At 42.8% G+C, this 72089-nt stretch overlaps 2 pseudogenes; one reads left to right on the top strand and one right to left on the bottom strand.

Moving 5' to 3' along the window:
- Window positions 1–4123: 4123 nt before the first annotated feature.
- Window positions 4124–56583, bottom strand: LOC102401357 (annotated as a pseudogene).
- Window positions 33236–34429, top strand: LOC102401998 (annotated as a pseudogene).
- Window positions 56584–72089: the final 15506 nt, after the last annotated feature.

Below are 72089 nucleotides of genomic sequence, written 5' to 3' on the forward strand. Positions count from 1 at the left end.
CATTTCCACGTGGTGGCTTCATGACTGGGGAGTTAACATTGTCCTGTTAGTCTCATGTCAAACCTGGACTGTGTGAGAATCTCTGCAGGGGTCCCTGTGATCCTGTATCCCTGGACGGCATTACCCCCTCTTTCCTTCTGCTGCCTTAATGGTTCTGCAAGGAAGCAAGTTTCAGTTGCTTGCTCCAGAAGTACAGGAGGTGGAATTCTATGACAGCCTCCACGATTCCTGGCTCCAGGGGTACACACGCCTTCCCTTAGTGATCAACAAACAGTAGTCTGGGTACTGCTGTGTAGAGATTTTGCAGGTGTAACTGAAGTTCTGAATCAGTTGACCTTACATTAGGGAGAGCATTCACGTGGACCTGACCTAATTACCTAAGTCTTTTACAAGCGGAGCATTTTTCCTGCTTATGGAGGAGGATGTCAAGGATTCAAAGCACGGGAAGGATTCAACACACCACTGTTGGCCTGAAGGGAGAATGGAGAGTGGCCCTGACTGGCGGCCAGCAGGGGAGCATGGGCCTCAGCCCCACGAGCGCCAGGAAACTGAGTTCTTCCAATCCAAGTGAGCTTGGAGTGGATTTCTCCCAGCCTGGCTGACACCCTGACTTCAGTCTTGTGATACTCTGAGCAGAGATCCAGCTCCACCAGATTGGACCTACAGGACAGAATTGTAGCTTGTAAGTGAGACCGGCTGGTACTACAGAACCAAAACCGTGAGTGGTATTTTAAGCTGCCAGCTTTGTGGGGACAGGTGATGTAACAAAAGAAAACCAGCATATACACCCCAGGCCTTGCCCTCAACTCCCGTCTGGGGTCTCTGTTTCCAGTTTGGAGGCAAAATCAGAGCAAGAGGGAAGCTTGGGCAACCTTATTTCTTCAAGACATTCTCTTTATAGTCTCTTCCTCTCACTTCTTTCAGAGCCTGGGTGTGTTTCCTTAAAGGAACTTCTAGAAAGCACGACTCAGAGAGGCTTGCAGGCTGCGTCTCTCCTGCTCCATCTTCCAAACACGCTCAGGGATACCACCTGCTGCCCCGAGACTATAAGATCTGAGCCTGCCACCACGTTGGAAGTGGGGAAAGGAAACAGAAGATACAGGGAGGGGAAAATACTCTAGGAACTACTATCTTCACACACTGCTCCTCCCCAAAGCTTCATCCCATGGCCCTGTGGATCCAGATGTGGCAGAGGAAAGTTTTCCCACAGGGGCATCAGATGACGCAGCATCTGATCAAAAGACAGCCAGGCCTCGTACACAACTGCCTGTCCCCCACCCGACTTCTCCGTTCCTTCTGGACCAAACCCTAGATCACTGTGGGAAATGGAAAGGAAAGCAGTGTCCCAGGCTCTGGCCGGCAGGCAGGGGACCTACAGGGAGCATTGCCCCGAGGGTGGCAGCATATGGCAATGACGGATGTCCAGACAGCGGAAACCCTAGAAGGGAGGGCGAAGGGAGAAACCATCTAGTGAGATTTCCTGGCATCAGGCTCTGGGGGACCACATCTTGACTGGTAATCTCATAGACGCACGTGTCTCCCTGGGGTCCACAGCAGGGCCCACTGCAGGCCCTGGAATGTGGGTTGTGAGAGGTGAAACCTCTGAGAACCACAGGGGAAGCAGCCTTCCTGTTTATTGGCCTGGGGCAGCCTCTAGAGAGAAGAGGCAAACAGAACTAGTGGTTGCCAGCTCTTCCGGGCCCATTTTCTGCCAGGCAGTGTGCCTTGCGTTTTCTGTGCATTGTATCATTTCGCTCTCATAACAAATCCACAAGGTTGGGAAATCCGCCTTTTGAAGCTGAGGAAGTTGACTCACAAGGAGGTTAAAATAAGTTGCCCGATTCATCCATACCCTAACTGGTGGAATCAGAGCCAATGAGAAAACAAATCTCAGACGGTGGAGTTGTCAGGCTTCAGCCCAACAGATTCTGGCCATTACTGCTCTGGTTTTCCGCTCTCTAGGTTTCCTTCACATGGGGATTCCCCAAAATGTCTGTAGGTTGGAAGTGGGAAGAAAAGCCACATGGCTAAGAGGCAGCATGAGTGAGCAAGCATCTGGGTGAATCTGTTAATTAGATGTCAAAGAACCCAAGCAGAGTGGGATTGCTTTGATCTTGATGACTACAGGATAACCAAGACTCACTCCTTTGGTTCCTCAGAGGTGGTTACAACTGTTTGCACTCACTGTGGCTTCCTGAGAGGCTCCCACTCTGGCCTGCACTGTTTTAGGCCTCTTTAACACATGGATGGGAAGAATTACTCATTTCCTCCTTTTGTGCCAATGGCTTGGATTCCAAATGATTCCATAATATTTACCACTTTGTGTTGAAGTGTGTTGTCGCCAACCGTTCCACCCAAGTGCCATTCATAGTATTCATTCTTGTTCCTTCAAGACCAAAGTCAGTCTAGCACATAGTGGGTCTTTAGTATTTGAGAGGAAGAAGGAAAAGCAGAGCAACTTTTGCATTGTCCTGGCCACAGAGATATAAGGGTTTGGTCCTAGAATGTGTTCTTACAAACAGACCGGAACCTAATCAGTTCCAAAAGCAGAAGCGTCTCTGACTTGCCCTCTGGTGCTGGAGGATAAATCCTGACACTGTGTTGAAACAGGATGTCCCAGTCACGGAAGAGGAGGTCAAGGATATGGTCATGTGAACACGGTCTGAGGTAGGACTTGGGGCCCAGGCGAGATGGGGGGCTGAACCGCAGATAAGTCAGGTTCATTTAAAGGGGCCTTCACCAGTGACGATGACAACAGAAAATCTCCACTGCTGCTCTTCTCCTGGGGCTTTCAAAGGACCCGCTGATGAAACCATTACCAGGAAAATTACTTCCCTTAAAATCTCTTCCTATCAGGCTCTGCCTCCCTTCACCATCTGGTTCTTTATACCACTCCCCCTCTAAGCTCCTTTCCTGCCCCACCAGACTCAGTGAAAACTTCCTTCAGAATCCCATTCTCACTGGAGCACGGCTCTGTAATTCTCGAATCTGGAGGCTCTCATCCTCCTCCTCCGCTGGAAGCTTCTCCTCAGCCAAGCCCTACCATGCAGGCCCTGTGGGCCTTGCAAGGTCCTTGAAAGGCCTTTGCTGGGGTGGCCTTGCCTCATGCTGGGCGGAAACCTCCTGTGGGGCTCACTGGAGCCAAATGGGGGTTGGAAGATAGTAGAAGATCTTGCCACTAAATAGGGAAAGCAAGAGGGCCATGGTTGAGACTTGTGATGGGCCTACTTGAGACTTGTGATGTGTCCTCTCAGCAGTGCTGATCAGGTTCTAGAATGTTGTTAGTATAGCACTCTCTTGCCTTTGTGATGAGTGCCACTGGCTGCGGTGGACTGGTCTAAAATTTCCTACGGAAAAATGCATTCTGAGTTCCCAAGCATGTCTTAGAAAAGAACTTTTGATTCTTTTGATTTTACAACCCATTTCTCAAATTTCTCCCAAGGAGCTTATGATTTTTCTGTGTCATGATGCTGAGCTGGTTCTGGTTTCATGTTCATTATAAAACAACATCCAGTGTCCAATCTCAGACTCTTGGAAATGAGTAATACTGGGAAAAGAAAGAGTTTTCCTGAAATCACCTTCCCAGAAAAGAAACACAGAAACTGGACAAAAACTCACTCTGAACAAAAAAAAACTCCGAACTTTGGGGCCTTGGACTAGATTCCTGTTTTGCATACTCAGGAGAAAGAGAAACGTGGAGCTGCAGGGCATCCAACTGCAGTGTCTGTGCTCCAGGTCCCAGGCCCCAGGGCAGCTCCTTCTTCTGCCCCTCCTGTCATGTTCTTTTCAGGATATTATTATTCGAACGCATGCCTAATACAACCCTATGAACAAAGATTCTGAAAATAAGTCTTCTCTGAGGCTTTTGTCTTTGACACTTCCTGGTTGGATCTAAGTTATACATTATCTTCTGAATGAAAGAGGTGTGATCACCAGTTTCCTTCAGTGGACTGAACCCTGGCAAACTTGGCGTAAGATGTTGGATAAATTGTGAGGAAGGACTGGACTCAGTTTATACTTTCTGACAACGTGCTCCACACTCTTGTACCTATCACCACCTTGGATGTTACTAAATAAGCAGCAACAATAATCCCTGTCTTTCTTTTTTTTTTTTTTTTTCCCCTGGTGTAGAACATTTATTTATTTATTCCATGGAACACTCAAAGTTTAGATCAGTGGGAATTTTAATCAAAGAATTGTACATTTTCTTCCCACATATATCGCTTTGTGTTAGGAAATGACATTGTGATCCATTTCACTACAATATTACAAAATATTTACAAGAAAATATTAAAAATAACTCAAACATGAAAGGCAAGATGGGGGTGAAATAAACTGGTTTTTCCAGAAATCTCTACTCCAGTGCCCACAGCACACAATAAGAGAGCCAAAACATATAACAAAGTTCCCCTTGATCACAAGTTTCCAAGGAATTGGAGTAGGGGAAGAAATCTGATGAAAATGGTGGTATGAAAGGGGATGGATGTTATTAGCAGCACTGCTTCAATAACCAATTTATTTTGCACGAAATACCCTCTCTTTTATATGCAGTAAATTCTGAACAAGGCTAAACTTTAAGATATTCCTTGAAATGCCCTGACAGTGAAAGCAACTCTTCTACCTAAGCTGAGTAAGAGCCTCTTTGTCCATGAACCACTGATGTGAACAGAAGCCTGATCTAGTATCCAAAGCTCTCACAGCAGCCCTTCCATCTCTTTCATGAAAGCCTCATAGACATCATCCTTAGTCTACACCAACACGGGAATAGATGGGCCAGATTTGGGTGCTGTTTTGGCAAGAGGCACAGCAGAATCATCCTCTGACTTTCTCTGCGGAGCAGCAGCAGCCCCTTTATTCTCCCGGCGCGCCCACAGTGCGGTCGGCACGAATCGTGTGATCTCCGCCTTGGGATTAGTGATCTGCGGCTCCGCACTGATGGTTGCCGTGGCTTTCTTCTCGATGGTGGCTGCGCTTGTGTCATCCACCTTGGGTCGCTGGATCAAGTTGAGGGGAGCCCTTAGAACCCCAGGGTTTGGTAAGGGAGCTGGTGGGAAGAGCCCTGGTGGGGCAGGTCCAAGAGGAGGCACCAGAGGTGGGCGCATCATGCCAGGATGGGGTGGAAGAATACCTGGAGGTGCCGGGGGAGGTAGCCGTGGTGGGGGTCCCCGAGGAGGAGGGCCAGGAGGCAGACCTGGGGGTGGGCCAGGAGGGCCAGGGGGTCGACCGGGTGGTGGGCCTGGAGGTAAAAGGCGGGGCAGAGGCCCTCAGAGTCCTGGCATTCCAGGTGGTCTCAGGAATGGAGGAGCTCCTGGAGGTGGTCCAGGAGGAAGGCCTGTAGGTGGTCCAGGTGGCCGTAAAGGTGGAGCAGGTGGCGGTCCAAGCGGAGGTGGTCCTGGCATGGGGGGTGCTTATATGTGAGATGGAGGAACAGACTGTGGAGGGGCTTGCTGCTGGGAAGCTGCAGATGTGCCATCATAGAGAGATGCCCCCTTATGCTGTTTCTGTGATTGCTTTTCTGCTTCAGAATCATCCGAATCTTCATCATCTTCCTCTGAAAATTCCTCAACTTCTCGTCCCTCCTCAGGGATTTCCTGACCTGCCATTCGAAGCATCATGGCTTGGAGAGGAGTCAGCTCCTTCATGTTCTTCTTCTTCTTCCTCCTGGATTTTCCAGGCATATCTGCAAACCGTACGCTCAGACCTGACATGTTTTCTTCATTGTTTTCTCCCTCAGTGTCATCACGGTGCACAAATTCATCCCCTTCACTTTCTCCATCTGATCTGTCACCGTCGCTGTCATCAGTACTGTCGTCATGCTTATCCTGGCCCATGTCTTCAGGATAGCCATCATCTTCACTGGTGCTAGAAACGTCGTCGTCATGACCCCGCTGAGCAAGTTCAGGACTATATAACATGTCTTCATCTCGCCTACGAGTCGGAAGATCTAGGGCAAAGCCCACTTTGCGGCCATACATTTGTAAGACTTGAGGAGGAGGTGGGCCCAGGGGAGGACGTGGAGGTTTCCTGCCAGGGGGCAAACGTGGAACGCCATGTCCAAGAAGAGGAAGTATAGAAACTGCCCGAGTTGGAGGTCCATAGGCTGAGGTCTTTTTAAGGATGGAGGGTGGCTGGGCCCCAGGAAGTGGAAGGTCCTGGATCAAGATGTTGGAAGGAGCATGTGGCATATCTGGCAGAGGAATACTCTCCACTTCCACATGCTGGGCATTCTTGACAGCATCAAAACACTGGCTAAGTTGAGCCCTCTTCTGTTCATAGTCTACCTCTAACTTTCTCAATTCTTTGTAAATATCTGGATTCTCTTTTGCATAGAGTCATAGAATACGTTCAAATGTTTCACGTAGCTTTTTACGCCTTGTCTTTCAGCACTTTCTCATTTAACTGTGGCTGCTGCACTGGGTTAAACTCCATTTCACCCAATTTTTCCATGTCCCGGATAATTTGTTTGGGATCCTTCATCTTTAAAACTGCAGCTCGTACCATCATGCACTGCTTTTTGTTCTTCTTTAATTCTCTTTTCCGAGCTTCTTTTCTGGCTTGGTCTGTAGGGTTCATAAACTTTCCACTTTTGGTGGATGACGTGGATCTCCGCCCCATGTTGACAAGTTGTTTGATTTATTTGCTTGTTTAAAAAATAAAACCTAAAACGCTTCTGCTGGGCTCCTGGGGCTGTGAGAAGCGGGGAGGGGATGATTCTCGGCCCGTTTGACTTCGTAAGGGCCTTCACCTTGGCCTTTCGGTCAACCACCCAACCACCACCATCTTGAAACCTCCACTCCCTGTCTTTCTTTTCTGGCTGTTTGGTTTCCTCCTGCTTGCTGACTTGGCAGGTGGCCTGAGCAATTCCATTGTTTGTCTGCAGCCTCTTAAAGCAAACTGGCTGTCTGCTTACCACTCTGACCTTTAGAAGGACAGGACTTTCAAAAATCAAGGGAAGACAAGCAGGCCTGTACTTCTATTTTATTAATGAGCCAGTATTGTTGTCAGAATGGACATTATTAAAAGTCTACAAATAAGAAATGCTGGAGAGGGTGTAGAGAAAAGGGAACCCTCCTACACTGTTGGTGGGAATATAAACTGGTGCAGCCCCTATGGATAACAGTCTGGAGGTTCCTTAAAAAACTAAAGATAGAATTGCCCTATGATCCAGCAAGCCCCTGGGCATATATCTAGACATATAATTCTAAAGATAGGCACATATTATCAATGTTCACAGCCCTATTTACAATGGGCAAGACATGGGAACAACCTAAATGCCCATCAACATATAAATGGATAAAGGAGATGTTATATATATATATTTGTGTGTGTGTGTGTGTGTGTGTGTGTATAAAGTAGACAATTGCTCAGCCATAAAAAGGAATGAAATAATGCCCTTTGCAGCAACATGGATGGACTGAGAGATCATATTAAGTGAAGTCAGAAAGACAAATACCATATGATATCACTTCTATGTGAAATCTAAAATATGACACAAATGAACCTATCTATAAGGCAGAAACAGACTCGTAGACACAGAGAACAGGCCTGTGGTTGCCAAGGCAGAGGGGAGGGGAGGGATGGATTGGGAGTTTGGGATTAGCAGATGCAAACTACTGAATACAAAACAGATAATAACACAGTCCTACTGTATATGTATAACACAAGGAGCTATATTCAATATCCTGTGATAAACCATGATGGAAAAGAATATTAAAGAAGAATGTACATATATAACTCAATCACTTTGCCATACAGCAGAAATTAATACTAACTATTAAATCAACTATAATTCAATAAAAGTAAAAAAAAAAAATGCCAGTGTTGTTTCTCTCATATCCTTGACACGCAAGGTTGGCTTTTCATCACCTAAGAGAATTTACAGGCAACGAATGCCCTCCCTTCTCATTTTTGCCTCTAGATCCCTACTTAAGTTTTGGAATAATGAAGCCTGAACACAGAAAATATAAACCAAATTAAGACAGAAAGCTCCAAACACCCAAACAGGCTGCCTGTTGACTCTGCTAAGCTCTACTCCATACATATCCTTCTACTGGGGTTAGAAAACTGTTCAGTGAAAATCAAAAGTTGAAGCTCATGGCTTTTATGAAAAGGAAGACCCATCTTTGATATTTTTTGTTTCCCTTCAGAGATCTTTCACTTACTCTCATTGCAGAAATGACTTTGAATAAGAGCCAATAATTACCACAATGGACATTTAATATTTATCATGTTGAGTTCTTAATAATCTTTAATAGGCATTAATCATGTAAACTTATTAAAAATCACAGCAAATTTGTGAGGAACCATTTCCTAGGATGATTTATGAAACCACAGAGACTATCAAATTTCGACAAATCATTCCTTGAAGTGAAGGTAATTTAAAAAGGAATATAATCAAGACAAATTTGGTATATGAATGTGACTTCAATGGAATATTAATGCAAGTTCCTTGATGGTATTTGTTAAGTCATGGAAAAAATAACTTTAGGTTTTGATTATTAATGATAAAGTAAGTTTACTCAAATAGTCACAATTCTGAAAGGCTAACAAAGCCTCAATGGATCTGTGGTCTGTGATACTGAAGTCAGAAGAGCATTCTCTATGGGTGTGAATTTTGTTTTGTTTCTTTGATGTCCACCTACACAGTAGGACAGTGATTGAATTCAATGAAAGGGTGGAATAAATGCAAGTTCACACACAAGAACTGTTGGATCATATACTAGGAAATTTAAATTTATACTTTGTCTAATTTGCAAGCTTTGTTGATTAAGAAAAACCCTTGCTATTCTTTTTCACTTTGAATGCCACCCTCCTGCTTTCCTGTGCCCACCTAGGCCAAGGACCTTCAACTGTAGGAGTGTTCCATGATGAACAGTTATAGTTATAAATATAGAGTTGTATGTATAGAGCTATCTAATATTCTTATTATGGGAAAAGTTCCCACCCACACCTGGAGCTAAATAAATAAATAAATAAAATACTTGGGAGTAAACCTGAACAAGGAGGTGAAAGACTTATATGCTGAGAGCTATAAAAATTAATAAAGGAAATGGAAGATTATTTAAAGAAAGTGATAGATACCCCATGCTCTTGGATTGGAAGAATTAATCTTGTTAAAATGGCCACACTACCCATACTATTACAGATTTAATGCAATCTCTATCAAATTACCCATGACATTTTTCACAGAATTAGGGCAAATAAACCTAAAATTTATATGGAACCATAGAAGACCCAGAATTGCCAAAGAACAAAGCAAGAGGCATAACCCTCCCAAACTTCGGACAATACTACAAAGCTACAGTAACCAAACGGTGTGAAAAAAACCCAAAACACAGTGTGGTACAGGCACAAAAGCAGACATTTGGATAAATGGAACAGCACAGAGAACCTAGAAGTAAACCCAGACACCTACAGTCAATCAATTTTCAACAAACGAGGCAAGAATATATAATAAAGACATTTTCTTCAGCAAGCAGTGTTGGGAAAGTTGGACAGCTGCATGTAAATCAGTGAAGTTTGAACATACCCTCACACCATACACAAAAATAAACTCAAAATGGCTAAAAGACTTAGAAGACATGACTCCACAAAACTTTTAGAAAAAAACATAGGTAAAACCTTCTCTGATATAAACTGCACCAATGTTTTCTTTGGTCAGTCTCCCAAGGCAAAAGAAATAAAAGCAAATACAAACAAATGGGACCTAATCAAACTTATAAGCTCTTTCACAGGAAAGGAAACCATGAACAAAATGAAAAGAAAACCAATGAATTGGGAGAAAATATTTGTAAACAATGTTACTGACGAGGGCTTAATTTCAAAAATGTATTAACAGTTCCTACAACTCAACAACAAAAGAATCAAATAACCCAATTGAAAAATGGGCAGAAGACCTAAATACACATTTCTCCAAAGAAGACATACAGATGGCCAATAGTCACATGAAAAGATGCTTAACATTGTTAATTATTAGAGAAATGCAAATCAAGACTACAAAGAGGTATTACCTCATAGCGGTCATAACGGCCATCATTAAAAAAAAAATCTACACATAACAAATGCTGGTGAGAGTGTGAAAGAAAGGGAATCCCCCTACACTGTTGCTGGGGATGTAAATTGTTGAAACCACTATGAAGAACAGTATTGAGGTTCCTCAAAAACCTAAAAATAGAGTTATCATATGATCTAGCAATCCCACTCCTGGGCATATATCCAGCCAAAACTAATTCAAAAAGATACATGCACCCCTACATTCACAGCAGCGCTACTGACAAAGGCCAAGACACAGAAACAACCTAAATGTCCATCAACAGATGAATGGACAAAGAAGATGAGATGATGCGCGCGTGCACACACACACACACACACACGAATTCTACTCAGTCATACAAAAGAGTGAAAAAATGCCATCTGCAGCAACATGGATAGATGGACCTAGAGATTATACTAAATGAAGTCAGAGAACTACAAATACCATATGGTATCACTTACATGTAGAGTCTAAAATATGACACAAAGGCTCGATTATACGAAGCAGAAACAGACTCAAAGATGGAGAACAGATTCGTGCTTCCCAAGGGGGAGGTGAGGTGACGGAGGGAGAGATGGGGAGTTTGGGGAAAGCAGATGCAAACTAGTAGATATAAATTGGATAAAAAAACAAGGTCTTACAGTATAGCACAAGGAACTATGTTCCATATCATGTGACAAACCGTAATGGGAAAGAATACAAAAAAGAATGTGTGAATGTGTATATATATATACATATAACTGAATCACCTGACTGTTAAGTAGGACTTATTTTATAAGTAGAACTTAGTACAACATTGTAAACCAACTACACTGCGATCAAATATTTTAAAATATCAATATTTCTTTTTTCTTGTAACTATTTATTATCACACATAATACACGTAAGGTTGCCAGATAAAATGAAGATATCTAGTTAAATCTGAATTTCAGATAAATAATGAAGAATTTTTGCTATAAATTATGTCCCATGCAATCTTTGGGACACACATTAAAAAATTACTCATTGTTCTCTGAAATTCAAATTTAACCGGACATTCTCTACTTTTATTTGCTAAATCTGGCAACTCTATGTTCATGTTTTATATAAATGCAAAAACAAAGAGACATAATCACCATGATTCTCACATTCTTGATTCTTTTCCTAATCCCTTAACATAATTGGAACTAATTTGGGTGCTTCCCAACCAAATTATTATAAATTAAAATATTTTTTAAATTATGGATTTTCAACAAGTAATATCAGCATCTTTAACCCCCTTTGGCTTTTCCTTCTTCTGGAGTCATCTTGTTAAGAAAATGAAGATGGATGAATGCTGGAGTAAAGCCAGAAATATCACTGGTCAGACTGTTAAGAATCTGCTAAAATATTGACAAGGAAAACTCAGGCTACAGATAACATATTATTTCATCTTTGGCAGCCAGAGAATGGCAAGGGTGGCACTCACTACTCAAAGATGTGTGTTGCTGTGCGTCTCCATCCTTCTATCCATCTGATTATAACTGACAGAATAAATGAAAAACACACCACAGCCCCCACATCTGAGCAAATTTCCCTCACATCCTTCTTTTTGTTGTTGTTCGATACACAATTGTTGTTACCTATGCATTTTGCTAAGATAATATGGGAGAATGGCCATCGACTTGCCACAGGATTTTTAAGCTATTTCTGACACCAGGATTCTCATATGAGTGGTGGATTGTGCGTGTGTCTGTATTTGCACATGTGGGTATGAGTGGAAGTAGGTGAGCGGGAGTGCACGTGTGGGCCTGAGGCGTGTATGGAGCAGCGAGCAGAGAACGCTTAAAGGGAAGGATGGCCCTAAGACACAAGACCTGATGAGGAGGGAGCACCTCCCCTGGGCTTTCTGGGTAGTGCCTGGACACATCAAGATAAGATAAACACTAATTTAAACACTATTTTAATGAAGTGTGCAACTGCTTTTGAAGAAGGAATGAATAGTGGTCAAGAAGTAGATATCTAGGGAAGGTGCCACTCTTGTCCTCTGCCCTCCCCCAAGGATGCGTCAAGGGTGAGAATGTGTCAAGGGAATACCCTTGTCTGTATTCTGGAGCAGAGTGTGTGAATATATGTATTTGCAAGTGTGAGATCTGGGTACTGGGAGAAGTTTTCCTGGGACAAGTAGAAAGGTTGAGGGCCTGACTCCACAGGGGTGCGGTCTTTCTCTGGCCCTGTTGACTCCCTTGGACTTTCCATTCCTACTTGAAGCATTCACTTTGCCCTGAGCCTTGGGAATACTATCCCATTGATTCTCTTCTGGCCCGTATCTTACTATTAATAAAAGGAGCCCTTTTCTGCTTTCTGTGTCGTGTCACATCTGAAGAAAAATCAGATGGCCGTGAACTCTCCTTCAAAGTACCGCTGGTGTAGAACATTCTTAGAACCTATGACTTGACCATTGAGCTCTTGTTTTCCACCTGCTGGACAACATCAGGGTTGTCCCTGATTAAAGAGATGCTCTTTCTGTCTAGGCAGGGATCCCAAAGAATATTCCTTCTGGGTCTCCTCATATCGGTCAGGATCAGGAGAATGCCAGGCACCAAACAAGTTGTTGGAGAGAAAACAAGGGAAATTTCCATACTTCCCCTCAAGGAGCTCATGTGGTAACAAAATCAGAAAAGAAACCATTATAAACTGAGAAGCCTATGGGAGACTATGGCCACAGAAATGGAAGGGGTGGGTGGGTAGGTGTGGGTATGTGTGGTGTGACGTGGAAATCATTTCAGGTATGTTGGAAGACACAGCATTTAAATTGAGCCTTGAAGATTCTTAAGAGTAAGCTCAACAGGGAAATTACTCCAGAAACAGCAAGGACAACACAGAGATGGGGTGATGGCTGCACCCTTGGAGAGACACAGGGCACTGTGTCTGTATTTTGGAGCAGTGTGTGTGAGTAAGTGTATTTGCATGTGTGGGTGTGAGTGCACAGAACATAAACAGAACTCTGCAGATGAGATGGGGCCAATCATGAACAGCTTAGTGAGCTTTGCTAACAGGTTGGGTGTATACTCAGAAGCATGGCAAGACACTGAAGAATTTTAGGAGTGTTGTAACTGGGGGGCTTCCCAGGTGGTGCAAGTGGTAAAGAACCCACCTGCCTGTGCAGGAGATGTAAGAGATGGGGGTTTAATCTCTGGGTCAGGAAGATCCTCTGGAGGAGGGCATGGCAACTCACTCCAGTAGTCTTGCCTGGAGAACACCCAAGGACAGGGGAGCCTGGTGGGCTACAGTCCAAGGGGTCACAAAGAGTCGGACATGACTGAAGTGACTCAGCACACACGTAGCACGCTGGAACTGGACTTAACCTTCAGAAAGATGCTGTTGACAACAGCAAAGGTAAGTGGCTATAGGAGGCATAAACAGAAATAAGACAATAAGTCTTAGGAATCGAGAAAAGAACTAAGGTAATGGTGATGGAAGCAGATACAGACATGTGTGTCAACAGAATTTAGGAGTAAATGGTGGGGTGCGATAGAGCTGGGGGAATGGCATGACAGTTTCTGGTTTGTGTCATTGGATGGATGGTGATGTCATTCGTTAAGCAAGAGAAAACAGGAGGAGGGACAGACTCTAAGTTTTGCTATTCTGAGTCTGAGGCTTAAATGACATTCAGATGCCTTGAACTCAGAAGAGAGGATAGCTATACTGATAGGTTTAAAAATCCTCAGTGTTTCAATGTTATATTTAAAGAAACTCCAGGATGCATCTGGGGTGTTTCTGTAATAGCTAGGAACAGGTTTCAGTACATTATTTCAATACTAGCTTAGGTAGCCCTTTACAGATATTCATACCCATTTTTTATAGAAAATTAAAGATTTTAAGTATCTCACACAAGAGAAGACTCTACACATGGACATCACCAGATGGTCAACACCGAAATCAGATTGATTATATTCTTTGCAGCCAAAGATGGAGAAGCTCTATACAGTCAGCAAAAACAAGACCAGAAACTGACTGTGACTCAGATCATGAACTCCTTATTGCCAAATTCAGACTTAAGTTGAAGAAAGTAGGGAAAAACACTAGACCACTCAGGTATAACCTAAATCAAATCCCTAACAATTATACAGTGGAAGTGAGAAATAGATTTAAGGGACTAGATCTGATAGATAGAGTGCCTGATGAACTATGGACGGAGGTTTGTGATATTGTACAGGAGACAGGGAACAAGACCATCCCCATAGAAAAGAAATGCAAAAAAGCAAAATGGCTGTCTGAGGAGGCCTTACAAATAGCTGAGAAAAGAAGTGAAAGGCAAAGGAGAAAAGGAAAGATATACCCATTTGAATGTAGAGTTCCAAAGAATAGCAAGGAGAGTTAAGAAAGCCTTCCTCAATGATGGGTGCAAAGAAATAGAGGAAAACAATAGAATGGGAAAGACTAGAGATCTCTTCAAGAAAATTAGAGATACCAAGGGAACATTTCATGCAAAGATGGGCTCAGTAAAGGACAGAAATGATATGAACCTAACAGAAGCAGAAGATATTAAGAAGTGTCAAGAATACACAGAAGAACTGTATAAAAAAGATCTTCATATCCCAGATAATCATGATGGTGTGATCACCCACCCAGAGCCAGACATCTGGGAATGTGAAGTCAAGTTGGCACAAAGCTAGTGGAGGTGATGGAATTCCAGTTGAGCTATTTCAAATCCTGAAAGATGATGCTGTGAAAGTGCTGCACTCAATATGTCAGGAAATCTGGAAAACTCAGCAGTGGCCACAGGACTGGAAAAGGTCAGTTTTCATTCCAATCCCAAAGAAAGGCAATGCCAAGGAATGCTCAAACTACTGGACAATTGCACTCATCTCACACGCTAGCAAAATAATGCTCGAAATTCTCCAAGCCAGGCTTCAACAATATGTGAATCATGAATTTCCAGATGTTCAAGCTGGTTTTAGAAAAGGCAGAGGAACCAGAGATTAAGTTGCCAACATCTGCTGGATCATTAAAAAGCAAGAGAGTTCCAGAAAAACAACTATTTCTGCTTTATTGACTATGCCAAAGCCTTTGACTGTGGATCACAATAAACTGTGGAAAATCCTGAAAGAGATGGGAATACCAGACCACCTGACCTGCCTCTTGAGAAATCTGTATGCAGGCCAAGAAGCAGCAGTTAGAACTGGACATGGAACAACAGACTGATTCCAAATAGGAAAAGGAGTATGTCAAGGCTGTATATTATCACACTACTTATTTAATTTATATGCAGAATACATCATGAGAAACACTGGGCTGGATGAAGCAGAAACTGGAATCAAGTTTGCTGGGAGAAAAGTCAATAACCTAAGATATGCAGATGACACCACCCTTATGGCAGAAAGTGAAGAAGAACTAAAGAGCCTCTTGATTAAAATGAAAGAGGAGAATGAAAAAGTTGGCTTAAAGCTCAACATTCAGAAAGCAAAGATCATGGCATCCAGTCCCAGCACTTCATGGCAAGTAGATGGGGAAACAGTGGAAACAGTAGCAGACTTTATTTTTGGGGGCTCCAAAATCACTGCAGATGGTGGCTGAAGCCATGAAATTAAAAGATGCTTACTCCTTGGAAGAAAAGTTATGACCAACCTAGACAGCATATTATAAAGCAGAGACATTACTTTGCCAACAAAGGTCTGTCTAGTCAAGACTGTGGTTTTTCCAGTAGTCACGTATGGATGTAAGAGTTGGACTATAAAGAAAGCTGAGCACTGAAGAACTGGTGATTTTGAATTGTGGTGTTGGAAAAGATTCTCAAGAGTCCCTTGGACTGCAAGGAGATCCAACCAGCCCATCCTAAAGGAAATCAGTCCTGAATGTTCACTGGAAGGACTGCTGTTGAAGATGAAACTCCAATACTTTGGCCACTTGATGCGAAGAGCTGACTCATTGGAAAAGACCCTGATTCTGGGAAAGATTGAAGGCAAGAGGAAAAGGGGACAACAGAGGATGAGATGGCTGGATGGAATTACCAACTCAATGGACATGAGTTTGAGTAAAGTCTGGGCGTTGGTGATGGACAGGGAGGCCTGGTGTGCTGCAGTCCATGGGGCTGCGACGAGTCAGACGTGACTCAGCCACTGAACTGAAGTATCTCACGGTGGTCACAACAATTCCAAAAGATGAGAAAGGCACCATCCATCTAATATGACAGAGGAGGAAGCTGAGGCTCAGATTGAAGGCCTTTCCTGAGGTCACTCAACTAGTCAATTGACGGGTCTCCTGCCTGTGAATCCAGGACTCTTTCTGAGCTCCCCAGGGCCTCTCCCATTGAAGAGAAAGCCAGCACCGCTCACCACATCCTGCTTCCTGCAGCAGGCAAATGTGGATTTCTTAAGAGCCTTAAAACCCAAAGGTACAATAGCCACACGAAGATTATACCACAGTGCTCTTGGCACACACGTCACCATCCTAGAAGTCCTTATTTTGTTGCTAAATGTACTCTTTGTACATGCTTATTGGGTGGAATACAGTATAAAAAGAATGTGGTTACATAAAGAACCAGCAACTCCAGTTTCTCTGGGTCCTTGCTAATCTCTTTCTTTCAGTGCCATGGAAAGTGGAATCTCGGGGCTGGCACAGGGTTGAGATAAAGCTATGCTGTCTTCCGCAACATGCCACTCCCACAGCTCTGCTGGTGGGGTTGTGCCCACAGGAAATGGGTTGTACAGAAGTATGAAAACGGCATGTGGGTGCTTGGTGAATTTCCGATCCCATTTTCTCCACTGGGAAACTGGTTCATACCAGCTCTGAGTCCTCAGGGTCTCTTTACATCTACCTCCCATCCCTTCTGGGCTCAGCTGATCAGACTTCCTTGGGCTCTGCTGCCCTCTCCATGCCCGGACGTCCTGGAGTGATGCTTTGGCTTGAATGGACTGCTTTTCAGTAACTGTTCACCTGAGCTCTCTAACCTTGGGTAAATCATGCCTCACCTGGGCATCCTTCCCAGATGCCCAGAAACTCTGTCAGGCCTGGCAACCCTGGTTTCAACAATATTAACAACAGGCAGGTGAAACAATCCGGTGAGCTCAGGAATAAAGCTGACCTCGGTTCCATGACAGAATTTTGTTGGTTTCCCTAAGTTCTCACATGTAGTCAGATTATGAAATGATAGTTTTCATTCTCAACCACAGTTTACTAACTCATTTCCCTCTTATTGAACATTTTGGTTATTTGTAAATGTCTCCTTATAGATAATATACCAATATATGTGTCCATTATGTCTTTATCCTGTTGAATTATTATTAATAATATATCTCATTTGGTATACATGTCAGGAACCTAGGAGTTCTTCAGCATTTTCTCAGTAAGATTCTTTCTAACACCAAATCCTCTAATATCCTCTATTCTCTTTCTCAGCTGTTTTGTTTCATGACTGTAATTCAATTCCTTATTATTTTCCTCAGGACTACTGTAATAGAATGCTCAGGTCTTTTCTCCTTAAAGAGATTCCTAACATCTAAAAAGACTTAAAAGTCACCACTTCAGAAATTATCAGTCTTGGTAATAGAGCAAATCCATAACTAAACCACAAGGAGAACTCAGAACCAAAGACCTGTGGTTGGCTGGTCTTCAAAAAACAGCAAATGGTTATTTTTTTCTCCCCCGGAGCTTGCCTTCCTGGACAGTGTCATAGGCCTGAGTCTAAGTGGTTAAGTACTTGTGAATTTATTTTCTGGTTTGGTTTTGTGGTTTTATTACTTCTGCATGTCACCACAAGAATGATTTTAGAAATATTCAAATTGTGGGTGCTGGAGAAGACACTTGAGAGTCCCTTGAACTGCAAGGATATCAAACCAATCAATCCTAAAGGAAATCAACCCTGACTATTCATTGGAAGGAGTGATGCTGAAGCTGAAGCTACAATTCTTTGGCCACCTGATGTGAAGAACTGACTCCTTAGAAAAGACCTTGATGCTGGGAAAGATTGAAGGCAAAAGGAGAAGGGGATGACAGAGGATGAGATGGTTAGATGGCATCATCAACTCAATGGACATGAATTTGAGCAAACTCCAGGAAATAGTGAAGGACAGGGAAGCCTGGCATGCTGCAGTCCATGCAGTTACAAAGAGTTGACATGACTTTAGTGGAGAAGGCAATGGCGCCCCACTCGAGTGCTCTTGCCTGGAGAATCCCATGGATGGAGGAGCCTGGTGGGCTACAGTCCATGGGGTCGCTAAGAGCTGGACACGACTGAGTGACTTCACTTTCACTTTTCACTTTTCACTTTCATGTGTTGGAGAAGGAAATGGCAACCCACTCCAGTGTTCTTGCCTGGAGAATCCCAGGGACGGGGGAGCCTGGTGGGATGCCGTCTATGGGGTCGCACAGAGTCGGACATGACTGAAGCGACTTAGCAGCAGCAGCAGCAGTGATTGAACAAGTGCAGAAATAATTTTTAAAAGGGAAATATAGCTACATTTATATAACAAGCTTTGTGATACAAGACAGGCACACTCAACATTGTCACAGTAAAGAATCTTAGAATAAAATGCATAGAAATGAAGAAGCTAATCCAGTTAAAAACACTTCAGCATCTTACTTCAGAAGCATGGGCCCCCTGAATATGTGCAAACTGTAGAAGAGGAAAAGTCCCGAGGAGTGAGTGAGTTAGTTGGAGTCTCTATATGTTACTTGGAAAGTAATTCAGTCAAACTGAATATTTCAACTCTTTTTGATTAGTAAATCATGTGAAGAAACACTCATGTGCTAAGGCATATTCTGGGATGACAATAAATTGTCTGCATGTTAACAGATACCATTATTAGAGGAAGTGGATGACTGATGAAAAGGGCTGAGCTAGGGTTAAACACAACTTTTTCAAAGAAGTTGTGTCAAATCCCAGGTACCTACACTCAGTATTCACAAGGACACTGTGGTTAGATGCTGTATCTGTTTTTAAGAGTATAATAACATTAGATGGGCCTCCCTGGTGGCTCAGTGATAAAGAACCCGTATGCAAATATTGGAGACACAGGTTCGATTCCTGGGTCGGGAAGATCCCCTAGAGAAAGAAATGGCAACCCACTCCAATATTCTTGCCTGAGAAATCCCATGGACAGAGGAACCTGGTAGACTACAGTCCATGGGGCCACAAAGAGTCGGACATGACGTAGTGACTAAACAACAGCAACATTAGATAGATGCTGTAAGATTTTTAGCACAGTAGCATAGCTGATAAAGGAACCTATAATTAATATCTTTCAAAAAATATATTAACAGCTGAATTTTAAATGGTCACTACTTCTAACAACCTAACGGTGTTGAGGTGATGTATGATCACTTGAGAAGTACTTTATATTATTCTAAAGGAAGATGTTACACTTTTCTAAAAATCTCACTTCAAATCCATGTTTCTACAATACATTCTATTAGAGAAACATAAAAATAACAAGCAATACAGAGTTCAAATGAAACAAAACTGTAAAACAAATAAATAAACCATGTGTACTTTTTATGACTGGATAAAATATAACAGAAAATTTAGTGTCAAATGGGTACTCAACTCATCTTCAATACTGTTCAGGAACATAACATATAAGTATTCCCAACACAAATACAATAAAATCTATAAATATGGACTATTAGTGTAATGTAAAGAGACTTGTATAAAATATTACTCCTTTGCAACTAATTATGAGAGAAAATAGGGAAATGTAAGTCCATGAGGGCTGGTAACTGTTGATACTGCCTTTTTTGATATTTAATTCTATTTGCTGAATGGCACTGAGCTTTTGATATCATACTGAAAATAGATTTTCCCCTTGATAAGAAAAATCTTCCCAAATAAATAAAACATAACCTCATTTTAAAAGAAAAAAAATCTTTAAAAAACAGTAAATTGCATGTAAATCAGTGAGTTTGTGTATGTGTATGGTTAGAACATGCCCAACACAAAAGTAAACTCAAATGCCTTAAAGACTTAAACAGAAGACATGACCCCATGCAACTCTTGGATGAGAACACAGGCAAAACCTTCTCTGACATAAATTGTACCAATGTTTTCTTTGGTCAGTCTCCCAAGGCAAAAGAAATAAAAGCAAAAATAAACAAATGGGAGCTAATCAAGTATTTGCACAGCAAAGTAAGCCCTCAGTTCAGATCAGTCTCTCAGTCGTGTCCGACTCTTTGTGACCCCATGAATCGCAGCACGCCAGGCCTCCCTGTCCATCACCAACTCCCGGGGTTCACTCAGACTCACGTCCATCAAGTCGGTGATGCCATCCAGCCATCTCATCCTCTGTCGTCCCCTTCTCCTCCTGCCCCCAATCCCTCCCAGCATCAGAGTCTTTTCCAATGAGTCAACTCTTCACATGAGGTGGCCAAAGTACTGGAGTTTCAGCTTTAGCCAACATGAAAAGACAACCTATAGAATGGGAGAAAATATTTGCAAACTACACAGCTGACAAGGGCTTAATTTCCAAAATATACAAAGAGCTCAGCTCAACAACAACAAAACAAACATCACAAGCAAGAAATAGGCATAAGACCTAAATAGACACTTCTCCAAAGAAGACATACAGAATGGTCAATAGGCACATAAAGAGATGCTCCACACTGCTAATTATTAGAGAAATGCCCATCAGAACTATAACGAGGTATCACTTCATACCAGTGAGAATGGTTATCATCAAGAAGTCTTCAAATAATAAATGCTGGAGAGGAATTGGAGTAAAGAGAAGCCTCCTACATTGTTGGTGGGAATGTCAACTGGTACAGCAGCCACTTTGGAGAACCATCCGGAGGTTTCTTAAAGAACTAAAAAGAGAGCTACCACATGATCTAGCAATTCCATTCCTGGACATATATCCAGAAAAAAACCCTCTAATTTGAAAAGATACATGCACCCCAATATTCATGGCAGCATTATTTGCAATAGTGAAACATGGAAGCAACTTAAGTGTCCACTGACAGATACATGGATAAACAAGATGTGGTGTGTGTGTGTGTATATAATATACACATATATATTACTCATCCATAAAACACAATGGAGTATTACTCATCCATTAAAAGGAATGAAATAAGGCTATTTGCAGTAACATGGATGGACCTAGAGATTATCATACTCAGTGAAGTCAGATAAAGACAAATACCATATGGTATCATTTATATGTGGAATCTAAAAAAAATTATACAAATGAACTTATTTACAAAACAGAAATAGACTCACAGATAGAACATATGAGTAACAAAGGGGAAAGGGCAGGAGGGATAGATTAGGAGTTTGGGACTAACAGATACAGACTACTATATATAAAATAAATAACTACAAGGACCTACTATATAGCAGTATGTGTATGTGTTTAATTATATATATAAATATATATAATATACATATTATATGTATATTCACTGAATCACTTTGCTGCTGCTGCTGCTAAGTCGCTTCAGTTGTGTCTGACTCTGTGCGGCCCCATAGACAGCAGCCCACCAGCCTCCACCATCCCTGGGATTCTCCAGGTAAGAACACTGGAGTGGGTTGCCATTTCCTTCTCCAAGGCATGAAAGTGAAAAGTGAAAGTGAAGTCGCTCAGTCGTGTCAGACTCTTATCGACCCCATGGACTGTAGCCCCCCAGGCTTCTCTGTCCATGGGATTTTCCAGGCAAGAGTACTGGAGTGGGGGGGATCACTTTGCTATACACCTGAATAAGTCTGTCACTTAACACAGTGAAGGGAATCACATTTAGGAACTTCAGCCACAGGAAAACACCCCCATGTTCCAGGACTCCACTGATGAAGCAGAAGCAAAGATAAAAATGTGGAGCGAGAGTGGTCTCCTGTGAAGCAGATGTGAACTTGAACCATGGCTTTGCTGTGTGACTTTGCTCAGCTAAGGGGTCCTCAGGAGCCCTCACCTTATAAGTGTGCCAGTGAGGGATGCTGTTTGGCTTAAATTATCCAAATAACAGTCGCTGAAACACAGAAGTCAGAGGAAGCAGCCCGGGGCTGGTCCAGGGATTCTGTCTTTCTGCCTTGCCGCCCTTAGCTGGGCCTCTCTCCCTCAAGGTGCTAACTCGGCTCCTTGACCTCCAAAAATTAGAGGAGGAAATGGCAACCCACTCCAGTAGTTTTGCCTGGAACGTCCCACAGACAGTGGAGCCTAGCAGCCTACGGCCCACGGGGTCACAAAGAGTTAGACATGACTGAGCGCGTGTGCGCGTGCGCACACAAACACACACACGCCTCCAGACATGTTGCCTTTAAGAAAGAAAGGGGGAAGGTACAGGGGAAAAGGTTCAGGCTGTTGAATTTAAACAGGGTTTCTCAGGAAATATTAACCATTGCTTACATTCCACTGAATACAAGTATATCACATGGACACCCTGAGCTACGAGAAAGCATGAAAACAGCAGGGCATAGCAGGGTCTCGCAAGAGCAACGGTGCTCCCTTGAGGACATAGAAAGAAGACAGCAGACGCCTCTGACTTGTGTTCCTCAACCTTCTGGATTACTCTGTAACTCAACTTTCTCCTGTGTTTCACCATTACTTCTATATTTTGACTTTACACATTGAATGACCAGGCCATATCACAATTTCAAATCATATCCCCTTTCCCATAAAGATTGGTGACTCAATGCTTCTTTGAGATTCTCCAAGTGAAGTATGTAAGGGCAGTATCAAGGCCCGTTATGACCATGAAGCTTGTGTGTCAATTTTACAGATTTTTCTCTTTTTTAAAAAATGAGTTTGAGTTAAGTAATAAGGAAATAACTAAATCACCAAGCAGGATGAAACACTGCTCAGCTGTAGTGTTCACATCCAGCCTGGGCTGAGGTGACATGGCTCAGACTCCAGTATGCTCCGCTGACAGATTAGTGTGGAAAAGGATGAATTCCACCACCTTTTCCTTCTATGCCAGCTGTGGGAAGTCACGAGCCCTGGTGAGAAAGTAGCTTTTTGTTGTTGTTTAGTCACTAAGTCGTGTCCGACTCTTATGAAACCACATGGACAGTAGCCCCCCAGGCTCCTCTGTTCATGGGATTTCCCAAGCAAGAATACTGGAGTGGGTTGCTATTCCCTTCTCCAGGGGATCTTTCTGACCTAGAGATTGAACCCGTGTCTCCTGCATTGGCAGGCGGATTCTTTACCGCTGAGCCACCTGGGACACAGAGAAAGTAGTTTAGGTACCATTATTACTCTTCATCCTTTCTGGTTCCCCCTTCCACCCTGATGCTCCATCTTGTAGCCTTGAATGAAGAAGGGGCCAGATCAGGCACCCCAGAAAATCTGAGGATGTTTTATTTTTTCATTTTTTTCTGAGGATGTTTTAGAAGGACAGAAAGTCAAAGGAGGCTTGAAGAGGGATCATGCCCAGGATCTCTGCAGAGTTGGAGAAGACTTGTCAGAAACCACAATGCTTGACTTCATAGTGACCTTTGCCTGAGAACCTGCAATAAAGGCAAAGCTCTTGTCTGAACCACAGTCAGCCACCCCCTTCAAATTGTATCGTGTTATTTTTAGTTTAACCATAGTCTTTGAGGTGATGGTTTCCCGAAGTTATTTCTAGCTCTAACTGAGAGAGTTTAGGGTTGGAAAAGTCAGACCTCCTCTATCCTCACTGATTTTCTTTCAGATATCATTATGGGATTAACAGAGAATGCCTCTAAAAAGATTACACCTATGAGACAGAAGGCAACAAAAGGAAATCATGAATCACACCAGGGGCCTATTTGAGACACTCTCCTCCAGGAAATTTTAATTCTCATTTAGAATGCAGGAGTCTGAGTCCTGTATTCTATGGGAAAAAAAAAAAAATCAGTTTTTAATATGAAGTTAATTAAACTGTGAAAACTGAAGAATCTATTTTCATACAAGGTCACCTCTGACTAGGTACTAACATCAAATAAGCCATTAGGAAAATATGTCCTGTTCACAGTTTGATGCTGAAGCCTGCGCATAGTCCACTGGAGGATCTGTTCTGAGCTCCTCATGTGTTCACTCACTCAAATTCATTCCATGAACATTCTTGAGTATCTACCCTTTAAGGGGACAATCCCTGATGCTGGTTTCTTCTGCAGCCCAGAGATGGAACATGGAAGCCCTCCAGGGCGTAATGTCCACTTTAGTTGCTAGAGTGGCTGAAGAACAGGGTGGTGGCTGGCATGGCTGGCCTGAGGTCACAATTGCCCCTGAGCAGATTCTAGGTCTCTTGATGAATGGGTTCAGTGAATCGTTGCCAGAGAGCTTCTTTCCAATGTCAATCCCAAATGAATGTGACATTGTGCCTTCTTTTCATCTTTATGGCTGCTAGATTCCATGAAGCTCAAAGTGAGAAAATTGTAGAAAACCACTCTTTATCACAGCACCAAATTTTCACATTTAAGCATTGACAATGTTTTCCTTTGTCAAGTGACATACACGTCACTTCAAGAATGTTTGGTGCTCAAACTGACAAAGTCCTCCTTTTATTTCATGGAAAAATACAGCATGGAGAGGGTTGGGGTGTTTTTTTCCTTGGAAATGGCTTTGCTTATTATTTTCGAGTTGGTGGCATTATTGATTTATCCATCCATGACTTAAATATAACTATTTTAGCTTAATTATTTTAACTTTGGGAAATGAGCATCATATGATATAAGCTCATACCCAAACTGACTTAATTTATGAAAGTGGCTATAGAACAAAGATTGTCAAATGACAGCCATGGGCCAAATCTAGTCTGTTGCCTGTTTCTGCGTAGCTTATAAGCCAAGACAGGTTTGCACTTCATAAAAATGAGCAGGACCTTCATTTAAGGATTGATATTGTGCTACCAAAGGATTATGAAGGAAGTAGGACTGGGCAGAGGGAGAAACTGAACTCTATTAATACTATCTTCTGCAGGGATGACTCTGAGGTTTTTCTGAGCTGGGATATATTGCTGTGAATGTGAGCTGACCTCAGAAGGTGGTACAACTTTGAGCAGGACAGCTTTCTCAGCTAAGGCAATCCTTGAAGAGGGATGATGATGATTTCAAAATCCTCTTCTGTCAGCCCTCTTACCAGACTGGCCCATGGCCTTCCTCAAAAGTCAGCCCAGAACAGTTCTGATGCCTTTTTTCCAGCTCTGCCCTGAAGCTCCCTGGCTTCATAACCTGGGAAGGCTTCCCTGTCCTTCGCCCTCTCTCGGAGTTTGCTCAAACTCATGTTGATTGAGTCAGTGATGTCATCTCTCCATGTCATCCCCTGTCACCCATTCCCCTCCTGCCTTCAATCTTTCCCAGCATCAGGGTCTTTTCCAATAAGTCGGCTCTTGGCATCAGCTGGCCAAAGTACTGGAGCTTCAGCATCAGTCCTTCCAACGAATATTCAGGATTTATCTCCTTTAGGATTGACTGGTTTGATCTTCTTGCAGTCCAAGGGACTCTCAAGAGTCTCTTCCAGCACCACAGTTCAAAAGCATCAATTCTCCAGCACTCAGCCTTCTTTATGAAGTCCAACTTTCACATCCATATATGACTACTGGAAAAACCATAGCTTTGACTATATAAACCTTTGTCAGCAAAGTAATGTCTCTACTTTTTAACAGATTTTCCAGTTTTGTCATAACTTTTCTTCCAAGGAGCAAGCATCTTTCAATTTCATGGCTGCATTCACCATCTAGTCATTTTGGAACCCAAGAAAATAAAGTCTGTCACTGTTTCCATTTTTAAGCCATCAATTTACCATGAAGTAATGGGACTGGATGCCATGATCTTAGTTTTTCAAATCTTGAGTTCTAAGCTGGGTTTTTCACTCTCTTCTTTCACCTTCATCAAGAGGCTTTTTAGTTCTTCACTTTCTGTCATTAGGGTGGTGTCATCTGCATATCTGAGGTTATAGATATTTCTCTTGGCAGTCTTGATTCCAGCTTGTGCTTCATCCAGCCTGGCATTTCACATGATTGTATTCTGCATATAAGTTAAATAAGCAGGGCGACAATATATAGCGTTGACATACTCCTTTTCCAATTTTGAACCAGTCCATTTTTCCATGTCTGTTTCTAATTGTTGCTTCTTGACTTGCATACAGGTTTCTCAGGAGGTAGGTAAGGTGGTCTTGTATTTCCATCTCTAAGAATTTTCCACAGTTTGTTGTGATCCACACAGTCAAAGGCTTTAGTGTAGGCAATGAAGCAGATGATTTTCTGGAATTCCCTTGCTTTTACTATGGCCCAACAGATGTTGGCAAGTTGTTCTCCGGTTTCTCTGCCTTTTCTAAATCCAGCTTGTACATCAGGAAGTTCTTGGTTCACATACTGTTGAAGCCTAGCTTGAAGGATTTTGAGCCTTGTGAGCATGTGAAATGAGTGCAGTTGTGGAGTAATTTGAACATTCTTTGGCATTGTCCTTCTTTGGGATCAGAATGAAAACTGAACTTTTCCAGTCCTGTGGCCACTGCTGAGTTTTCCAAATTTGTTGGCATATTGAGTGCAGCAATTTCACAGCATCACCTTTTAGGATTTGAAATAGCTCAACTGGGATTCTATCACCTTGACTAGCTTTGTTTGCAGTGATGCTTCCTAAGGCCCACTTGACTTCACACTTCAGGATGTCTGGCTCTAAATTAGTGGTCACACCATTGTGGTTATCTGGGTCATTAAGACCTTTTTTGTACATATATACATATATATAAATATACATATATAGAGAAGCATATATAAATATATATTTGTATATATAAGTAAGCCACTTTGCTGTACAGTACAAACACAACATTGTAAATCAACTATGCTTCAATAAGAAAAATCAAACTAATTTTAAAATGTGAAAAAGACCCAGCAATCCCATTGCTGGGCATACATACTGAGGAAACCAGAATTGAAAGAGACACGTGTACCCCAATGTTCATCGCAGCACTGTTTATAATAGCCAGGTCATGGAAGCAACCTAGATGTCCATCAGCAGATGAATGGATAAGAAAGCTGTGGTACATATACACAGTGGAGTATTACTCAGCCATTAAAAAAATAAATTTGAATCAGTTCTAATGAGGTGGATGAAACTGGAGCCTATTATACAGTGAAGTAAGCCAGAAAGAAAAACACCAATATAGTATACTAATGCATATATATGGAATTTAGAAAGATGGTAACGATAACCCTGTATGCGAGACAGCAAAAGAGACACAGATGTATAGAAGACTCTGTGGGAGAGGGAGAGGGTGGGATGATTTGGGAGAATGGCATTGAAACATGTATAATATCATATATGAAATAAATCGCCAGTCCAGGTTCGATGCATGATATAGGATGCTTGGGGCTGGTGCACTGGGATGACCTAGAGGGATGGTATGGGGAGGGAGGTGGGAGGGGGGGTGAAGGATGGGGAACACATGTACACCCGTGGCAGATTCATGTTGATGTGTGGCAAAACCAATACAATATTGTAAAGTAATTAGCCTCCAATTAAAATAAATAAATTTATATTAAAAAATGTGAAAAAGAGAAGTGACTGTCAGTCTCAGGAGTGGAAGGGTCAAAATGAGAACAGATCCTCTATGGGCAGAGTGTAGGGCCTCATGTGCTTCCTTGGTAGTGGTGAGTTCTCTACCCTCTGCAGGGGGCTGTGTTAATATCTAACCCTGTAACCTACTGGGTAAAGTCATGTTGTAGCAGGAAGGGGGAGTCTGGGCTCCCTTTTAAAGCTGACCACCACTCTCTCCCCATTAACATTAAATCTCTTTGATTAACCCTATGATGTCTACCCTTAATCTTTTCTGCTAAGGTAAGTATCTTTTCTCATGCTTTGGCCACTTTTTCCTCTCCTACATAACTCACTTCAGAGTTCATCTCAGCTGGTAAGGTGGTCAAGGTCAAGGTTACTCCCACACTAATACTGGATTATCTGCCCTCACCTCCCAGCCTCCTGGAGTTTGTGCTGTAAATTTACAAAGATAGAGAGATGATGAGAGTCTCTCACCCTCAGGGATGGTGCTCTGTGTAATAAGTGATCAGTAAATATGGAACCAGTACAACAAATACGATTTCACAGAAAGATGAATGACTCACCAACACATCATGAATAAAGTGATCCACAAAGGTGGACCAGAGATCATGGTTCACAACATTCTCTAACAACATCTAGTTATGTGTTGTGGTTGTTATTGATTTCTTTCATTTATTTTATCTTTTAAAAAATCTAGAGCACCCCCCTCACTGGAACATAGGTTTCAACAATCAATTTCATCTAGAAAATGTGTACTATAGTTGCTTGTGCTTCTAATTACTCTCTAGTAACAAAAACCTAACATTTCATAGTAGTTTCTGATTATTCTGTTTTTGTAGAAGAAATTACTGCATCTGGGTGGATAAAGAGTTAATAAAATAAAAAAGAGGGTTGATTTGTATCTGTGTATATTTTATGGCTCCTCTGTAAAGGAAATTACTCCTCTTGCAGTGATGTAAACCCTTAGCAGAAAATGAAGGGGAAATGAAGCCAATTTTCAGGAAAAGGTTCAGCAAGTTTAGTGCTTGAATTGAGATCAAGTATCATCTAAAAAACACAACTGTCTCAAACACTTAATAAAATGGGATCAAAATACACAGGAAAAAATACTAAATTATTATTTGCCCTAATTTGAAAAGATTAAAAATCAATCAAAGTTTGATGCTTCAAAACACACAAAATAACATTTATCTCCGGGTTTCCCCTTATTCATAATGATTATTTGTTGGATAATTCATCCTTTCCTTTAGAGGAAAAGCCCTTGAGGTCAGGAACTGTGTATTCTTTATTGTTGTTTTCCTTGCAATAAGAACAGTCCCTGGCACCCAGGGCTTAATAAGTGGAGAAATTTTTCGACATCACATTCCCATCAGTGAGGGTATTGACCCCGAACTAAAGTTTTATTGCGATAATTTTGATGGATTCTCTTCACATTAAAACACACATATCGACTTCCCTGGTCCTTCAGTGGGTAAGACTCTGTGCTCTCAATGCCGGGTGCCCAGGTTTGATCCCTGGTCAGGGAACTAGATCCCATGTGCCACAACTAAGAGTTTGAATGCTGCAGCAAAGACCAAAGATCCCACTGCAACTAAGACCTGGCACAGGTAGTAGGTAGGCAGGTAAATAAATAATTTTTAAAAACCCACAGACATAAATGTAGTAAGTCATTCTTCTCTCTCCCTATAATGAATCCATTATTTCAAGTTTTTATAGAGCCTGTGTTTCTCTTTGATCCCCAGCATCTCATGAAATCTATCCTCACAAAATTTTATATCAATGCTTTATACCTTACTGTTAGTCATTTGTTTTGCCTTCTGTGACTCGGTGAGAAGAGATAGCATTTTCATTTTTAACCTTGTTGCAGACGATAAAACCAAAGTTCCTTTTCCTAACAGGAGCAAACAAGAGTAGTAAGTAAACCTGGAGTGATTTTCATATCATGCAGGTAACTGCTTCCTGTGTTTTTGCAAAAGGCTGTGTTTAGACCTTGGAACATCTATGCAAACAGTCAAAGGTAAGTAAGTTGCCTGAAGACAGGCTCGAAAAGTTAACTGATGGAAAAGTGAAAAAAAATTTTGGATACAGAGTTACAACTTTGAATGGAACCTATCATTTACACTTATTATAAACCACGTTGTAATATTCATCCACACTGTATCCATCAGAAACACTGGGCTGGTTGAAGCACAAGTTGGAATCAAAATTGCTGGGAGAAATATCAATAACCTCAGATATGCAGATTACACCACCCTAATGGCAGAAAGCGAAGAACTAAAGAGCCTCTTGATGAAAGTGAAAGAGGAGAATGAAAAACTCGGCTTAAAGCTCAACATTCAGAAAACAAAGATCATGGCATCTGGTCCCATCAGTTCAGTTCAGTTGCTCAGTCATGTCTGACTCTTTGTGACCCCATGACCTGTAGCATGCGAGGCCTCCCTGTCCATCACCAACTCCCAGAGTCCACCCAAACCCGTGTCCATTGTGTCAGTGATGCCATCCAATCATCTCATCCTCTGTCTTCCTCTTCTCCTCCTGCCCTCAATCTTTCCCAGCATCAGAGTCTTTTCCAATGACTCAGCTCTTTGCATCAGGTGGCCAAAGTATTGGAGTTTCAGCTTCAGCATCAGTCCTTCCAATAAACACCCAGGACTGATCTCCTTTAGGATGGACTGGTTGGATCTCCTTGCAGTCCAAGGGACTCTCAAGAGTCTTCTCCAACACCACAGTTCCAAAGCATCAATTCTTCAGTGCTCAGCTTTCTTTATAGTCCAACTCTCACATCCATACATGACCACTGGAAAAACCATAGCCTTGACCAGACAGACCTTTGTTGACAAAGTAATGCCTCTGCTTTTTAATATGCTGTCTGCTGCTGCTAAGTCGCTTCAGTCGTGTCCGACTCTGTGCGACCCCATAGACAGCAGCCCACCAGGCTCCCCCGTCCCTGGGATTCTTGAGGCAAGAACACTGGAGTGGGTTGCCATTTCCTTCTCCAATGCATGAAAGTGAAAAGTGAAAGTGAAGTCACTAGGTTGGTCATAACTTTCCTTCCAAGGAGCAAGCATCTTTTAATTTCATGGCTGAAATCACCATCTGCAATGATTTTGGAGCCCAGAAAAAGAAAATCTGACACTGTTTCCACTGTTTCCCCATCTATTTGCCATGAAGTGATGGGACCAGATGCCATGATCTTCGTTTTCTGAATGTTGAGCTTTAAGCCAACTTTTTCACTCTCCTCTTTCACTTTCATCAAGAGGCTCTTTAGTTCTTCTTCACTTTCTGCCATAAGGGTGGTGTCATCTGCATATCTGAGGTGATTGATATTTCTCCTGGCAATCGTGATTCCAGCTTGTGCTTCTTCCAGCCCAGCATTTCTCACCATGTACTCTGCATATACGTTAAATAAGCAGGGTGACAATATACAGCCTTGATGTACTCCTTTTCCTATTTGGAACCAGTCTGTTGTTCCATATCCAGTTCTAACTGTTGCTTCCTGACCTGCATACAGGTTTCTCAAGATGAAAATGAAAGAGGAAAGTGAAAAAGTTGGCTTAAAGCTCAACATTCAGAAAACGAAGATCATGGCATCCAGTCCCATCACTTCATGGGAAATAGATGGGGAAACAGTGGAAACAGTATCAGACTTTATCTTTTTGGGCTCCAAAATCACTGCAGATGTTGATTGCAGCCATGAAATTAAAAGATGCTTACTCCTTGGAAGGAAAGTTATGACCAACCTAGATAGCATATTCAAAAGCAGAGACATTACTTTGCCAACAAAGGTCTGTCTGGTCAAGGCCATGGTTTTTCCAATAGTCATGTATGGATGTAAGAGTTGGATTATAAAGAAAGCTGAGCACTGAAGAATTGATGCTTTTGAACTGTGGTGTTGGAGAAGACTCTTGAGAGTCCCTCAGATTGCAAGGAGATCCAACCAGTCCATCCTAAAGGAGATCAGTCCTGGGTGTTCATTGGAAGGACTAATGTTGAAGCTGAAACTCCAATACTTTGGCCACCTGATGCGAAGAGCTGACTCATTTGAAAAGACCCTGATGCTGGGAAAGATTGAAGGCAGGAGAAGGGGACGACAGAGAATGAGATGGTTGGATGGCATCACTGACTCAATGGAGATGAGTTTGAATAAACTCTGGGAGTTGGTGATGGACAGGGAAGCCTGGCATGCTGCAGTCCATGGGTTGCAAAGAGTCAGATGCTACTGAGTGACTGAACTGAACTGATTATCTATCATAATATTCACAAGTGTCTTAATCCAACCAATGGGCCCTTATTATTTTGTGTTGAGGAACACATCTGAGTTTACAGTTATGTGACTTTTGACTGACCACACATACAATAAATTAAAAAATCAGGGGAGACTTCCCTGGCAGCCATTAAGACTCTACTTCCATTGCAAAGCCTAATCCTTGGTCAGAAAACTAAGATCCCACGTGGTATGTGGCGTGGCCAAACAATACATAAAATTTTAAGAAAAGTTTAGTGTTTCAGCTTCAGCTTTAGATGTTTCACTTCAAAGCTCATGCTTTTAATTATTACACAATCTCCCATTAAGAAACTTTGATGCTAATTAAAAATCTGGCCTAAAAGTCAATTTTTACAACAGGCTGTAATTCACAGCACTTTTCTGAAATGACTTTCGTACAGAAATGTGAGCTGACAGCCATGCCTCAGCTCAAGAAGCTATGCTTGAATCATTACTCTGTCACGTCCAACTCTTTGCAACCCCCCAGACTGTAATCCACCAGGCTCCTCTGTCCATGGGATTTCCTAGGCAAGAACACTGAAGTGGGTAACTATTCCCTTCTCCAGGGGATCTTCCCAACCCAGGGATCAAACCCGTCTCCTGCATTCCAGGCAGATTCCTTACCATCTGAACCACCAGGAAAATCCACTCTTGAATTAGACACTTACTCAACCTGGCTGCTGGAGAAGGCACTGGCAACCCACTCCAGTACTCTTGCCTGGAAAATCCCATTGACAGAGGAGCCTGGTAGGCTGCAGTCCTTGGGGTAGCTAGGAGGTGGATGAGACTGAGTGACTTCACTTTCACTTTTCACTTCCACGCTTTGGAGAAGGAAATGGCAACCCACTTCAGTGTTCTTGCCTGGAGAATCCCAGGGACAGGGGAGCCTGGCGGGCTGCCGTCTATGAGGTCGCACAGAGTCAGACACGACTGAAGCGACTTAGCAGCAGCGGCAGCAACCTGGCTGCTCACAGACCAGTGCTCTCTGGATCCTGCCCGAAGTACCTTCTTTGTCAGAGTTTTGCCTCTTTTGTATGATCTGCCTTCCTCAGTAAGAGACCCTCTCTCTCAACCAACTGCTCTCTGGGAAAAAAGTGATCTCGTCCCACAGAAGCAAGAGAAAAATCCAAGGTTTTGAGAATACCAGAGTTGAGTCATAGGAAATACTGTCCATGTTAGGATAATCCTTCTCTAGGAGTTAGGATCCAATGTTTTCCCATATTCTTCAACACTTTTCTTTCAAATTAGATCTGTCTGAAGAAAGGAAGATTTATCTCTTAGGAAGAAAGATGCCAACAGGTTATTAAATTAGAAAACCAAACCTATTTAATTTGAAGCACGAAGACTGGGTTTAGATATTCAGACCTAGAGCAAATCACTTAGATTCTCTTGGTCTTGGCTTCTTTTTCTGCAATGAAGAAGCAATAAAGTCTCCTTCTCAATGTGGCTCAAGGCTGGAATGAAATAATATACCTGAAGGTGTTTTTTTAAACTTTAAAGAGCTAGGCAAATACATTACCACTGCAGATAAAAAGCTTTATTGGTATATTATTCCCAGTGATACTTTACAAATGTACTCCAACATGTTCCGTTCTAGGAAAGTAACAGATATTGTGAATTCTTGACAATTGTTTTCTAATCTGTTCATAGTTGAGCAGGATGTGGGTGTGTTTTAGAGAACACTTTATTTTTCCACAATTTCCACATTTGGAAAAACTGCAAAAGAGTTATGGAAAACTGGAGGGGCTCACATGCTGAGTTTTAAACTAAACTGTCTGACAAAAAATGAAATAAATGTAAACCAGTTGTCAGGTTGCACTGTTCAAACAGAAATTAAGATGTTCCTTCTTAAAAGCGAGAGTGAACACTGACTCATGAAGACAACAGCTCTATATATTTACCTCAATCTTACTTGTTCGTTGAAACATTTTCTTAATAGTTCATAAGCACTAATTATTTGCAGTGTCTTATGCAGTTGGTTTACTTAATAGTTTATCCTGGACTCCCGGTCCTGCCACCTGGAGCCGGTGCAGGTGTGAGGGGCCGCGTCTCGCCGCTGCCCACTGGCCGGGCATGGTGTTGGGCGCCAGGCCCACCTCGCCTGTCTCTGGGTGCCCAGGAAAAAGGAGGCAGTGATGCTGATGCTGGCAAGCAAGCTGAAGCGGGATGACGGTCTCAAAGTGTCCCAGGCGTCAGCCACAGCCTCTGACTGCGCTCGGCAGGTGTCCATGAGGGACAGGCTGCTTGTGAAAGAGGTTGTAGAACTTGAAGCCAATTTACCTTGAACATGTAAAGTGCATGTTCCTGATCCAAACAAGCTTCATTGTTTTCAGCCAACTGTCACCCCCAGGTGAGGGTTACTACCAGGGTGGAAAAATTCAGTTTGAAACTGAAGCTTCTGATGCATGCAACATGGTGCCTCCCAAAGCGGAAATGCTTGCCCAGGACCTGGAACCCCCATCACAGAGACGGGCGAAGACATGTCTCAGGTGACTGAAAGAACATTCGATCGATAGCACCGGCTGGGCCCCCATGAGGACATTGAAGGCTGTTGTTTGGGGATTAAACTCTGTTTACTGATCTGTGGAATTTTGATGATCCACTGACTATCCAATCTGCGGGACATCATTTGCGGGTCAAGGAGGACTTCCGGCATAAAGTGGAAGACTACATTAAGCACTGCGCCAGATGATACGAGGAGAGGACTGCAGAGCCCTGGGCTGTGCCTGAGAAGATTGCCTCCACCTGAAACCAGAGGGAGCCTCTCCCCAGTCCTCGGCTCCCCTCAGTCCTGCTGGGTCGTCTGAGTCCCGTGACCACGTTGTTCTGAGGAAGAACCTCTTCATGACTGCCCACTGTAGCCAGAGAGTTCCACATAAATGAAGCCAGAACATGTGTCCGGGGTTCTCTACTGTTTACCTTAACGTGTTTACTTTCTTTGAAACCGGACTGTATAGGCTGTTGATGGGAATGAACTCAGCGTGGAGGCTACAGCCACTTCTCCCCTGCCCTAGTCAGTCCCGCACAGGTGACGCTCATGACGCGCTCCGTGTAGCTCACAGATAGGCCAGCAGAAACCCGCTGCAAACTGTGATTGGTGCGAAGCCTCTTAGCTCCGCCCATGAATGTCGGCCCGCCTAGGTTTCCTGAAGCTTCCTAGAATGCAGTCAGTCATTTACTGCAGATCTCTTACTGAAATGCGTATTTTATTTACGGTAAGTATATTTGGGAACAGATTTGTAGTTGGTACAATTTAATGCTTTTTTTCTATTCTCATTTAGTTTGTATTTTCATTGTATAGAGCAGACAGAAAGATGTTGGGTCAAGCAACTATTGAGAAATACAAAGAAAGTACGAAAGGCAAAAAAAAAAAAAAAGTTTAAACTGAGTAGAGATATATGTATAAAGTTATCTTATATTACAAATACCCCCTGAAACTTTTATGTCAAATATTCACTTCCCACCCACAGCATTTTTTTTTTTTTTGAGTCCATGATTTCCTGACACTTTCCAGTTATATTAAAACTCAATCTCAGACTTTTCTGGTGGTCCAGCGGTAAAGAATCCACATGTCAATGAAGGGGATGTGGTTTCCATCCCTAGTCTGGGAAGATTCCCCATGCCGAGGGGCAACTAAGCCTGGGTGTTGAGCCTGCACTTTGGAGCCCTCCAGCCACAATTACTGAAGCCAGCATGCCTAGAGCCACTGCTCCACAACAAGAGAAGCCGCCACAATGAGAAGCCTGCATTGTGATAAAGAGTAGCCCTCCCCTTGCCACAACTAGAGAAAGCCCACATGCAGCGAGGAAGACCCAGAGCAACCAAAAATAAAAACTTAGAAAAAAAAAACCCCTCAAAATCGGGTTGGGGAGGGATGGATTGGGAGTTTGGGATTAGTTGATGCAAATTATTGAATAGAATAAACAACAAGGTCTTAAGGTATAGCAAAGGGTGTATATAGTATATATAATATAGTAAGTATATAGTATATATATATCATAGTAAGTATATAGTATATATAAATCATAGTATATATAGTAAGTATATAGTATAGTAAGGTATATGTAGTATATAGACATCACTATCCTGTGATACTTTGCTATATCACAATATCGTTAGTCAACTATAATCCAATATAAAATAAAAAGTTAAGTTACAAGGTTTAACTAAGGTGTGAGAGAACAAGGAAACTAATATTTATTAAGCATCTTTTAAAATGGTAGGCATTGTGCTACATATTTTACATGCTATTTCATTTAATACTTAAGACTGTGAATTAGGTGTTATTATTTCCAATTTAAAGATTAGATTTATTAAAACAATGAGATATCAATACACCTATCAGAGTGACCAAAGTCTGAGGCACTTTTAATGCCAAGTGCTGACAAGGATGTGGGGCAACAGGAACTCTAAAGTGGTACAGCCACTCTGTGGGCGTCCCAGGTGATGCTGGTAGTAAAGAACCCGCCTGACAATGCAGGAGACGTAAGAGACGTGGGTTCAATGCCTGGGTCAGGAAGATCCCCTGGAGGAAGTATGGCAACCCATTCCAGTATTCTTGCCTGGAGAATCCCATGGACAGAGGAGCCTGATGGTCTACAGTCCATAGGGTTGCAAAGAGTTGGACACAACTGAAGTGACTACACCACCACCACCACAGCCACGTGGGAAGGCAGTTTGGCAGTGTCTTATAAACCTACTCCTACCATATATCATCCAGCAATCGTGTTCCTTGGTATTTATCCAAATGAATTAAAAATTTATGTCCACAGAAAAAACCTGCACATGGATGTATATAACAGTTTTATTCATAACAGCCCAAACTGGGAAACAACCAAGGTGGCCTTCAGTAAGAGACAGGATAAATAAACTGTGGAACATCCAGACAATGGAATGTTATTTGGCACTTAAAAAAAAAAAGGGTTATCAAGCCATGAAAAAAACATGTAAAAATCATAAATACACATTAATAAGCAAAAGAAGACAATCTGAAAAGGCTACATGTTGTACAATTCAACAATATGGCATTCTGGAAAAGGCAAAACCATGGCGACAGTAAAAAGATCAATTGTTGCCAAGGATTAGGCAAGGAGGGATGAACGAATGGAGCACAGAGGATTCTTAGGGCAGTAGAATTAGTCTGTATACTGTAATGATAGATACATGTCGTTACACATCTTTCCAAACCTATAGAATGTACTACACCAAGAGTGAAGCCTAGTGTTTAACTATGGATTTGGGGTGATAATGATGTATCAATGTAGGCTCATCAGGCAACGGCACCCCACTCCAGTACTCTTGCCTGGAGAATCCCAGGGATGGTGGAGCCTGGTGGGCTGCCGTCTATGGGGTCGCACAGAGTCGGACATGACTGAAGCGACTTAGCAGCAGCAGTAGCAGCACCACTCTGGTGAGGGATGTTGATAGTGGTAATGACGTATCAATGTCAGTTCAATGATTATAACAAGTGTACCACTCTGGTGGGGAATGTTGATAGTGAGGGAAGTTTTGCATGTGTGGGAACAGAGGGTATCATGTACTTTGCACTCAGTTTTGCTGTAAATCTAAAACTGCTCTAAAAAGTAAATTCTATTTTTAAAAGAGTGTGTGCATGTTCAATCACTGAGTTATGTTCAACTCTTTGCGACCCCATGCTGTATCTCTCCAGGCTCCTCTGTCCCAGGGATTATTTTAGCATGAATATTGCCAAATGGAGTGGGTTGCCATTTCCTCTCCAGGAGATCTTTCTGACCCAGGGATCAAACCTGAGTCTCCTGCGGCTCCTGTATTGGCAGGCAGATTCTTTACCACTGAGCCAGCACCCCCTCAAAAAGAGCACACATTTCCCCCCAAATATGAGGCTCTACAAGTTTGAAAATTCACCAAGTCAGAACCCTTCTGTAATACCTAACTTTAGTTATTAACAAGACATTCTTCTGCTTCCTAGGGTTGGCAGGCTATCTAGATTTCCCTTAAGCATGCTACTGGATTAGATGGTTCATTTTGAATTTTCATGTGATTATTTTTTTTACTGCAGGGCATTCAAATGGATGATTATTGCCATAGTCTTGAAACAGAAAGTCAAAATTACTTTTCTTAAAAGTAAATAAATACCAAAACCCAAAACAAAACAAAAATATCCTGTGATAAACCACAAGGAGAAGAATATTAAAAAGAACGTATACACACACACATATAACTGAATCACTTTGCTGTACAGCAGAAATTAAGACAACATTATAAATCAACTATACTCAATAAATTAAAAAAAAAACTCAATCTCATCCAATCTTAAATGTAAACCTCCAATTTCAAATCTGATTTAAACCATCTCTCCCTTACCTTCTGGACATCCCCAATCCCCTGGTGGCTGATCTCCAAAGATGGCTTTAAAGCACCACGCCCTTCATTGTCCCCCCATACTGGATCTGAGCTGGGCCTTTTCTTTTTTTGTGTAATTTTTAAAATTTATTTTGGCTGTCTTTGCTGGGTCTGTTGCTGTGCTGGCTTTCTCGGGTTGGGGCAAGTAGGGGCTATTCGCTAGTTGCAGTGTGTGGGCTCCTCATTGCTGTGGCTTCTCTTGTTGCAGAGCATGGACTCGAGGCTATGTGGGCTTCAGTATTTGCAGCACGTGGGTTTTACAGCACAGGCTCAGTATTTGTGGTGCATGGGATAGCTGCCCCAAGGTATGTGGGATCTTCCTGGACCAGGGATCGAATCCATGTCCCCTGCATTAGCAGGTGGGTTCTTTACCACTGATCCACCAGGGAAGCCCTGAGCTGGGCCTTAGACTCCTGTTAATCAGCAGAAAAGGCTGCTGTGCCAGTTCTGAGTCAAAAGAGGGCCTTATAACTTCTTATTTTGCATATTTGGAGGCCCTGAGCCATCAAGTAGGAAATCTGGTATGTTAACATGTCATGTGGAGAAACCACGTGGAGAGGGAAAAGTCCTGAGCCCAGATAACCCATAGTCCTCGCTGAGCCCAGTTCTCTAGGTGTCTCTGCCGAGGGGCCAGATGTGTAAATGGGACACCATGGGCAGGAAAGCCTAGTCAGGGCCGCAGGCGATTGTAGCTCCAGTGACCTGCTCATGGAGCAGAAGAACCACTACCCAGATGAGTGCTGTTGACCCTCAGAAGCAAGAGATGAAAGCCACTACATCCTGGGATGGTTTATTACACAGCAATGGGGAACTGGGACATTTCTTATGCCCAGATCTATCTGGCTGGGGAGAGGGACATGACTTTTCTCTTCACCTTCCTCTTCTGTTCCTAGCTTTCTGTGTTGGGGACTGCTAATAGGGGTGAAAACAGGGACAGTCTTTGCTCTTAACTGCTCTCACACCAGGTGATATACTGGAGTTGGCCTGGACCAGATTGTTTAAGCCAACTGTTAAATTTTTAGGAATTTTATGGGCCAAATGTTACAAATGCCACCATTAAAATTTAAATTACATAAAATGATACTAAAATAAATTATACTAAAAAAGAGGCAATAAATACTCAAAACTTGCCATCTCCTATCTTATTTTGAGTGTTGGTGGTATAGTGGTGAGCATAGCTGCCTTCCTATCTTATTTTGCTATCATCTATCGTGTCTTTAAGATTATTGATGTGTCTTGCACATGTCTCGTGGAGATGCCATAGAGCCACATGCTACTGTGTTAATTTTTTTCAACCTCACAATCAGTGAGTAATGTCATGTCAGTAGCTTAGAATCAGCCATGGTGGGAATCTTTATACCATGGAAATGAGCAAAACATTAGAAATTAGTAATTTTTCCCTGTGGATTAAGCTGGTTGTTAACTTGGAATCCTCTGTTATATGTATTAATATATATAATATTTATATATATATTTATAATATATTTATATATTTATATATATATATAATATATATATATAATTTATATATATATAAAATTAATATATATAATAAAATATATATGGTCCACCCTGGCTAGTGGGTGATGCCTTCTCTGGGAAAGGCAGGAAAATGTTAACCCTCTATGAGTTTTTTGAAGGTGTCCAGTGAGACCCTAATGCTGGAAAAGATTGAGGACAGGAGGAGAAGGGGGCAACAGAGGATGAGATGGTTAGATAGCATCACTAACTCAATGGACATGAATTTGAGCAAACTCCAGGAGATAGTGAAGGAAAGGGAATCCTGACATGATGCAGTTCATGGGGTCACAGAGAGTCAGACACTACTTAGCGACTGAACAACTACAACAAATGAGACCTGCTATTATTCCAGCTCCTCACTTGGGAAGTTTTCAATCCACCTCCTCATTTTGGCTCATAGAACACCTCTCCACTTCTTGCTACTAGTTCCTTTGGCCAGTGGATAGCCCCTGTTTGTAGAACACAATAGATCAAGTCTGTCATCTTCCTGGATGTCCATCTGACCCACCAGATAAGGCTGGGCTGCAGAGTCGCACATGACTTAGTGACAGACTTTCACTTCAAAGATAAAGAAATATGGTTGTCTGGATAAAGAGTTTACTGTTAGTCTAAGTAATCATGAGTGCCTTGAGTTAGGTTCCCTGGGAAGTAAATTCTGAGATGGAGCTCAGTGTATAGAAAGTTTATTAATGTTGTGGGTTAAAGATGAAGAAAAGTTGGGCCAGAGGAGAAGTTGAACTGAGGAACAGTCACATAAGAACTCTCCTTACACTGCGGAACACTTTGAAGCTCGAAAGGCCCTTCAGACTATATGCAGTCTGCCCAGTGGGGCACATGACCTTGGCCTGGGGGCCCTCTTCGGTTGAGGTAATTCCCAAAGAGAGCAAACCATCAACAACTTTGATGGTCAGTTGTTGGGGCATAAATCTTTCCATCTTGAAGGGGGGATCTGGCTGTGCCACTGCATACATGACAGACATCCCTTTCCAGGTGCAATCTACTAACTTTGCATGAATTCTGGGGCCAGTTCCTCTAGGATTCTGGTGGGCCTCTGAGGGGAACTTACAGGGGGATAGCAAATGAGACAAACGACACCCCCACCACCGCAGTTAGCCTGAAGGCCACACATGATATTCACTCTTTCCCTCCTTGGCTAACCATTCAAAATTCCCTTTGCCCTCAGCTAGTGTCTCAGCTGGTCTTTGGGGTTTCCTTGAGCAGAAATTCAGACTCTCATCACTGAGGGGGTTCAGTCCCCTTTCTTAGGCTGTGGCTACACCATCTATGATGGGTACATGTTGATGAGTACTATACTTTGGTGACAAAATACTAAGAGCAGTCCAGATGGACTACTTGCCAAACATAAACCTCTCTGCCCAGTCTGGGTAATGGCAGGTCTTCCTTCTCGTGACTGATGATCAAGGAAGATTACCCCTGCAAGGCCTTTGACATGAGTTTCCTGAAGTGGTTGGGTGGCAGGTGTAGCTTAGAGTATGGTGGGATTCTCACAAGGCCTCCTGGTACATAGGATCCCTCTTTAGGATCCAAGGTCTAGTCTATGGCCATACCACCCTGAACACGCTGGATCTCAAATGATCTTGGAAGTTAAGCAGGGTTGGGTCTGGTTAGTACTTGGATGGGAGGATCCAAAGTCTCAACTCACAGAAGTCAACTTACAGGGACTGGAGAATGAATTCCCTAAGAGAATGCTGGAAAGTGTTGTTGAGCCTAAAAAGTAAATCAATGAAGACTTTGTTATCCATCCTCTGCTCTTTATCACAGTGTTAGGTAAAGACAGAATTTTTACTCTACGTTGAAATGACAAGTAGAGTGTATGAATAATGAGGCCCGATTCCTAAATCATTTTTAGCTAGTAAACTACTAAATAGAAAATAAATCAATGAAGTGATCAGGATTACTGAGAAATATCTTAGACATAAATTTCAGAGAGGATAAATCAGCAACATTTGGAGCCAGGAAGGGGGGGATTCTTCCTTTAGACCCTTACTGATTGACTAAGGTGGCCACATGTGGGGTCTGGGGAGCCTCAGAGAATTTTCTGAGAGCTAGGAGAGTAAGACTGGGAAGTCAAGCACTTTAGGTACATTTCTTGATATTTGCAGCACAACCCAAGATTTAATTATCATTAGGCCCTATGTTTGTAATTCTTTCTGACCCACCTTAATGTGCGGCTCTGCTTTCTTCCTATTTTAGTCTTAGTAAAGAGAAAGCTGATCTTCCCTGGTGGCTCAGATGGTAAAGCATCTGCCTACAATGCCTACCATGTGGGAGACCCGGGTTCAATCCCTGGGTAGGGAAGATCTCCTGGAGAAGGAAATGGCAACCCACTCCAGTATTCTTGCCTGGAAAATCCCATGGATGGTGGAACCTGGTAGGCTACAGTCCATGGGGTCGCAAAGGGTCAGACATGACTGAGCGACTTCACTTCACTCACTCAAGGAGAAAGCAGGGCTTCCCTAGGGACTCAGTGGTGAAGAGTCCACCTGCCAATGCAGGAGATGCAAAAGATGCATTTCAACCCCTGGTTGGGAAGATCTCCTGGAGAAAGAAAGGGCAACCCACTCAGGTATTCTTGCCTGGAAAATCCCATGGACAGAGGGGCCTGGTGGACTACACTCCACGGGGTTGCAAAGATTAGACAACCTAGCAAACTAAACAAAAACAACAGATCAACAGCATCTGCCTTTCCACATTCTACAGTCTTTTCCATATTATTCCATTAATAATATGGAATTATTAATTCCATATTAATAACACTAATATTAATACTAAAACGAACAGATACTGATAAAAAGGATTTAGGAATTGGGTCTCATTATTCATATACTTCACTTGTCATTTCAAGATAGAGTAAAAATTCTGTCTTTACCACAGAGCAGAGGATGTATAATAAAGTCTTCATTGATTTACTTTTTAGGCCAAATGTGTATTGAGGGAAGGGCTAAGCCATGTACACATATCACCACTATTAGTCGTTTGGGACTCAGTATGATGAAAGTGAAAGTCACTCAGTTGTGTCTGACTCTTTGTGACCCCATGGACTAAACAGTCCATGGAATTCTCCATTCCAGAATATGGAGTGGGTAGCCTTTCCCTTCTCTAGGGGATCTTCCCAACCCAGGGGTTGAACCCAGGTCTCCCACGTTGCAGGTGGATTCTTTACCAGCTGAGCCACCAGGGAAGCCCCACTATGAAGACCTCGTTATGATTTTTATTTTGCAAACAGGACCCAGAAGCATAGGATGTCTGGGAGAAATGATTAATACCAGAAGGGGGAGACAAAACAGGAGGAGCTGCGAGATTTCTCTTGTGTCGTTTTGCTGCTTTTCATATAGCTGTCACACCCGTTCTTTTGCTCTAGTGATTACAGTTTTCAAATAAAAAATCAGGACATGGGGCTTTAAGCAATGCCTTCTGTGCCACTGGAGGGAAACGGAGGCAGCCAGCACTGTGCGTCTGAGGAAGCGTGGAGGCAGGTGCTGCTGCCCCACTTCGTCACGTGACTGGGTACCACCTGGGAGACTCTGGACAAGGACCCCTATCTCTTGCCACCTGGTTTCCCACTGCAAACTGAGGTTGATGAAGGGTGGCTTTCTCCTACGCTACTGGCAGGAATGTAAATTGGTGCAGCCACTATGGAAAACAGGACAGTGATTCCTCGAAAAGCTAGAGTTGCCACAGGATCCAACAAGCCCACTCCTGGGCACGTATACAGACAAAATGATACTTCAAAAAGATACATGCAGCCCTATGTTCACAGCATCTCTATTCATAACAGCCAAGGCGTGGAAACAACCTAAACGTCCATCAACAGATGAATGGATAAAGAAGATGTGGTGCGTATATACGATGGAATACTACTCAGCCATAAAAAGGAGGAAATAATGCAACTGCAGCAACATGAGTGGTCCTAGAGATTATCATACTAAAAGGTGAAGTCAGAAAGAGAAAGGCAAATATTATATCACTCATCAGTTCAGTTCAGTCATTCAGGCATGTCTGACTCTTTGCGACCCCATGAATTGCAGCACGCCAGGCCTCCCTGTCCATCACCAACTCCCAGAGTTCACTCAGACTCACATCCATCAAGTCAGTGATGCCATCCAGCCATCTCATCCTCTGTTGTCCCCTTCTCCTCCTGCCCCCAATCCCTCCCAGCATCAGAGTCTTTTCCAATGAGTCAACTCTTCGCATGAGGTGGCCAAAGTACTGGAGTTTCAGCTTTAGCATCATTCCTTCCAAAGAAATCCCAGGGCTGATCTCCTTCAGAATGGACTGGTTGGATCTCCTTGCAGTCCAAGGGACTCTCAAGAGTCTTCTCCAACACCACAGTTCAAAAGCATCAATTCTTCGGCACTCAGCTTTCTTCACAGTCCAACTCTCACATCCATACATGACCACTGGAAAAACCATAGCCTTGACTAGACAGACCTTTGTTGGCAAAGTAATGTGGCATCTAGAATATGACACAAATGAACTTACCTATGAAATGGAAACAGACTCACAGACAGAGAACAGATTTGTGGTTGCCAAGGAGGAGGGAGTTTGGGATTAGCAGATGCCAACTATTATATATAGGATAAACAACAAGGTCCCACTGTATAGCACAGGCAACTATTTTTAATATCTTGTGATAAACCATAATAGAAAATAATATATAAAAAATAATGTAAAATATGTATAACTGAATCACTTTGTTCTATAGCAGAAATTAACACGACATTGTAAATCAACTGTACTTCAATTTAAAAGGTTTTTAAAATTGGAGGGTGGTTTTGAAAATTAGGCATGACAGCCCACACAAATGACTCAACCTAATGCCCTAGTTATGTGTGTCAAAATAGTTCTATTTGAGGCTTATAACCCAGTGAGGGTGACATGTGTATTCTGTTTTGGAAAATGCAATGCCTGTTGTTGTTGTTCAGTCACTACGTTATATCTTTGTGACCCCAGGGACTACAGCGTGTCAGGCTCCCCTGTCCTCCACTATCTCCCGGAGTTTGCTCAAATTCACATCCATCGAGTCGGCAAGACCCATGGGTGTTCTCTTTAAGCTTATCTGAATTTTGTTCCATTCCTAACTCAGGAGTGTCAATGTTGCTTTTCTTTCTTTTCTTTTTCTCTCCTAAGATCTTATTTTCCAGGCTCCCAGAGCTGCTTCTCTGACCATCTGGTGTTTTGGCCCAGCTAATAAGATAATGCTTTCTTGTTTGTTTGTTTGGGTTTCGTGATTTGGTGGCTTCTGTGCTGATTATCTGATTAGAGCTCTCATTAAGTACCTTCCCTTTAGCTTGTCAACAAACAAGTTTTTCCACTTACAAGATCATCGGAATAATTAGTTGGACATTCTTGAGCCTGAGGCAAAGATTTTAGATCCCTGAACTCATTTTTCTCTTCAGTGTTAGTCAGTGTTACTCAGTCTGACTTTCCGATCTCATGGACTGTGGCCCACCAGGCTCCTCAGTCCATGGAATTCTCCAGGCAAGAATACTGGAGTGGGTAGCCATTCCTTTCTCCAGGGGATCTTCCTGACCCAGGGATTGAACCCGGGTCTCCTGTATTTCAGGCAGACTCTTTACTCTCTGAGCCACCATAATTGTGGTCATTTTGTCTCCTGCTAAATTCAAATTTAGGAGTGCTACCTCTTGGCAGCGTGGTGGCTCTCTGGCCGTCATTTCCGCTTTGGGAATCTCTTTGTGGATAGCGGGGCTGCTCACTATATGGAGGCTCCTTGGAGGGTCAGCCAGACCCTTGGGACCCACCTCCTGGACATCACTGTTGCCCCTGCACTTTCTACCTGCTCAGAAGGGCTCCAGGCTTGGGGTGTAATGTTCTGTCATCACTGTCTTGAAATCCTTCATAATCTTATCCTTGAATTTGTGTTTTGCAAGTGAAGTCTAATGGGATCACAGAGGATGTGCTGGTGGCTTGGAGCCTGTGTCACACACATAGTCCCTTTTCTTGCCATGTCGCTGCTTCCCTAGGGCAGTTTCTTCACTGCCCATGCCCCTGCCTTGGTCCAGTGGCTACTAATCTCTTCTGGCTTCCAGTGGGGCTGGGTGCAGGTTCCAGGACAGTCGGAGGCAACGCCATGTGCTGAGTTGCAGGGAGGGGGCGGGATTGGGAGTCCACCATGGTGAAGGTCTGCACTTGTGCTCTCACTGATGTGTGACTGAGGGAGTTAAGTAGCAGATGGTGGCTCAGAAGGTAAAGAATCTGCCTGCAGTGCAGGAGACCTGGGCTCGATTGCTGGGTCAGGAAGATCCCCTGGAGGAGGGCATGGCAACCCACTCCAGTATTCTTGCCTGAGAAATCCTATGGACAGAAGGAACCTAGAGGGTTTCATGGAGTCACAAAAGAGTCAGACACGACTTGGCAACAACAACAATGTATACATATAGCTGATTCACTTTGCTGTACAGCAGAAAATAAAACATTGTAAAGCAACCATACTCCAATTTTAAAAAATCAATGCAATATTTGCTGTCCTGTTTCTAGACCTATTTTCCACATATTTTCTATGATACAGTTAAATGAACGATAGTGTGTGTGTTTGGGGAACTCAGTCACATCCGACTTTTTGCAACCTCCTGGACTGTAGCCTGTCAGGCTCCTCTGTCCATGGGATTTCCCAGGGAAGAATACTGGAGTGGGTTGCCATTTCCTACTCTAGGGGATCTTCCTGACCCAGGGATTGAATCCATGTCTCTTGCATCTCTGGCACTGGCAGGCAGATTCTTGACCACTGCACCACCTGGGGAGCCCAAATAAACTATAGCATAGTATTAAATCAGAATATACTAAATCAGAACGTCTAATTGCCATTCCAATGAATGACACTGCTCCTGTGGTCACTGCTTTGGAGTTGTGATTGCCCAGTTCTCCAGAGCAGGGCGGCAACTCCTGCGGGAAGGAGGCTCTGCTTCCTCTTTAAGTCTGAGTAAGTAAATATGTGTGTTCAATTTGACGCAGGTTCTCCCCAGGGAAGTCAAGCTGGGTGGCTGAGTTTGACCTGTCAGGAGTGGGTTATCATGAACTTTGTCTTGTTTCCTCCTCCTCAAGAAAATAATCGCTCTGGACAGTCCCATTCAGGGTTGCTTACACTAACTGCCGAAGGGAAAAGTGTCATTGAGCCTGGTGTAGGAGCTTTTAATTTCACACAATCTCTCCCAAAGAAATTAAAAGCAAGCTGTTCTCATTTTCTGTGTTACCAAATCGGTTCCTCTTACAAAACATATTAGCTAATGTCTACTAAACGGCCCTGAGAAAGACATCCAAAGAAGGTCAGAAAGCCACTGTGGCACCTGAGTCCCCCTGGATCTAGTTCAGAAAACCTGGGTTCTAACCCCTGCCCTGTTATTTACACTGAGTTGTGGAGAGGAAAAGATGACATATGAGAACCTGGCAGAGTCTGGGACACAGGAAGTAGCTAATAATTGTTTGTTGTGAAAGGGTATGAAAATCATTTGTAGGTACTTTAAAACTCTCGCTTAAGTTCTTATTATCAACCAGAAGGGAAGAAGCGATGTAACTTTATAATTTGAGCAATATCATATTTAGGATGAGAGTGTACTTGAGCTCATTTAACTGCATGCGGCATTGTGAGATGTTAGTGCCCATTTTGTCATCCTCTGTACAGATGTCTCAGGCAGGACAGTGTAGAGTGGACTTCCCACCTGGAAGTTTCCATCTGCTGTGGGTCCAAGAGACTCTCCCTCCAGAAGCCATGTGACTATGGGGTCTCTGTGGCTCTCAGGGGCACTCAGCAAAGACATTCCTACCCCTTCACCAGCTGTGATTCGTGCCCCATTACTCAGCAGCAAGCAGAGGGTATGTAAACCCAGTGTAAATGTCCACTGGACATCAGGGATATCACAGAACTGAGAAAGTGAGCACGGTTTCTTGTAGAAGTGTTAGGGGTTTCAGGTCTTAAGCGTTTTAGGCAGTAGGGTGCTATCTACAGTCAAAGTACTCAAGTTAAAATTGCCAAGCATGGAAGCAACCTCAGTGTTCATCAGCAGATGAAGAAGCTGGCATATATGTGTGTGTGTGTGCACTTAGTTGATCAGTCATCTCCAACTCTTTGCAATCACATGGACTGTAGCCCACCGGGCTCCTCTGTCCATGGAATTCTCTAGGCAAGGACACTGGAGTGGGCTGCCATGCCCTCCTCCAGGGGATCTTCCCAACCCAGGGATTGAACCTATGTCTTCTGCATCCAGGTGGATTCATCTGAGCCACCAAGGAAGCCCAAGAATACTGGACTGGGTAGCCTATCCCTTGTCTAGGGGATCTTCCCTACCCAGCAATTGAACTGGGGTCTCCTGCATTGCAGGCCAATTCTTTACCAGCTGAGCTACCACATATATATGTATATGTGTGTGTGTGTGTGTGTGTGTGTGTGTGTGTGTATGGCTTCCCAGGTGGTGCTAGTGGTAAAGAATCTGCCTGCCAGTGCATGAGACATAAGAGATACCAGTTCAATCTCTGGGTCAGGAAGATCTCCTGGAGGAGAGCATGGCAACCCACTCCAGTATTCTTGCCTAGGGAATCCCATGGACAGAGGAGCCTAGTGGGCTACAGTCCATGGGGTTGCAATGAGTTGGACATGACTGAGTGACTAATACCTATGCACACACACACAATGGGATACTACTCAGCCATAAAAATGAAACTGATTTTGTCATATGCAGATGGACTTTGAAGGTATTATGCTAAGTGAAATAAGTTAGAGAAAGACAAATAGTATATGATATCACTTACATGTGAATCTAAAAAAAATACAACAAACTTGTGAATATAATAGAAAGAAGCTGACTCCCAGATATAGAGAACATACTGGTGGCTACCAGTGGGGCGAGGGAGGTGGGGATAAGGAATTAAGAGGTGCAAACTATTTAGGTATAAAATAAACTACAAGGATATATTATACAACACAGAGAATACAGACAGTATTTTACAATAACTATAAACGGAATAAAACCTTTAAAAATTGTTAATCACTATGTTGTACACTTGAAACTTATATAATAGTGTAAACCAATCAAAAAAGAAAAGGAATTCACAGAAAAGCAGTATGCAAGAAAGCCTCCCAAACTAATTTTAATAATAATATAGTAAACATTCCATATGTTAAGCCAGAAATCTATTACTTTATAGTGGGTTAAACAAGATTCAGCTGTTTCTGACCTAAAAAATTACAGATTCTTATGATTCTAACAGGGAGGCCTGGCGTGCTGCAGCTCATGGGGTCACAGAGAGTCAGACTTGACTGGGCAACTGGACAGCAACAACATTATTCTAGCACTCACATACTTTTACCACATAACACTTTGTTTTTGCTAATCTTGTGGATCAGCTGAACCCAGATGGTAACCATGATTTTAGTGTAATTTTAGTATTATGTTCATAGACAAGAAACATGACATTGAATTTTTGGCTATGTTATGATACCTAATATTTTTTGCTCGGAGGCATTCAAGTCCCACTAGCCGTTGAGTAATTGAAATGGTTTAAGTTTGAAATCCTCATATGGAATAAGTGGTAACTCCCTTTTATATCCAGAATGCCGTTTATAATCTGGCCAGAACCCTCACTGCCTCGCCTTGCCAAATAAGGGATGCTCAGAAAATTGGAAAGTTCTAAGCCATTAATGTTTTGAAATGTTCCCAGGGTGATGATTACTCAAGTAAGGGTCCTATGACTCCTGCCTACACACAAAACTATTTCCATTTGACTTTGCTACAGATTAAAGAGCCAGGAAAAATGACACCCGTATCAGAGAATCATTGCCCCGTTAGCCAGTAAAAGCATCCACCATTTTCAGAACATTAGCCAGCAAGAGCGTTTCTTTGATGCCAGAGGCTCGGGACCAAAGCAATCTTTGCGTTTTTCCGTCTGTGACATTTCCTTTTAGAGACAGTCAAGCTTCAACTTCTCTTCCACGCATAAGTGCGTATCATCCGTTGTCCCAAGTATCCGGCTGATATTATCAGCAAGGTCGAAAGACAAACTGATAATTTAGCTTCGACTACTGCTCTGCATGAATCAGCAGGTTAGGCAGAGATGAATGGCTGCAATGTGCCATCCGGAGACATAAATGTTCAGTTGTTATTTGTGTTAGGAGGCCCTTGATAAAAGCTTCATTATTTTACAGAGGGAGTAAGAGTTCCTGCCTACCAGCGACAGGGAACACTGTGCTCTTCGCTCTTTGTTTTCTGCGGCTTGATTGTCACCAAATGCCTGACCTTGGCTCTTTGTACAGCTGAGAAGATTAGGGAAGGTAAGGAGGCGGAGAGGGTTTTTAAGACTGGGCACAGGTAGAGAAAAGGCTTGACCTCTGTGTCCAAACTTTCATCCGGTAACAGACACCGCCCCCGCCCCCCCCCCCCTCCCCCGCATACTTGCCAATGACTGGGCATTTTGGTGTCAGAAACAGATTATTTCATTAGAGGGACATCCCAATCAATGTCTTTTTCTGTAGTGTGTTTGGGCTTTTCAAAGAAGAATATGTACATAGAGAAAAATAATCATTATAAGAAGCACAAACTGCAGTCAAGATTGCCGGGAAAAATATCAATAACCTCAGATATGCAGATGACGCCACCCTCGTGGCAGAAAGTGAAGAGGAACTAAAAAGCCTCTTGATGAAAGTGAAAGAGGAGAGTGAAAAAGTTGGCTTAAAGCTCAACATTCAGAAAACGAAGATCATGGCATCTGGTCCCATCACTTTATGGCAAATAGATGGGGAAACAGTGGAAACAGTGTCAGACTTTATCTTTTTGGGCTCCAAAATCACTACAGATGGTGACTGCAGCCATGAAATTAAAAGACGCTTACTCCTTGGAAGGAAAGTTATGACCAACCTAGATAGCATATTCAAAAACAGAGACATTACTTTGCCAACAAAGGTCCGTCTAGTCAAGGCTATGGTTTTTCCTGTGGTCATGTATAGATGTGAGAGTTGGACTGTGAAAAAGGCTGAGTGCCGAAGAATTGATGCTTTTGAACTGTGGTGTTGGAGAAGACTCTAGAGAGTCCCTTGAACTGCAAGGAGATCCAACCAGTCCATTCTAAAGGAGATCAGTCCTGGGTGTTCTTTGGAAGGACTGATGCTGCAGCTGAAACTCCAGTACTTTGGCCACCTCATGCGAAGAGTTGACTCATTGGAAAAGACTCTGATGCTGGCAGGCATTGGGGGCAGGAGGAGAAGGGGACAACAGAGGATGAGATGGCTGGATGGCATCACCAACTTGATGGACGTGAGTTTGAGTGAACTCTGGGAGTTGGTGATGGACAGGGAGGCCTGGTGTGCTGCGATTCATGGGGTTGCAAAGGGTCAGACACAACTGAGCTGAACTGAGGCTCTATTATTTACACTGTACTAACAGAATGTAACTGTCTGACCCCAGAAAGTAAACTTCTCTTTGCTTCTATTTATCCCTAAAATGGGGGGAATATGACAGTACCTATTTCAGAGGTGACTGAAAAGATTAAATGAGCTAATATATGTAAAGCCCTTAGAACAGTGATCAGTGAACTATGGTTCATGGGCCAAATCTAGCCAGTAGCCTGTTTTTTTGTTTGTTTTTATGATCCATGAGCTAAAGGCTTTTTTACATTTTTAAATGATTGCATTGGAAAATGCTATATAAGTACCTACACATAATTGCATTGGAAAATGCTATATAAATGCCTACACAATACCCTCAATTTTGTCTGTTGGTCCATAAAGCCTACAATACTTACTATCTGACCTTTTAAACAAAAAAAGTTTGCTGACCCCAGCATAGTACAGTGCCTGGCACACAGTGAGTGCTTTCAGAGTACAAGCTATCATTAATAATATTTACCACACTATATTATGTCATACCAAACTATACTTTCACGCTCGGTGACTAAAGCCGAGAAGAAAGACCCAAGTGTCAGTGGAATACTTCATCCAGCCTGATTTGTGGGCTCCTGAAAATCTCAGTTCTCAGTCCTTTTAAAGGTGCTTTGACACGGAAAAGTTCAAGGAGGGTCATTCAAGACGCAGGCCCAGATTCCAGAGGCAAGATTCTGCCACCCTTACAGATCACCCGGTTACTGAAAACTTGGCCAACAGTCCCTGTGACCACTGCAGCCTTCCAGGAAACAGAATTCTCCAGCATTCACAGCTGGACACAGCAGTACTTTCATCTGTAAGGCTAAAGGGCACAGGCCTCCTTGGGTTCTCTTACCTGAGTCATTTAAAGGTAGAGAACACTTTGAAAATAATTTTTGGCCATTTCACAATTTTGAAGTTTCGTCAAGGAAGTTAATTTCTAACTTTCATCTTACTAGTCAACAGACTACTATTTCCACTTACAGAAAGCCATTTCTGATGCATATGCAAATTTATAAAGCACTGGTTGTTGACCAGGATACAGAGAACTGGATTATGGGCTTCTGGGTCAGAATACCACTGTGTCATGTGATATAGATTAGCATTTGGGTTACAGTTTAGTCTAAGTAATTCTCTACATCACATTTCATATGCTGAAGTGTCTAAATTATCCATGTTGAAAACTGCCTATTTAGAAATGATATCCTCTACGTGCTTTTTGTCTAAACTTGCAGGCTTCTTAGAGTTCCATGTACAGCTAATTTCCATGTACAACTGCTATGCTATCAATTCACAATGGCATTTATGTTTTATTTAAAAAAAGAAAGCATGGAAGCATCTAATGGTTTTTTGGAAAGCTGGCTGATGATTCTGCATTTAAAAATCAACACCAAACCTGGGACACAAGAGTATATTTTGAAGAACATACTACGCTCTTCTCTGAAGAGGAGGTGTTATTATTTCTAAATATATTTTATCTTCTGACACATGTGTGGGCAGGGAGTAAAGGGGGAAGTGGTTGGAGAGAAAAAGACAGTAGACAAAGATCTAGTCAAGAAATCAGACAATTAAAATTCCCTGAGCCAGAAAGGAACATTTCAGGAAGAGGAGGAGGGTAGAGAGAAAGCAGGGGTATTTCATTGATGTAGAAGCTGGCAAATATTTTTTCAAATAAACTGGAATATTTTAGCTCAGATATATGCATGCGTTCAAGATGAAGATGTAAGACACTAAGGACAGCACAGTGTATAGACCTTCATCTACAGTTGGACTTTCATACATATCTTCCTTATTGCGCACCGAGATTATGAGGTCCTGAGATCAAGAACCTTGCTTTACACTCTTACCTGCACAGGCCCCAGACAGGTGTTCAGCTCACCTGTGATGTTCAGCTGTCATTGCTGTTGACAGCTTTCATATGAACATACACAAAGATCGTTTATATGAATTCAGTTGTAATTCTCAGAGCTCACGATCTCTCTTCTTTTAGGCAAGAAATCATCTGGTTTTCTTCAGAAGCTACTGGTCATATGATGGAAAGGCATATACGGTAAAAAGCTACAGTGGTTTATCTCGCTATACAGTATGAATCATTAAGTCTTTACGATTCATTAGAGTCCTTGGATTTTTCTGAATTCCCATTTCATGTGCAGCAAATCAATATCATATCCAAATCAAAATGACTTTTTTATATGTGACCCCATCATATTTACAGAACTCCATACATACAGAAAATGTTTCAGCACAATTAGCATCAGGAGTCTCTGGTGGCCTTTTCTGAAAGATGCTAGTAGGGACAACAGAGTCACTGACTTGGGGATAAAACACAGGGGTGCCGCACTTCTGGTCCCTGGAGGTGAGACACGACAGACAGACAGACAGACAGATGGCCAACCATCTCCGGTGCTGCCTACCTGACCCCAGGAGTTGACTGCACCTGAAAGGCAGGCCCACAGGCAAACAAGACTAATCTTAGCCAGGAAAATCAATACCCACCAACTCATCTCTTTCACACATGGGGAACTTTAAGCTAAGAGGAGACTGTAAACACAGGCCAAGCCTTTTGAACTCACAGCCAACTCTCTCCCTTTATGGTGGCCCTGGCCACATCCACTGGCCCCTTTTTCCTACTCCCACTTGGCCAGGCAGAGGCACCCAGGACATGGCCCCCCAGTGCCCACCACAGTCCCCTTGGGCGTGGGGGCAGGTAGCGACCGTCGATGTGCAGAGAGGTCCTCTGAGGTCCCCAGCAGGTCCGGGTGTGGCTCCTGCGGCTCCTGCAGCCACAGCCAGCACGGCCACGGCTGCCTCACCTGGCCCAGGTTCACGCAGCCCAGCCCTTCTTGCCGTCCTGCTAAATCCCAGAGCCTGGGATCCTCAGGAATGGCATGGCGAACCAAGGCTGATACTTCATTGAAAATTCGGTCTGTTTTAGTCAGCAAGACAGAAGATGAGTGAAGTGGAGCCTCCATCTCCCACCCTTCTCTCAAGCCAGCACCTTGGGCCCAATAATCACTGGGTCACAGGGACCACCTGGGCTTATTGTTCCAGTAAGCCATTCCCTGCACATCACCAATTTTCCAGTCCCGAGTTCACTTCGTCTGTCCCTCAAAGTAAGAGCAAAAATGGTAGCCTGGAGCAGGGCAAGCTTCCCTTAGACACCAACCACTCACCACCCAGAAGGGCGCCCCTGAGCTGCCCAGGAAGACAAGAGACCACGACAGATGAGCACCATGAGCATCTTGCAGTGCTCCTGGCCCCATTTACGGGCTCTAACTGCAAACCACGCCTCCCCTGCAAGGGTCCAGCACCACCCCCTATGCTACTTTTCCATGGACTGCCTCACCTGCCCTCCCCGGTCACGGTGAACCGACATCCCGGGATATTTGTGGGGCGGGAGCAGAGTCAGGAAGGCCAAGTCAATTTTGCTGCATTCCGAAGATGGGGGCCATCAAGGGTGGGCAGACGAGCCTCTGCCAGCTCAGGGCGGCTTACCTGTGGACCTACGGGCTGCAGTAACAGCTCACCAGGAACACCAGAGGGGCGAAAACGCTAGGACAGAGTTCCTCACACACGCTTCTTACAAGAAAACCCCAGACAAGCTGAGTGCTACGGTGCTTGACAGCAGTGATCAAGCTTTCCTCCCATAAGGAGCATTTCCCACACAACCAGCCTGAACACCTGGGTCCTACAAGAACAGCTGAGAGCTGTGAGCAGAGCGTCACCAGCCACGGGCAACTTTGGCGAGCCACTTGCAGGTCGTGGGGTGTTTCTGTGCCCAGCCATTCAAGGCTCTTTCCTTGATTCTGCAAGCTCCAGGTAATAAGAACCCATTCAAGTCAACAATTCTGTTATATTCTATTCCACTCTAACTAAATGAAATGATGAAAGAGTGTAGGACACTCATCTCCCAAGTGGCCTTCCCAAGATGGTTCTATGGAAGGTTGTTGACACCATGTTATAGGACTGATAAATAAGGATCACAAACACCCAAACAACCTTACATTTCCAGTTTCTTTTCTCCAAAAGAAAGCACAACTTTCTGCCCAAGGGCAGGTCATCTGAGGCTGTGGGAGCAAGGGCTACTCTCTCAGCCAAAGGAATAATGCTGGTACCTATCTCAAGGGACCGAACTGAAGATGAAAGTGAAAGTGAAGTCGCTTAGTCCTGTCCTACTCTTTTCGACCCCATGGACTGTAGCCCACCAGGCTCCTCATTTTCAAGGCAAGAATTCTCTTTTTTCTTTTTTTTTAATTATTTTTTTTAAGGCAAGAATTTTCAAGGCAAGAATACTGGAATGGGTTGCCATTTCCTTCTCCAGGGGATCTTCCCAACTCAGGCATGGAACCCGGGTTTCCCTCATTCCAGGCAGACGCTTTACCGTCTGAGCCTCCAAGATGGGAGGCCCATCCAAAAATCTTTAACTGAACACACACACTCTTGAAGAACTTCTCTGCTGGCCAGGAGGTAAGGTAGAAAAGTCCAGCATGCAACTGACAGCACTTAATTCAAGAACACATTCTCAGGGAGTGTTTCCAAAAACGCCAGCCTCCTTCTCGAACACATGAGGAATACAAATGACCCGCTGTCTCCAGCTGGGCGGGGTCCCCACAAACCCGAGGCTGCCCCACCCCAGGCCTGAGCCGCCCCCTTCTGGGTTCTCTCTGGCAGGTCCTCTCGGAGGGCAAACCATCAGCCCTGGGCCCCGTCACGTCTGGCAGCCGAGATTAAGGAAACAGAAAAACACCTACCTCCCGGGCGGGGGGCGCTGCGCAGGCGAAGACAGGATGCTGAAGGTCGCTGCCACGGGGTTGTGGGGTCCCTCCAAGGCGCTCATCTCTGGATTCCCTGGTCGGAGCAGGCGTAGGGGGTAGACTGTCCCGAGCCAGCCTTCCGCGGGATGCTGGAACCAGCAAATCCTCTCGAGAAAGCTCAGGTTCAATTAATAAAACCTGGCTGAGCCTCGGAGTCACGGGGGCTACTTGCTGTCTGTGCTGGGGCAGATGGGGCGGTCTGGCTCGCCCACGTGTGAACGATCCCGCAACATCCAGACACGGGTACCACGAGGAAGGCAGGGAGGGAAAGGCAGCTCGTCACCTGGGAAAAGGCCGACTCTCATGAAGCTCGTCCCTAGGCAGCGAGACAGGCGATCAGGATCAGCACGTGTAACGAATGGAAGCGAATTAACCATCGGCTCCTTCCCCCGGGGACCTTCTAAAGCGAACAGCAGCGCGGGTGGGAGCCCCTGGCAGGTTTTGCGTCTCCTGCTGGGCTGCGGGCCCTACACAGGGCAGGGAACCTGGCCCTGGTTCTCCTGCAGGGCTTCAAATTCCTAGAGAACCCGAGATTTTTCAACCCAAGTTTTCTGGATGTGGGTTTTTTTCCCCCCCTCTTAAACCGAACATAACTTTATTGGTTAAATCATTCATAACATGCAGGTGTCTTGATATTGCAATAAAGACCAAAGCCATAGATTCCTGGATGTGGTTTTGAAGAGTCTAGACATGAGAGGCGGAGAAGGCAATGGCACCCCACTCCAGTACTCTTGCCTGGAAAATCCCATGGATGGAGGAGCCTGGTAGGTTGCAGTCCATGAGGTCGCTAAGAGTTGACATGACTGAGCGACTTCACTTTCACTTTTCACTTTCATGCATTAGAGAAGGAAATGGCAACCCACTCCAGTGTTCTTGCCTGGAGAATCCCAGGGATGGCGGAGCCTGGTAGGAGGCCGTCTATGGGGTCGCACAGAGTCGGACATGACTGAAGCGACTTAGCAGCAGCAGCAGCAGACATGAGAGGGAAACAGGCAGCAGAGAGGGCTGCATGCTAATTCAGCCCCCAGGGACTCTTGCTGAGGACACAGGCCCAGGCGGCTCTTGAGCTGCAGGTTCTGTGTTAGATCGCTGGGTTACTTCTTCAGGAAACACACCAAAGCTCCCCTCCCAATATCTCTTTCAAAGCAATCCTTTTCCGGAAGCTCAAACTCAATCATCTTTATAAAAGATACTTAATATTGAGAGGAGGGTAGTAATGTTACCCTGGATCCTTGACCTTGGCCAATCAATAGAAACTGACTAGAGGCCAGACAAGAAATCCAGGCAAGACTTTATTGGGGAGGGAGGGGGTGAGAACAAACAACAGGTTCCCTTCTTGGCTCGCTCCCTAAGGGGTGGCAAGCTTTTCCTTAAGTGGGGTGAGGGTAGGGGTGTGTCCAGGAGTCCCGGAAGGAGGGGTGGCTTAGGTGTTTTGCTCACCTCTTAGGTGGTGGTGTACGCAGGGGCAGGTGCAGTAGCGCATTTGCTCCAGGCGCCTCAAAAGTGGCAATTGGGTTTTTTTGGTCTCTTTGTATCTTTTGGGTCCGGAGTTTGCCCCAATTGCAGTATGGAGACAGTTATATTTTGTCTCATATAGTTTCTTTGTATTTGTTGCTAGAGGAGAAATGTGTCTGGAATGGTCTTCATCGATGTCTCTTCTGCACCTGTATAATTTACCAGCCAGAGATGAATTTGAGCAGATTTATATAGCAGCATTTCTATAGATTTTCTCATGCTTTCAAAATTGACCCCTTAAATGTATGCTGCTGCTGCTGCTAAGTCACTTCAGTCATGTCCGACTCTGTGCGACCCCATAGACGGCAGCCCACCAGGCTCCCCGACCCCTGGGATTCTCCAGGCAAGAACACTGGAGTGGGTTGCCATTTCCTTCTCCAATGCATGAAAGTAAAAAGTGAAAGTGAAGTCACTCTGTCGTGTCCGACTCTTAGCAATCCCAAGGACAGCAGACTACCAGGCTCCTCCATCCATGGGATTTTCCAGGCAAGAGTACTGGAGTGGGGTGCCAGTGCCTTCTCCACCTTAAATGTATAGACCCCTGAAATATATAGAGGTCTTCCTTGGTGGCTCAGACGGTAAAGAATCTGCCTATAATACAGGAGACCCAGGTTCGACCTATGTGGTCAGGAGGATCCCCTGGATAAGGAACTGGCTACCTACTCCAGTATTCTTGCCTGGAGAATTCCATGGACAGAGGAGCCTAGAGGGTTACAGTCCATGGGGGTCACAAAGAATCAGACACGACTAAGCGACTAACACACTTTTAAACGTATAGAGACTCTGTTGCTCTTAACTCTGTCATCTGCCAACTCTAGCCAAGGTGTAGTTTTCTGTGTGCAGGTTTGAGGATGTGTCATTGGGGAGCACCCGCCAGGTAAGGATGCCACAAGTTCAGTTATTACCCAGTACAGTAACACTTCTCAACAGTAAATTCTTTTTAAGCTTCTGCCTACCTTTGGTAATTTTCCAAACCCTGAACTAGTTATTTTTAATAACTGTTCCCAGTTTAAATAATTGTTATCTTCAGAAGGAATTGCTCAAATTCTTTATGCTTCCATTACCCAAAATCCAGCTTGTTCCTTATATGGGGCTAAAATCCAGCTTTTCAACGGCCAATTTCTTTATTTTTAAAAATGGGCATTATATGATATCTACCTTATAAGAATTAAGTGACATAATGTATGCACAAAGCTTAGCATATTATCTGTTACATGATAAGCATTTGATAAATGTGGTAAATATTATTGCTTCTTGTTATTCTTCTCATTCATCTTGGACCCAAAAGTTTTGATTTCAAGTCCATGACTCTATATGGAAGAGTTACTAAAGTAACAGAATTTCAATGCTTTAGTCACTTAAATGGCACTGATTGCAATACAGGTTGTGAAATCTGAATCTGACAATAACCTTGAGTTACTGTCCTCCTAGTGCTGCCTTAAAAATAATTTATTCAATGAAAATATGTAGTATGGATTATTATCTCGCCTTAGCTAACATCCTTCCACTGACTTTTTTTTAAATCCCTGTAAGAACCCCCTAACTAGAACTCACTGTAGTATGGGGCTTCATAGTGGTTTAACAATTGCTTAAATACTTCATATAACAGGAAGTTCTGAGGTGGGTTAGACACCAAATTTGGCTTAGTAGCCCATCAGTTTCCCATGACTTGGGTTCTTTTTATATTTCCACTCTGCCATGCCTCCTGAAGACCTCCTCCTCTGACTCATGGTAAGATGGCTGCTACAGTCCACATGATATCCAAGAAAAGATGGATAATAGTTTTGTGTTTCTGTCTTAGGAGTAAGCCAGTAGTCCTTCACAGTCTTTCTCTTTTATCTCATGGATGAGAATTAAGGATGATAAGAATGTAAATCAGAGTGTTGGTCATGAGTTACTCAACCAACAAAGTAAGACAGCCAGGAATGCTTATTTGAAAAGCCTATACATATATTTGATTAAAATAAAAATTTAGTTAACATGTGTGTTTTTCCTCAATAACTCTGAATTCATGTACCTTATAATGTATTGCATCTTTACTTTCATCTATTCTTTTTGCTTTGTTTGTTTTTATTCTTTCTTTGAAATAGAAGCCTTGCTGCTGCTACTGCTGCTAAGTCACTTCAGTCGTATCCGACTCTGTGTGACCCCATAGACGGCAGCCCACCAGGCTTCCCCGTCCCTGGGATTCTCCAGGCAAAAACACTGGAGTGGGTTGCCATTTCCTTCTCCAATGCATGAAAGTAAAAAGTGAAAGTGAAGTCCCTCAGTCGTGTCCAACTCTTAGTGACCCCATGGACTGCAGCCTACCAGGCTCCTCTGTCCATGGGGTTTTCCAGGCAAGAGTACTGGAGTGGGGTGCCATTGCCTTCTCCAATAGAAGCCTTAAAAACACATAATCTACACCTATTTCTGCGTCTGGGTGAGATATTGTAGCCTGTCACATGCTATTCTCTCATTGAAACTAATTAAAATAAGTTGCAAAAATACTAATATTAATGGTACTGAAAAGCTATAAAAGTAATGAGGACTAGATAAATAAAATTCCAGAGAACAAAAAGCTCTTCTGCTAGCAGCTTTGTTCCTGGGAGCATCAACAACTTGCATGGTGGACTGAGGACCAAGCTTTTCCTAGCAGAGAAGGTTTACTGAGGAAAAAAGAAGCTGGCAAGGGACTGGTGTAACATGGGAAAGGAGAGGAGGCCAGAATACAAGCTTAGTCTCCCCTACAGACTATTTGCAAAATTCTGGTTGCGATATAAGAGTCTGTAGTGCTGGCTGGACAGGTAGAACAAAGTATTCCATTGTCTTACAGTACTGAGGTGGAGAAGGAAATGACAACCCACTCCAGTATTCTTGCCTGGAGAATCCCGTGGACAGGGGAGCCTGGTGGGCTGCTGTCCATGGGGGTCACACAGAGTCAGACATGACTGAAGCGACTTAGCAGCAGCAGCAGCAGCATAGTACTGAGGGGCTTCCCTGGTGGCTTAGATGGTAAAGAATCTGCCTGCAATGCAGGAGACCTGGGTTGGGAAGATCCCCTGGAGAAGGGAATGGCTACCCACTCCAGAATTCTGGCCTGGAGAATTCCATGGACTGTACAGTCCATGGGGTCATGAAGAGTAGGACATGACTGAGTGACTTTCATAGTACTGAGGAGATCAAGTCCTGCTAGAGGGACATAGTCTGTTACACACACATGAATGGCCAACCTATGAACCCATGTGGGATGGGAGACCATTGAGCTCATCTTAAATTTCCAAAGGGAAGCCTAGAAGAACATTAGGAATAGGAACAAACTAGAGCTGAACTGGGTCTTTCTAAAACTTCAACCTGCTCTCAAGTTAGCACAATCTCTGCCTGAACTGAAGTTATCAGTAACAGAAGATATAGTAGCCATATCTTTTATTTCCTTTATTCTGATGCTTTGACATCTTGGGGCCTTGCTGAGACCCTGAAAGGACTGCCCCTTCCCAGAGTTCAGCCAGTTCTTAAGATAATGAAAATTCACCCAGGAGAGCACACCTTTCAAATGTAAACTAACCAATCACACTCCCCCAGTCACCTTCTCCAATGAACTCTTGTACTCTTGGCCACCACCACCTGTCCTGATTATCCCGGGACCAGGTACCAACAACTAGGGACAGCCACTATGCTCCAGAGTCTGCTAAAATTACGCAGATTAGCCAATTGAAAGCCACTTTACTCTCCCTTACCAGTTCTTTCTTGTAGAAACCTCGATAAAGGGCTCCTGCCCACAGCGTCCCCTTCCCTCTACCTTCTGAACAACCTGGAACTTCCTTGTGTGGTCCCCAGTGCTGTGTTATGTCCCCCTTCTCTTGGCATCTCTGTGTATAACCGAGTACTTTTTCCATGCTGATCATCTGATCTGTTTTACTTGCCATACCTCAATGATAATAAAGCAGAAAAACTAATTCTATTTCAGTGTATCCAAGGTGCATGCATGCTCAGTCACATCCAACACGTTGTGACCCCGCATGAACTATAGCCCGCCAGGCTCCTCTGTCCATGGGACTCTCCAGGCAATAATACTGGGGTGGGTTGCCATTTCCTCCTCTAGGGGATCTTCCCAACGCAGAGATCAAACCTGCATCTCCTGTGTCTCTTGCATTGTAGGCAAATTATTTACTGCTGAGCCTTTGGTGAAGCCACAAATATTTTAAAACTCCTGGGACATCCCTAGTGGCCCAGTGGTTAAGACTTTGCCTTCCAATGCAGGGGGTGCTGGTTGAATCCCTAGTGGAGAAGCTGAGATCCATATGCCTCATGGCCAAAAAAAAACCCCAAAACATAAAATGTAAGTAATATTGTAACACATTCAATAAAGACTTAAACAAACAACAATTCCTTATCTAACAGAGCAAAGAGTAAATCCTCCCTGGGGAAAAATAATATCATCTGCAATACTTTCACACTGACTATATCATATACAATAACTAGGCTCTAAAGAAGCAGAAAAAAATGTGATTTCTACAGTATTAATCTTAGAAGAATTAATTCATTATATGGAATTAACCGTACCCTGGACACAGAAGACAAAGAATAAATGAAATTGAAGATAAGTCCATAGAGAATATCCAACTGAAGTACAGAGAGCAAAAATAATGGAATACACAGGACAGAGTGAAAGAGACATGTGGGGCCCAATAAAAAAATTGATCTAAAAAAGTAATAAACATATAATTGGAATCCCAGAACAGGGAGGAGTTTTGAGGAGATAATGGCCAAACATTTTTTAAAACTAATGAAAGGCTCACGAGTGAGGCTCAATTATAAATGTTCATTAACAGTGCAATAGATATATTGTATATATTAATGTAGGAATAAAAAAGAATAAGTTATTGTTACACACAACAATAGAGATAAATCCTATAAACATAATGATGAGTGAAATACACTCTGAATTCCATTTATATGAAGTTTAGGAATTGGATGGCATCACTGACTCAATGCACATGAATTTGAGGAAACTCTGGGAGATGGTGAAGGATAGGGAAGCCTGGCGTGCTGCAGTCCATGGGGTCGCAAAGAGTTGGGAGATGACTGAGGGACTGAACTGAAGAATAGGCAAGATTAATCTATGGTGGTAGAAATCAGGTTAATTAACTCTGGGAAGTACTTACTAAGAAGGGATATAAAGCATCTTTCTGGGGTATTGGAAATACATTATCTTGATCTGAATGGTGGTTACATTTATATGTGTACGTGTGTTTGTATTTATATGCACATACATGTATATTTATAGTTACTGATATGTAAACTTAAGATTTGTGCACTTCATATATATTGTATTTCAAGAAAAACAAAATGAAAAACTAAACCACACTGTCTGTGTTGATGTAAGATTGTGAGGGAAATACTGCTGTGAATAATACATATAGGGGAATTATATATTCTTATTGAAACAGATGGCAAGTTGAATAAATGAGATGCTTCAAATAAAAGGAAGATTGGAAATGAATTCATTTAAAAATGCCTTCTGGAGCTGAATTAAACATTTTTTGTTGGGCCAAGAACTTTCATTTTAGAGATAGGTGAATGAATTATGAATAATTTTGGCAACATAACTTAGCTTGTTGTTCCATAGATAAGCAATAATGTAAACCATTGTATACCTAGAACATAAACGAAAGCTCATCTATAACCTTTTATATTGTGATTTAAGATTCTAAGTGGAAAGTAGGTCAAGTTTGAGGCTGAGAATAAAACATTGTATGTTCTGGCAAAGGGAATGTCAAATGATTTTACCTGTGCTGTTTAAAGTGTTCATTTTATAAAGATGATCTCAGGGAATATTTAGAATTTTGTAGAGTGTGAGGAGGAATCAGCAGAAAAGGCAAGAATTGCAGTCACTGAACTGATTTCCTTTGTTAGCAGTTTGGTTAGGAGCATTTTTTTCAGAAATTCCTCTTCCTTCTTTTGAGAGTTGTTGGCCTTTGTGCACACTGATTGATACCTATTAAGGTCAAGGGTCAGACAACCACAGATAATCTAAGGAGGATTTGATTCTGTCTTTTTTTTCTAGAAATACACATTGTTCCAACTCTTCAACATGAGTAGAGCCATAGTTTGTAGGGTAAATGAAACGCAGGGCCTCTTGTTCAAACATTTAAAATGTCAAGATCATGACAGCAGAACATTAAACCAGAGCTGGAGCCCCTTGGGGTGTGTGGCCCTGGGTGTCTGCACAGGTTGCACGTACATGGAGCTGACTCTGCTTCTCAATACCACATTCAAACCCTCTGTGACTACAGCCCTGACAAACTGCAGCCTCAGCCTCTACCCTCTTCCCACACACTCCAGCCATAAACACTTGGCTTGCAGTTCCTAAGACGCTGCATGTTAGTTCATGTCTTCATGCATATAGTCCATTTTTCTTTCTAGAATGTTCTTTATCACCTCGTCTGTCTGATATATTCTATCCATTTTCACCAACTGACTCCCTTGAGAGAACTGCCCACTCCTACCTTGAGCCATCTCTGACCTTGTGAGAGCTGTATTCTTACACTCTACATATTTTATGGCTATTTTTAATTAATTAACTGTATTATTATTATTTTTTCCTCAGCACGTAACATGTGGGATCTTAGTTTCCTGACCAGGGATTGAACTGATGACCCCCCTGCCCTGGGGGCATGGAGTCTTAACCACTGGATCACCAGAGAAGTCCTCCTTATCGCTATTTTTGTTCACTTGTTTGCCTTCTAAAAATGTGAGCCCAGTGTGGACAGTAATTGTGTTTTATTTATATTATTGCATTGTGCAAAATGTATATTTAATAACTGTAAATGGACAAAGGAGTAAGAGTCTAAAGACACAAAATGGAGAAACTCCATGTACCTTTAAAATAATAGCTACAACTATTTTTCTCCAATCAAAACAATATAAGAAACTTTTCAAAAATGCAAAAAATATAAAGAATGACTGGACTCAGTCTTTTCAGTTCCTTTGATTTCCTATTTAATTAAGCTTTAAGAATTTTGATATTTGAATTGGTAAACTAGCTTGCTTTCATTCCTACACTCTGATTCAATCTGTAAAACTTTCACACTTTTGTCATTTGGTGCTAGGATTAGTAAGTCTATTTCACATAAAGAAGATGACAAAAGAGTTATTAGGAGTAATGTTTTGGAATCAACTTTTCCCAAAGAGATTATTATATCCTGAATGACGAAATGAACCAGTGACTGATCCCTACTAGTAGCTGGACTAGTAATAATAGCTTTCCTCAACTTTTTATACACAGAATAATTTTTTATTGCTATTTCCATACCACATGGCCAAATTCTTTCTTGTCTCTTCACAATAATTTCCACCAACTGCTGGAAAGTTAGCAGGTATGAACTGAAATATAAACTGCAGCTTCTCTGAAGTTTTGTACTGCCTTTTCACTCAATGAGACATTACTTTCCAGCCCCAAGGGTCAAGATCATGAATCATTTCATTTCTTTTTTTTTTCTTTAAGAAAAACTAATTCATCTGAGAGGGCTGACCTAGTCTGGGTACTATAAAAAACTCTGTTTAATAGCAGGGAAGATGAAGAAGGGCGGAGACACCCTTAGTTGAGTAAAGGGTAGACTGAGGAGCTTTCTGGCCTTGAGTGTGGTCTGGAAGAAGACAGAAACTGAAGCAAATGGAAACATAATGAGGAATAAGCATCATCCAGACCATGGTAACCTGGAATGAGGACAGTCACAGAGAGAACCTTAGTTCTCCCAGCAAAACGGTTTCAAATGATGCCTGTTGGGCATCCACAGTTTTCAGAAGACAAGGTCTCAGATCTATTGGTGCCTAAATCCTAGGGAGACAGAGTGACAATGACATGGTGTCTCTTCACGTCTATTTCATCTTCTCTTGCAGGATGGGGAAGGTACACTGAGTATGATTATGGTAGGGGGCAAAACACTTTTGCTTTCAACTTCTTCAAGGTAAATCCCATAAGAGAACTGAGGTGATTTTTGAGGAGAGAGGCATGGGACAGGCTTAGGATGAGCAGAGTGGGTGGTATGTGAATACATGTTGTTGTTTTTTTTTTCTCATATAATGTTTGTCATGTTCAGTTCAAAGGCTTTTCACATGTGAGCCAAGATTTGAAAAGAAAATCCACATAATAGAATGGAAGGAAATAATTTTAGTAGAAGGGTAGCCTGAAAAGCCTGAGGAAACCAATTTTCATTCATTCACTCATCACCCATGAGACCGTCCAATGTTTGCCAGGCAAAGCCACAGATCCTACTAGCCTCTTTTCTTACTTTTTAATGAAATGGCAAGAAGCTAGAGCTGTACTTAACTTCAGCTCTACAACTAATTTATTGCTATTTCTTAGCCACATTACATTTTTTTTTTTTTAGCCAACTACACTAAGGTTTACAATATAAACTCAAAACTACATGTATAATTAAATATAAAAAATATAACACATATTTATTTATTATATATACATATGGAATTACCTAGTAAATAGTTAAAATTATATATGTGTGTAAAAGTCTTTCAGTTGTGTCCTACTCTTCTCAACTCCATGGACTATACAGTCCATGGAATTCTCCAGGCCAGAATCCTGGAGTGGGTAGCCTTTCCCTTCTCCAGGAGATCTTCCCAACCCAGGGACCGAACCCAGGTCTCCCACATTGCAGGCAGATTCTTTACCAGCTGAGCCACCAGGGAAGCCCAAAATTATATATGTTTATTGAGAAATAAAAAGAAAAGTACATCTGATTATTTTCATGAAGGTATCTGTGTTCTCTCATGAGTATCTGAATGACTAATTCACTCCAGAGCTTATGAAAATTTACTTAAAAATACAAAATATTCTACAAAATAACTATTCCTGATATAATAGGAACAATAGCGTGCACACACATTGTGTACCTAGGATGCCAGGTACTATTCCAGATACTTGAAGTGTCTTAATTAATGTATACAGGCAGTTTTCTAAGAGAAGTGATACTAGAAAATAGAAAAATTCTGTTTTATTAGATGAGGAAAATAAGGCACAAGGTGCCTGAATCGCTGGCCAGGGTCACCCAGATAGAGAGAAGAGGATTTAAATGTAGCCTGGTTGGTTGGAGAACCCAAATCCTCAACTCCCACAGGTAGCTAAATGCACAGTGTTGGTGATTTAGCAAAATACTTGACAGATGAGTAACCTTGCCAGAATGGGTTGCTGCTTTGTATCAACTCATCACCAGGACTTTGTGACTGATCGATTTATCTTGTGCATAACCACACAGAGAAGTGGAAAAACACAAGACGTTACATTCTTCTGGATCTTTCAACTTAAGTCATTTAGGAATTTCACCATTTCCTTCTCTGGCCTGTGGACCATTGTATTTTTCATCCTTACAATTCTCATTCCCACAGGAACAGTAAGAGGAGGTTTTTCTTTTCCCTGGGAGATAGCCAAACAGCTGACAGGAAATGCTAGAAGGAAACCTAAGAATTTGAAGGAATCATCTCCAAAGTCACCTAGCATTCCTTTCCTTTGATTCAGTTGTTTTTTTTTTTTCCTCTTAAGAACAATTTTCTTTCTCTCTCTCCCTCCCCTGTTCCCCTGAATTTAAGATACACAGGGCATTCCTTTTCTACTTCTTCAGTCATCATCAGACCCATCCTCCTAGTTTATCCTGAGTATCTTATTTCTGCAGCAGTTTTTTTCTTTTTTAAATTTCTAGACTCTCAGTTCTTTATTTTTTTCCTAATTGGAGAATGATTGCTTTATAACATTGTGTTGGTTTCTGCCATATGACAATGTGAATATCCATATATCTCCTCCCTCTGGAGCCTCCCTCCCCACCTCCTCCCCCTGCCCCATTTCAAAGGAAACAAAAACGTGCTCTCTGCGGTGTGTATAACATGGCCATATTTTTCCTGTTTCAAATCTTGGATGGCTTTGAGAGTCAGTGCTGGGGCCACAGGATATTTATAGTTCGAATTATGTGAAGGCTAGTGGAATATAGGCTGGTCATCGCCAGGAGCCCAGGGACCCAAGCGTGTTTCACAGACACCCATGACCTCGCTGCCGACAGGATTGGGCTGCCTCTACAGTGTCCACTCACCCCCACAGGGCCCAGTCTTTGATGCAAACTATGCTCCTTAATTGACCTTCCCAGGTGGCACTAGTGGTAAAGAACCCACAAGCCAATGCAGGTGACATAGAGATGCCGGTTCAACCTCTGGGTCAGGAAGATCCCCTGGAAAAGTGCATGGCAACCCACTCCAGTATTCTTGCCTGGAGAATCTCCTGGACAGAGGAGCCTGGCGGGCTACAGTCCATGGAGTCACAAAGAGTCAAACAGGACTGAAGAGACTTAGCACGCCCACACGTGCTCCTTATTCACTATGCTGCATTGTGATTTCGACTCTATTTCTCCTTTGAGTTGTGAGTTCCCTTTATGACACACAGCACCATCCACCTCCATTTGCTAGGCTGCCTCCCCATCTGCTAATTCCTTTGCAAGTTGCCACTGTCCTGAAGGGAGAAAAGTGCTACAGAACGTACCTGATATGGAGCATTGATAACACATCCCCTGAGAGCGGCAGGTCAGTGAGAAGGGCAGCTACAGTGGGCAGGTGACTTGCTCAGAGCTGCATGGATGTGGGCTCCATTGCTGGACAGATGCCACATGGGCAGCTTGAGTGGCCTTCTGAACTTGGATTTAGGGAACTGGGCACAGACATCCGTCCTTTGGAGGGTATGGAATCAGAGGCCAAAGGATTTCTAAATTCTTAAACATTATCTTAAAATTCTTAAGCATTATTTTTGATGTTGTCCAAATACCATATGTTGCTTTCTTTCCCAATGAATGGAATTTGTTTCCAAAGAGATATGAAAGGGATGCTGTTTTTTTTTTTTCTTTAGTGCATGTAGACTAGCATTTATTAAGTGTTAATTATTACATATTTCAAAGGCCAGGCTTGAAATTAAATGACAAAGCAAAACAAAGCTTAGAGGAAATCGTCCCAAATTTATAGTCAGAAATTCTGGGTTCAAACTGTAGTCACAGGACTTATTTGATGTGTGACCTATGAAATACCCTGGCTCTTTGTGCCTCAGTTTCTTCAAATGCAATCATTCTTTTTTATATATAATTATTTTTGTAATGATAAAATTACATAAAAGAAGGAAAAGTGAAAGTGCTAGTCAGTCGTGTCCGATGCCCTGCGACCCCATGGACTGTAGCCTGCCAGGCTCCTCTGTGCATGGGATTCTCCAGGGACACTGCTTTTCTGTTGTTGTTGCTACTTCTGCTGGAGGCTACTTGGTAGTTTATGCATAAACTTTACAAACTCAGCCATAGGTTATGTGACTTCTGGTAGAACTGTAAATCCACTCTGTGTGTATGAGAGAGAGAGAGAGAGAGAGAGACAAAGACAGAGAGATACATCCTTCAGAGGCTGGTGTAGGACAGGTTTCTGTGCTTCGGGTCCTGGGCCATAGATTGTGTCTGAGTGCCCTCATTTCAAAGTGGCGCGCAGGGAATCAGCACCGTGGGATGATCTCATTTATGGTGTGGATGGGAAATGGAAATTCCAGTTCTTTTTTTACTTCAGAATATTTCTGCTTTTTTGGTTTCCATTTAAAAACTAAACCACTTATATGCAAAACACAAGCAGATTTTTTTTCCCTCAACATACCTTCCTTCATACTTGTTTATTCGCTCAGTGGTGTCTGACTTTTTGTGACCTCATGGACTGCAGCATGCCAGACTTCCCTGTCCTTCACTATCTCCCAGAGTTTGCTCAAACTCATGTGCATTGAGTTGGTGATGCCATCCAACCATCTCATCCTCTGCAGCCCCCTTTTCCTTTTGCCCTCAATTTCATACTTATCATTCTGAATTACCTTTACTCAAAGTAACATATTACTTGGATAAAGGTGCTGCTTAATGAACTTGGACCAGATTTTATTACCTGATGATCTTCATATCCTGGTCAGGTCAGTACTTTGAATTTAGCAGTCAGAATAAAATTTTGCTTATTTGACTTTTAATTGGTTTTCTAAAAGAACTTTTAAATAGTGGTAGATATTGATTTCATCATGTTATTTATTTTTTCCTGGAGAATTCTGAATGTACTAAAGGGCTATATTTAGGCCTGGCTTCATGCAACATCTGGATTGTGTAGCAGGGAGGTAACAGCCCATAAGGAATTCAACTCAAAGCTCAGAACACTAATTGAGAAAGAGCCTGGTGTTTAGCTCCCAAGCCCATACCTGGGAGATAATTATCCAATTTGGGGTTCTGGGGTAAAAGAGTTACTATGTTAATAAAAATATAATATGGCCTAGCTGCTCTGGGCTGCTGTTTATCTTTACATATCATCCCCAGGAGATCTCTTTGGGTACTAGATGGATTCAGGGAGATGGTGTTTTTGCCCTGCACTGACTCAGTTAGTCACTCAATTAGTCACTGACTCAATTAGTCACTGCACTCCTGTGGTCATGTGTGGATGTGAGAGTTGGACTGTGAAGAAGGCTGAGTGCTGAAGAATTGATGCTTTTGAACTGTGGTGTTGGAGAAGACTCTTGAGAGTCCCTTGGACTGCAAGGAGGTCCAACCAGTCCATTCTGAAGGAGATCAGCCCTGGGATTTCTTTGGAAGGAATGATGCTAAAGCTGAAACTCCAGTACTTTGGCCACCTCATGCGAAGAGTTGACTCATTGGAAAAGACTCTGATGCTGGCAGGAATTGGGGACAGGAGGAGAAGGGGATGACAGAGGATGAGATGGCTGGATGGCATCACTGACTCGATGGACGTGAGTCTCAGTGAACTCCAGGAGTTGGTGATGGACAGGGAGGCCTGGCGTGCTGCGATTCATGGGGTCGCAAAGAGTCGGACATGACTGAGCAACTGACCTGATCTGATCTGACTCAATTAGAAGGTGGGTGTCTACTTGCTGACAAACATGGAATCCAACACAGACAGGACACAGGGAAAGTAAATGATGTACAAGGATCGCATGATAGTCCTTCCACTATTCTTGGCGTTGGTGAGGCTTTTGTATCATAGAATCAAAGAATGAAAGTAAAGATTGTAAGTAGGATAGGAAGGAGAGTCAGAGAACACATTCCATGGTGTGAGGAAGAGGTGTCAGCTCATACAGACTTTACCTTGAAGGGAAATTGTGTTATGCATCAGATGAGAATCACCTGTCCTCCCCCCATTCTTCTCCATTGTCTTTCCCCCCTCTTCCCAATGGCTACCATCAGCCTACACACATGATGCTCTTCCTTTCAATTTCAGAAACTCTTTCTTTGTGCCTTCTTCCCTTGCCAGCTACCATTTCATTTCTTTGCTCCTCTTTGACTTTAAACTCTCCTAAAGACTCGTCATGTGGTCTCCAAGTCCTCCTTCCTTACTTCCTCTTAAGCCCATTTCAGCCCAGCTTCTGCCTCAAATGTGAGAGAGGGAGAGGGTGGGAAGATTTGGGAGAATGGCATTGAAACATGTAAAATATCATGTATGAAATGAGTTGCCAGTCCAGGTTCGATGCACGATACTGGATGCTTGGGGCTGGTGCACTGGGACGACCCAGAGGGATGGAATGGGGAGGGGGGAGGGAGGAGGGTTCGGGATGGGGAACACATGTATACCTGTGGCGGATTCATTTTGATATTTGGCAAATCTAATACAGTTATGTAAAGTTTAAAAATAAAATAAAATTAAAAAAAAAAAAAAACAACATTATAGAACACTTCCCTGGCGGTCCAGTGGTTAAGGGTCTGCCTGCCAGTGCAGCAAACATGGGTTCAACTGCTGGTCCAGAAGATTCCACATGCATAGAGCGCTTAGCCCATTTGCCACAACTACTGAGCATGCGCTGTAGAACCCGCGGGCCACAGCAATATACTCGGATCCATATCTCACACCATAAACAAAAATTAACTCTAGAGGAGTCATAGGCCTAAATGTCAATCCTCACATTATAAAACTTCGAAAAACAGGAGAAACCTTTTGTGACCTTGACTTAGGCAATAAAAGCTCAGTCCATAAAACAACAAATTGATAAAATGGACTTTACCAAAGTTAAAAATTTCTGCTGCTTAAAAGACAATGTTAGGAAAATGAAAACACAAAGCACAAACTAGGAGAAAAATCTTTGCAACGCATATATCTAATAAAGAACTTGAATCCAGAATATGCAAAGAATTGTCAAAAATCACCAATAAGAAAACAGCACAATTTTTTAAATGAGTAAGAGTTCTGAACAGGCACTTCATCAAAGAAGATATCCAGATGGCAAAGAAGAACATGGAAAGTGCTCAACATCATTAGACATTGAAAGTGAGAGTTGCTCAGTTGTGTCCAACTCTTTGCGACCCCATGAACTATATAGTCCATGGAATTCTCCAGGCCAGAATACTGGAGTGGGTAGTCTTTCCTTTCTCCAGGGGATCTTCCCAACCCAGAGATCGAGCCCAGGTCTCCTGCATTGCAGGTGGATTCTTTACCAGCTGAGCCACCAGGGAAGCCCAAGAATACTGGAGTGGGTAGCCTATCCCTTCTCCAGTGGATCTTCCCAACCCAGGAATCAAGCTGCGGTCTCGCACTGTTATGTGTATTCTTTACCCAACTGAGCTATCAGGGAAGCCATTGAAGAAATGCAAATTTAAAATGGAACAAGATGTCACTACACACCTATCAGAACAGCTAAAGTCAAAAAGGTTGACTATTTCCAATATGGGCAAAGATACATTTTACTTTCTTCTTGCTGGTGGAAGGTTCAAGATGCAATAATTTGT

The sequence above is a fragment of the Bubalus bubalis genome, chromosome 10 (assembly GCF_019923935.1).
Source record: "Bubalus bubalis isolate 160015118507 breed Murrah chromosome 10, NDDB_SH_1, whole genome shotgun sequence".
Taxonomy (NCBI): domain Eukaryota; kingdom Metazoa; phylum Chordata; class Mammalia; order Artiodactyla; family Bovidae; genus Bubalus; species Bubalus bubalis.